Here is a 72,089-nt window from a genome sequence, read left to right on the forward strand (position 1 = left end):
AACTACCGACCAGTCAGCCTCGCCTCCGTGCATGGTAAGATCATGGAGCGGATCCTCCTGGAAGACATGTCAAAGCATATGGAAGACAGGGAGATGATTAGAGACAGCCAACATGGCTTCTCCAAGGGCAAATCCTGCCTGACTAATCTGGTGGCCTTCTATGATGGAGGGACTGCATCAGCAGACAAGGCAAGAGCTACGGATGTTATCTACCTGGACTTCTGTAAGGCCTTTGATACGGTCCCCCACAATATCCTTCTCTCTAAATTGGAGGGACCTTGACAGGCTTGAGGAGTGGGGCCGGGCCATGTGAACCTCATGAAGTTCAACAAGGCCAAGTGCAAGGGCCTGCACCTGGGTCAGGGCAATCCCCAGTGTCAATGCAGACTGGGGGATGAAGGGATTGAGAGCAGCCCTGCAGAGAAGGACTTGGGGGTACTGGGGGATGAAAAATTGGACATGAGCCGGCAATGTGCGCTTGCAGCCCAGAAAGCCAATCGTATCCTGGGCTGCATACAAAGAAGCGTGGCCAGCAGGTCGAGGGAGGTGATTCTGCCCCTCTACTCTGCTCTGAGTGAGACCCCACCTGGAGTGCTGCATCCAACTCTGGAGTCCCCAGTACAAGAAAGACATGGACCTGTTGGAGCGGGTCCAGAGGAAGGGCCACGAGAATGATCAGAGGGCTGGAACACCTCTCCTATGAAGAAAGGCTGAGAGAGCTGGGGTTGTTCAGCCTGGAGAAGAGAAGGCTCTGGGGAGACCTTATTGTGGCCTTTCAATACTTAAAGGGGGCTTATAAGAAAGATGGAGAGAGACTTTTTACCAGGGCCTGTAGTGACAGGACAAAGGGCAACAGCTTTAAACTGAAAGAGGGTATGTTTAGATTGGACATAACAAAGACATTTTTTACTATGTGGGTGGTGGGACATTGAAACAGGTTGCCCAGAGAACTTGTGGATGCCCCCTCCCTGGAAGTGTGCAAGGCCAGTTTGGATGGGGCTTTGAGCAACCTGATCTACTGAAAGATGTCCCTGCCCACAGTGGTGGAATTGAACTAGATGATCTTTAAAGGTCCCTTCCAACCCAAACCATTCTATGATTCTATTACCAGATCTGTCACCTCCTTAGATTTATCCAGTTTGCTAAATAGCAAGTTTGACATTAGCTACTGCTATGCTCTAATCTTAAACTGTTTCTAAACCAAAACTCTCCCCTCGGTGGCAGATTTATAAAAGCAAGCATTTCAAATTTATGTTTGACTTTAAATTGATGAGGTTTTGGAATGGAACTACATCTACTTACTTTAGCAATGTCTAACGCTTTATTGTAAGATATTTCAACCGACAGAACAAATACCTCACAATACAGAGTAAGGAACCTGTGGTAAGCTTTGAGAGTTCAGTTAACACTTGCCACTGAAAAGTAGGTAGCCTGAGTAGGTCTGAATTGCAGTGGTTAAGATTCCATCTTCGTTCAAGGTTATAGTGAATCCACAAGATCATCATCAGTCTATTCTTTCTAATATAAGGAAAAAAGCCATACCTTGAGCTGTGTGTGCAGTTGTGCAGTTGGTATGTTTTACAGTGAGGGGGACCAGGCTATACATAACTACAGGTACACGGTACTGCTGCAGTGTCAAATTAACTTCTATTATGCATGCCAGTTGAGAATTTAAGTAACACACACAGCTATCTTTTCATGTTGGTCTCTTTCAACTGTATCTACTATTGGTAACAGATTTAAATAGCAAGTCTAAACTTTTTTTAACCTTAGTTTAAAAAAAAAAAAGTGATTTGTCATGTCCACATTATTTGATATATTTGTCTGCCAGGACACTTCTGGAGGAAAAAGCACAGACCAGAGACAGTGGTTACTTGCGTTACACACTCCATTCTACTTCTGACAACCAACAGTGACAATCTTAGTTAACTTATAAGACTAGCTCAAACTAGAAATCAAAATTACCACAACTCATACACAGAATTTACTTGAGATAAAATGCATATTCATTAAGTACATCATGAGAGGTTGAAAGGAAACCTGACCTCTAATACAATGGACAACAATCGCTCAACAACCTGAGAAGATATTTTCTTTCTTCAGCCTCCGCACAGTCTAGATTTGTGCTCAGACTTTCTCGCATTGCTAAATATGAGTACAGCACAAAGAGTTTCTTCAGGCTTTCCCTAGTTTGTTGCAAGACTCCAATTATGCTTTTCTTCCTGGGATCATTAAAAATGTCTCCTGCCCCTTCAGCAATATTACCCACTGTATTCAGTGTCTTTTGCAGGGGAAAAAAACAAGTAAATGCATCAGAGGGAAGATTTTATTTTTAGTTAATGCTGACTAATCCCAGAAAACCTCCTGGATCCAGTCCAAATTTTTGCTTCTGCAAACATGCCATAAAGAAATAAAAAACAAACAAACAAACAAACAAAAAACCCCAAACTTTTGACCTCTTTATGCCCAGGATTTAGTATGCAGTGGCAGTATTCCGTGAACAGACTAGAGCCTAGAAAAACATTTTAACTGGTGTTGACTAAGCACTTTAAGGTTAAACCCAGTTACCTATGCCTACTCTAAAAGTCACACAGTCCCAATCATTTTAGCAGCCCTTTTTCATCACCTCTTTGAGGTTTAGCTCATCTGTCTTCATTATTGAGAACTGTGCACAGAATTCCAGAACTCATATTGGGACCTTTTAATAATAGCTTGCCCTTTTTATGGCTTCATTACTTTGGCAGCTTAGTCATCTACACTCAGCCAGTACCCTGTGGATTCCTTCTATCATTTCCCATTTGATCTCTCCACACCACTTATGGTCTTTGTATTGGTGTTAACTAACAACTTCATCTATAAACTGGTAAATCCCCCAAAAGATGTTATAAGTGGATTAGAACTGATTGTGCACTTATATATAATTATACCCTAACTAATTACAGCTATAAATATCAATATCAGCTATCTAGAGCATTAGTGAAGCCTCAAGGTGTAAACAGTGCACAGGTACTATAAGCTTTCAGAAAAAATTAAGCTCAATTTTCCTTTCTGTACATGAATTGGCCAGCTCAAATCTGATCCTGCATATGATAATTACTCAAAAATGAAACTGCATAAGTACATACTCTTAGCATTTCAGATGCATTCATATTATTTTTAAAAATCCTAAAGTTTCTAGAGCTGTTTATTATATAAGAGCTGAGCTGAGCTGAGCTGAGCTGAGCAGAGAAGAGAAGAGAAGAGAAGAGAAGAGAAGAGAAGAGAAAAGAGTTCAGTTGGAAGGGGCCTACAATGATCATCTAGTCCAACTGCCTGACCACTTCAGGGCTGACCAAAAGTTAAAGCATGTTATTAAGGGCATTGTCCAAATGCCTCTTAAACACTGACAGGCATGGGGCATCGACCACCTCTCTAGGAAGCCTGTTCCAGTGTCTGACCACCCTCTCGGTAAAGAAATGCTTCCTAACGTCAAGTCTGAATGTCTCCTGACACAGGTTTGAGCCATTCCCACACATCCTGTCACTGGATTCCAGGGAGAAGAGATCAGCACCTCCCTCTCCACTTCCCCTCCTCAGGAAGCTGTAGAGAGCAATGAGGTCGCCCCTCAGCCTCCTTCTCTCCAAACTAGACTAACCCAGAGTCCTTAGCTGCTCCTCATAGGACGTGCCTTCCAGCCCTTTCACCAGCTTTGTTGCCCTCCTCTGGACACATTCAAGGACCTTAACATCCTTCTTAAATTGTGGGGCCCAGAACTGCACACAATACTCAAGGTGAGGCTGCACCAATGATAAATACAGAGGGATAATCGCCTCTTTTGACAGGCTGCTTATACTGTGTTTGATGCACCCCAGGATGCGGTTTGCCCTCTTGGCTGCCAGGGCACATGGCTGACTCATATTGAGCCTCCTGTCAACCAGCACCCCCAGAATCCTTTCTGCAGGGCTGCTCTCCAGCCACTCCTCTCCCAATTTACACTTGCGCCAGGTGCAGAATCTTGCCCCTCGAGAGAGTCAACAGCACCTCCCAGTTTAGTACCCTCAGCAGACTTGCTAATGGTGCATTCAACTCCTACATCCAGATCATGGATAAAAATATTGATTGGAACTGGCCCTAGGATTGAGCCCTGAGCAACACCGCTGGTGACTGGTTGCCATCCAGATGTAGCCCCATTCACCACAACCCTTTGAGCCCTGCCCTTCAGCCAGTTCTTCACCCAGCGCACCGTGAACCTGCTCATCTCGCAGTTGGACAACTTGTGCAGAAGGATGCTGTGAGGGACAGTATCAAAAGCCTTACTAAAATCCAGAAAAACTACATCCACCACCTTCCCGCTCCTTCGGTTCTCTGGGATGAATCCCATCAGGCCCCATGGACTTGTGAACATTCAGCTGATACAGCTGGTCCCTTACAGTTTCAGTGTCCACAAATGGAAAGCCACTGTTCCTGCAGTCGTGGTCCTCCAGCTCAGAGGACCGGGCAGCCCAAGGTCGATCAGTATTATTAAAGACTGAGGGGGGGAAAAAAAGCATTGAATGCCTCCGCTTTTTCTTCATCCCTATTTGTCAGGTGACCATCTTCAACAAGTATCGGTCCAATGTTTTCCTTAGACCTCCTCTTGCTGTTAACGTACTCAAAAAGCCTTTCTTGTTGTCTGACACAATGCTGGCCAGTTTCAGCTCTAGTTGAGCTTTGGCCTTTCGTGTCTTCTCCCTGCATATGCGAACCAGGGCTCTGTAATCTTCCTGCAAAGCCTGACCTCGCTTCCAGAGATCGTACCATTTCTTTTTCCTCCTGAGTTCCAAGAGGGGTTCCCTGTTCAGACAAGCTGGTCTTCTGCCCCACTTGCTTGACTTGCGGCACAATGGGCTTGCCTGCTCCTGTGCTTCTAAAAGGTGGTTCTTAAAGACTCACCAGCACTCGTGTTCCCCTAAGCCCTCAAAAGCAGATTCCCAGGGGACACTGCTAACTAGCTCCCTGAGTAGCTTAAAGTTTGCTCTCCTGAAATCCAGGGTAGCAACTCTGCTGACCTTTTTCTGATTACACAGAAAATTTAAACTCAACCGTTTCATGATCACTGTGGCCAAGACAGCCACCTACCATCACATCTCCCACGAGTCCTTCTCCATTCACAAACATCAAGTCTAGGAGGGCACCTTTCCTAGTTGGCTCACTGAGTACTTGTGACAAGAAGTTATATCTTCCACAAGCTTCAGGAATTTCCCAGACTTGCTTGTCACAGCAGTATGGTATTCCCAGTTGATGCCTGGGAAGTTGAAATCTCCCATAAGGACCAGGGCTACCGATCCAGAGATTTCTCCTAATTGCCTGTAGAATAACTCATCAGTGCTATCATCCTGGCTGGGCAATCGGTAGTAGACACCCACTACGACATCTGCTTTGTTTTCCATCCCCCTAATCCTCACCCAGAGGCTCTCAACCACATCATCCCTAACTGTAAGGGCTGTGCAATCAAACCTCTCCCTTACACACGGTGCAACTCCTCCACCTTGCCTGCCCTGCCTATCCCCCCTGAACAGCCTGTAGGCCTCCATCCCAGCACTCCACACCCGAGTTGGAGTTGTGGTCAATAAATTCTCAGTGAGACAGGAGCTGAAGAATGAATTTGGGCTCATATTCTAAACCCTTCCATAGGAATTGGGAGGCTTATATCCAGACACTGAAGTTTAGCCAGAATTATTCAATGTAGGTCAAACCCCATGTGCAATGGAATTACAATATATTTCACTTGCCATACAATCATTGATTGAATAAGTGATAAACTGATGGAAATTTATTTCTAAACATGAAAAAGGAAAACAATATTAAAAATCATCAGGGTGATTACAGTATATTTGTGGGATTTTTGTTTATAAAAACCTCTCTCTCAAATGTATATTAACTAAGCTGTAATGTAAAAATGCCAGCAATTATTCTGATGTCGTAGTGGGTGTCTACTACCGATCGCCCAGCCAGGATGATAGCACTGATGAGTTATTCTACAGGCAATTAGGAGAAATCTCTGGATCGGTAGCCCTGGTCCTTATGGGAGATTTCAACTTCCCAGGCATCAACTGGGAATACCATACTGCTGTGACAAGCAAGTCTGGGAAATTCCTGAAGCTTGTGGAAGATATAACTTCTTGTCACAAGTACTCAGTGAGCCAACTAGGAAAGGTGCCCTCCTAGACTTGATGTTTGTGAATGGAGAAGGACTCGTGGGAGATGTGATGGTAGGTGGCTGTCTTGGCCACAGTGATCATGAAACGGTTGAGTTTAAATTTTCTGTGTAATCAGAAAAAAGGTCAGCAGAGTTGCTACCCTGGATTTCAGGAGAGCAAACTTTAAGCTACTCAGGGAGCTAGTTAGCAGTGTCCCCTGGGAATCTGCTTTTGAGGGCTTAGGGGGTCCATGAGTGCTGGTCAGCTTTTAAGAACCACCTTTTAAAAGCACAGGAGCAGGCAATTTAAAGAATGAAAAGAAGAATGATTGCATATAATGTAACATTCATGTAATAGATTATGTATTACTTTAATATTATATAACATGTATAATGTTTGAAATATATTTTCAGAATATAACACAAAATTTAAAAACATTAGAAGGAAGTCACGAAATTTTGTATGCAAACATATGAATCCAAAAAACAATACATTTATTTGTGCTATGTATGGTACTAGACTGCAGAGGGCTGCAAAGTTGACCATGAAGTGGAAAGCTCTTTTACATAAATGCTCCTCCTCCTCATTGTCTTGTCACTCAGAATGCCTGAATGAAATTAGCATTTTAATCCTTGCCAATATTTGGGTAATGAATATGAGCTTCTCCAAAGTTCTTCCTTTCAAAAGATGGTATATGTGCCTTGATAATAGCTAACGTAAATGTGTAGAAAGAGGAGCCTTGACCTAGAAATGTTCTGGGTTTTTTGGAAGGCGTTGTTTCTCTGCTCCTTTTGCAAGTTTCTCACCCTTTCTTTATTTTAGTAAGTTTTCAGGTGACTGTTCCAGCAAATCTCTCTCCTGTAGTTTTAAGTATATAACTTCCCTAACAGTAGCACTACAGTTCTGGTTTAACCCTGTCCAGAAGCTAAGCACCACAAAGCTGCTCACTCCCCCACCCAGAGGGATGGGGAAGAGAATCGGAAGGGTAAAAATGCGAAAACTTGTAGGTTGAGATAAAGACGGTTTAGTAAGTAAAGCAAAAGCTGCACATGCAAGCAAAGCAAAATAAAGAATTAATTCACTACTTCCCATTGGCAGGCAGATGTTTAACCATTTCCAGGAAAGCAGGGCTCCATTACGCACAATGGTTACTTGGGAAGTCAGACACCATAACTCTGATTGCCCCCCCTTCCTTCTTCTTTCCCGCAGCTTTTATTGTTGAGCACAGCGTCATATGATATGGAATATTCCTTTGGTCAGTTGGGGTCAGCTGTCCCAGCTGCGTCCCCTTCCAACTTCTTGCTCACCCCCAGCCTACTCGCTGGCGGGGCAGTCTGAGAAGCAGAAAAGGCCTTGATGCTGTGTAAGCACTGTTCAGCAAAAACTAAAACATCCCTATGTTATCAACACTATTTCCATCACAAATCCAAAACATAGCCCCATAGTAGCTACTATGAAGAAAATTAGCTCTATCCCAGCCAAAACCAATACAACTACCAAATCTCCTCATGTTCCTTCTGAATAACTAAACTGCTCGTATACTTTGTTTTATATTTATATACTTGCTCCAAGATAAATGTTGAAAAATATGTCTCTCCTAGAAGTTAGAAAGAATATTTGATTTCTATACAGTATATAATGTGATGGGCTCATTTTTAAACAGGAGGTGTAAAAGGGAGCTATATATCAACTGCTAAGGTACAGTTTAAGCAGGGTATTTTTAACATCAGCATTTTCCTTCTTATTCTGCTTTAGTATACACTTCTGCCTTAGGTAATTTACATAAACATACATAGTCTATGAATAATGCATACGACATTTTAAATGAAGGGCTTCCAGCTCCCACAGTGCAGTAGCGTACACAACAATTTGATTGGCTCTGCTCTGTTTTCATTACTGGCAATTTCTGGGAACACAAAAAAGGTTGAAAAGGCTGACAGGAATGTACAATATTTACTTTGTGAGAAATATTTGTAGTCTTTTCAATACAGTAATACAATTGTGTTGCAAAGTTTTGCCTTTGATTGTTGTTCCTCGATTTTTTTTTTTTTTCTGGGAAGAATGCATTAAAAGGTCTGTGATTGCTCTTTTGTAGATCCAGTCAGATCTGTGATTTTTTTTTTTTTTTTAAAAGGATACTGCTGGATTTGTTCCCTATTTGCATAAATTTGAGCACAAGCTATAAAAAAGTAAAGAACCATCAGATTTCTTAAGGTCTCTCAATTAAACTTAAAGTAACAAGGCAATGCCAAGGAGCAGCTGAAGTAGTGAACTATCTTTCCATACAGAAATTAAAATAAAAGTTTTTCGTTGTAGTGAGAGACTAATTTGTGCCAGAACTTAGCACTAGTGTCTAAAGTAAACGAAGCCTTAGGCTGTATGAATTGTACTTTAACCTTGGTTTTTATCTATGGAAATGTAACCCGTAGGTAAGGAAGTGTAAGTAGACCTTTAATTACAGGATATTCTGTAACAAAAGATAAGGAAATGTCTCAAGACACAGACAAAAAGGGTGCCTGGAGGCTGTGAGAGCAAATCAGAAGAAGAGAAGACCCCAGACTCCGTGAACAGGATTGGATGAGCAGAAGTGCCATCAAGAAATCAAGCGTCCTATAGAGACTATAAAATCCAGTAACAATCGACAGGCGGGGTCCCTCTTCGGAGGCACCCAGCTCGAGCTGTAACTACTATTGCATATTAAACATAGTAGAAGAAGGAACTCTGTCTGATTTTTTTATTAAAGTGGAACCTAGGGACGAGCCCTGTTGAGGTGACATCCGCATAATTCCTACCATGGTCTAGGTGGTGGCTGCATAATTCCTACCATGGTCTAGGTGGTGACTGTATAATTCCTACAGCATTAGTATTTTAGATTTTTTTTCAGGAGAATCAAATGACTTCTAAACTGTACATGCATCGTTTACATTTGGGTCAGTCTGATGTTGTTACAGCATATAGATTAACCTTACCTTAAATTGTCATATGTATTTTTAACAGAGAACAAAGATGCTGTACTAATGAAATAACATGCACAAAGGTTTTTCTTCTATCATCTTAGCAATGTCTTAGTCATGTCACTGCATTTATGCAGAAACAAAATAAATTCTTTCTCTTCCTCTCTCTCCCTAAGAATTGTCATTTATTAAATGTTTTGGGGTCCTAAAAAATGATGCTGCTCATGATTATGATTTGACTAGTAATTTTTCAAGTTTTTCAAGCATGTTGACAGAAGCAAAATATATTTTTTGTGAAATAAAATGAAGGTCAGTAGGCCAGCCTGACTGTGCACCTTTAATCAACTTCAGTCTGATCCAGATTTACATACAAACAGAAGTTTGTTTTAGAAAATTTTATATCTATAAATGACTTGACAAAACTTTTCTGAACTCTTTCAATATTATGGCGAAGTATCCAAGGTTGCTATAGCAAGTAGTTTCACAAAGTGTTTAACTGGCTCTGTAGATTATTACGTCATGTAGAAATACTCGCTGTTAGCTGTGATTAATATTTTTAATAGCTGAGGATACTGTTATTTCACCATCTGCTGCTTACATTAATCATTCTGTAAATTAATTGGTTTTAGCTGCCTACAGGACATCGCATCTAAGCAACCAAAACACTGTGCTAAAATGTTGCCCTTTTTTCTCTTTTTAACAAGGATATCTGAACTTCGTCAAGCAGTTAGTATTTCAAGTCCATATCAGCTTGTTTGAGACAGGTTACCTGGGCAAAAATTTTTTTTCATACTCCTGATCTGACCAAGACAAATAAATGAATGAATGAATGAATAAACAAATAAAACTGCTGAGGTGTAAATAACCCATATAACGGCAAGGCAAAAATCAGTGCCTGCTCTTCCACACTTCCTCAGGGGCACAGAATTGCATCAAGGGAACAGAGGTAAATCAGGAGGAAGGTAAGACCATAGCTATTTTCCACTTGCACAAAGCTCAACTGTACAGAGTGATAAGCTGTCTGCACAGGGGAAGCTGGTAGGAAATATGCAGTCTCCAAGGACTTCCAGTCTGCAAGACAAACTCTGGCTTACACAAATATGTCTTCTACGCGTGCTCTTGTATTTTGCTGTTTTGAAAACAAATTCTAAGATGTTGCTATTAAACAGTTGAAAATATTTAAAAGGAAGTGCTTCTTTCGATTTCCCTGCAAAATCCTAGTGCAGGATTATGTTTCGATTCTGTGATAATATCAATTCTATCATAAACACATACACAAATGTCCATAAAAACTATTTACCCAGCTGCTAAACTTTTAAACACCTTCCATGTTGCTAATCACCACAGAACAGAAGCTTTTTTCGAGAACCATGCAAATGTCTGGGATGAAATTCTGAGCCAGTGAACCTGCCAGGTTGCATGGTTCATTGCAAACTAAAAATTCAGATCATTTTTCTCTACGATTCACAAACCCAGGCCCTCTTTTTAGTGCACTTTGAACTAAAACAGCTTTTGATGAGATTTTTTTTTTTTGTTGTGATTAAATTTGGTGGAAAGATAGAAAGTTAAGGTTGGGGGAGGGGGGGTGTTTGGTTTTTTTTTTAGTTTGAGGAGCAAGAGAAGGCAATTCATGTGCAGTGACAACAAAGAATAATTCTAAATGAAAAGACAGAAGAAAAACCTTTTTGGTTTGCTCAGCTGTGATCTTCCCACAACTACTTTAAATTTAATACAGTGGCATCCTAATCAAGATGCCCTGGCAGATGGCCCTTTGTCTCCATTAAGAAGAATACTTGATTAATTGAAGATGTAACTTGAATAATAATTTTCTTTGGGAACATACAGTGCCCATCAAATGACTGAGAGACTCTGAAGCCAATTCCTCTGCAGGTGTAAGTCAGAACAGCTCTGCTAAAACCAGCAGAAGCTTCTGAACCTGAAGCTGTGCTTCGTGAAATTGGAAACCAGCATATCTGCATGCAAATAAATACAACTTAGTGTAGACCCTGAGCCTCAAAAGTATTTGGGCATCTGGATCCTATTTAAGCAGTGAACTCCAACTGATTTCAGTTGGGCCAATCAGATTATCTAGGGTAACTGATATATCTGTCACAGCAACTTGTGATGTGCAGCTGAGTTGAAATGAACAACTCACATGCAGGTATGAATGTTTGTTACACTTATTGTGCATTGAAGAAGCCTAAGCAGTGGATGAAAACTTTCATCAAGAAAGCAAAGAAAAGGAATTGGTGAACTGTGGAGACACCAGAAACTTGTAAATGCCACTATGTCACTAGAGCATGCCCCTGATGTAGGGAGCAGTTGTGTTTATTTCATAGTGATCACTGAAAATAAGAATTTAATTTAAACTTATTCCTTTGTCATAAAAACTTTATGATATAGTACCAGTAAATAATCTTAACAAGATTGTTTTCCTTTAAAAACACTGTATCTTGGGAAGTATTCACCAACTGGAATGTACAAAACACTTTCTGACTTAAGCGGTTGCTCAACATCCTACAAAAGAGTTCACTCCCATCCGAAGTAGGTCATAATACCATCCTAATCCCATCTACTTTCTGTATACTTGATACTGATCCGTCATGTCTCAGCTCCATCCTGTCAAGATACACATCAATCACCAAATAAAAAATGAAAACATCTCATTTTGATGTTGAATGCCTACAACTATTTTTCCTCTTTTTCTATAATTATGAGGATTCTGAGTTTTTTTAGTCTTTGCCTTTAGAAGTAGATTATTCAGTGTGTGACATTTTAGCATCTGTGCAATTATTTCCATTGTTGGCATATTGCACTGGCGTCAAAGTGGTTTTGCACCATTAACATTAGAGTTGGTGGCAGGGACACAGGATTTGGATCTGGAGCAGATCTGAATGCTAAACAGCTCTGTGTTGTATTGTGTTGGGATTCCGGACTGTGAATTGGGGTGGAAGCAGTTTTAGTGCAGAGGAAATAGTTATATCCAAGCTAATAGAGGGCAGGCAAACTCATGCTGTTGAAAAACCTTACCCTCAGAAAGGCCTTTTTCCTTTCCATCCCACACAGTAAAACCTTATTATCACTAACGTGGAAAGAAAGTTAAAAAAACCACAAAAATGGAACACTAATCCTAAATCAGGTTTTACCATGAATGCCAGTGAGAGGTGTGAGAAATTCCATGAAGTCTTCAATAAATTTTGCTAACAGTTCAATGCTGAAGGTGTGCAGCCATTACCATCTGGGGAAGGGGGGATTTGCAGGGAGCAAACTTTACACTGTATAAGCTAGCTACTTTGCTCAGACAGCTAAAGGAAATAGTACAGGAAATACAGATAAAAACTAAATTCAAAACATAGATCAGCGATGTGCAGCGATGATAGAACCAGACAAGTGCAGCGGTGATGGAACCAGAACCGGCTTCAGCATGCAACAATCCAACACCACACACCATCTCTCCTGCCCTGAAAGACTGTTATGACAGATGGAATCCAAAGTCATGGACTGATTGAACTCAACGGACATTTTAGAGGTATGGCCTATGGACTAAGGGAATAATATCTGTGTGTATATATAAAAAGACAGACAAAGCGGTAGTGATCAACTGGAATGTATTGGAAAGGGCAGGACCTGGACATGACGTAGATGGTATGGAATAAGGGGTGGATATTGTCCTGGTTTCGGCTGGGCTAGAGTTAATTTTCTTCCTAGTAGCTGGTATAGTGCTGTGTTTTGGATTTAGGATGAGAAAAATGTTGATAACACACTGATGTTTTAGTTGTTGCTGAGTAGTGCTTACACTAGTCAAGGACTTTTCAGCTTCTCATACTGCCCTGCCAGCGAGGAGGCTGGAGGTGCACAAGAAGCTGGGAGGGGACACAGCCAGGACAGCTGACCCAGACTGGCCAAAGGGATACTCCATACCATATGACGTCATGCTGAACAAAAAAACTGGGGGGAGTTGACCGGAGGGGCACGGCCGCTGCTCGGGAACTGGCTGGGCATTGGTCGGTCAGTGGGTGGTGAGCAATTGCATTGTGCATCACTTATTTTGTATATTCTTTTATCATTTTTATTATTTCCCCTTCCTTTTCTGTCCTATTAAATTGTCTTTATCTCAACCCACGAGTTTTACCTTTTTTTCCGATTCTCCCCCATCCCACCGGGGGGAGTGAGCAAACAGCTGTGTGGTGTTTAGCTGCCTGCCGGGTTAAACCACAACAACAGAAAGGGTAAAGAGTTTGAAATGAAGTTTTACAGTTGCTCTGGGCCACTGGAAATCTCATCAGATAAATCTGACAGTTCATAGTCTTCAGACAGAGATTAGCAAAGACCACGAAGTGGAATTAAGATGTGGAAGGCTTGTCACCTGCTGTGTTGCTGCAGGTCATGTCCCATGCAATACCAGAACTTCAGGTTATACATCCGATCCTAGTAAAAGTTGCAAAACAGAGACTCTCATCATGAGCAACACGATGATCCTGCCTTCTCAAGTAGAGGGTGGCACAATTTAGAAAGAGCCTCTTTAAAATGTTGGGATCGTCTACTTAATGAATCATTAATTTGTTTGCTGTTTGTACATGTAGGGGAGACCTTATTGCTCTCTACAACTACCTGAAAGGAGGTTGCAGCGAGGTGGGGGTCGGTCTCTTCTCCCTAGTAACAAGGGATAGGACGAGAGGAAATGGCCTCAAGCTGCGCCAGGGGAAGTTTAGGTTGGATATTAGGAGAAACTTCTTCACCGAAAGGGTGGTCAGGCACTGGAACAGGCTGCCCAGGGAAGTGGTTGAGTCCCCATCCCTGGAGGTATTTAAAAGACGGGTAGATGTGGTGCTTGAGGACATGGTTTAGTGGTGGACTTGGCAGTGATAGGTTACCGGTTGGACTTGATGATCTTAAGGGTCTTTTCCAACCTTAACGATTCTATGATTCTACATTCTTAAGAAACTGCCGATGTGTTCAGGCTCCCTCTTGTCCTCGGCAAAAGTGAAATTGATTTTGAAGGCTTTTAATAGCATCATCCAAACAGAAAGCTGAAAGATTATATGTTAAATCAAATCTCCATGTTGGCCTGTATTATGCTTTCCAATATTTGTATCTTATTTCCCCATATCATGACCACCTCGATGAGGAAGAAAAGACGGATTATATTTGTAGGTGACTCCCTTCTGAAGGGAACAGAGGGTCCAATATGCCAGACAGACCCTCCTCTTAGGGAAGTCTGCTGTCTCCCTGGGGCCCAGGTTAAGGACATCACTAGGAAACTTCCTAGCCTGGTACGGCCCTCGGACTATTACCCATTACTGCTCTTCCATGTGGGTGGCGATGAAGCAGCAACACATAGTCCAAGGGCAATCAAAAGAGACTTCAGGGCCTTGGGACAGTTGGTAAGGGGATCCGGGGCACAGGTAATTTTTCCTCTATCCTTCCAGTTGCGGGCAGTGACATTGGAAGAAACAGACGGACCCAGTCTATTAATACATGGCTCCGTGGCTGGTGTCACTGCCAGAATTTTGGGTTTTTTCGATAATGGGATGGCCTACACGGCACGAGGCCTGCTGGTGTTGGATGGGATTCACCCTTCTCAAAGGGGGAAGGGGGCCTTTGCTCACAAGCTAGCAGAGCTCATTGGCAAAGCTTTAAACTAGACTCAGGGGGGGAAGGGAATAACATCAGGCTCACCCGTGACAAGCCATGAGACAACATGCCAAGGTTTGAGGGACGGGGTGCTAGCAAGGGACCTCAGCCCGTTGCTCTGAGATGTGCTGGGTACACTGGAGCACACTTGAAATCTTACGGAGATTAGCCAGGGGCTCCTGAGGTAATAGGAGCCAACAGGGAAACACCAGTGAAATACCTCAAAGGGATTAAGGTGTGTTCCTCTAAAAAGGTGACGTGGCCAACAGCCCAGTTGAAGTGCCTCTACACCAATGCACACAGCATGGGCAACAAACAGGAGGAGTTGGAAGCCACCGTGCTGCTAGAAAGCTATGACCTAGTTGCCATTACTGAAACTTGGTGGGACGAATCCCATGACTGGAGTGCGGCTATCGATGGCTACAGGCTGTTCAGAAGGGACAGGCGAGGAAGGAGGGGCGGAGGGGTTGCCCTACACATCAAGAAATGGATAGAGTGTGAAGAGCTGTCTCTGAAGAATAGCCACGAGCAGGTTGAAAGCTTATGGGTAAGAATTAGAGACCGAGGCAACAAAGGGAACCTTGTGGTTGGTGTTTACTACAGGCTGCCCGATCAAGGGGAGCCTATTGATGAAGCCTTCTTACTCCAGCTACAGGAGGCATCGTGCTCGCAAGCTCTCATCCTGCTGGGGGACTTCAACCACCCCGACATCTGCTGGAAAAGTAGCACGGCGAGCTGTAGGCAATCCAGGAGACTCCTGCAGTGCATTGAGGATAACTTCTTAAGCCAGGTAACAGACAGCCCTACCAGAGAGGATGTGTCACCGGACCTGTTGGTCACCAACGGAAGTGAGCTAATCAGAGACATCAAGACTGGAGGCAGCCTGGGCTGCAGTGATCATGCACTGGTGGAGTTCGCAGTCCTGAGGGATATGGGACAGGCGAAGAGTAAAGTCAGGACCCTGAAGTTTAGGAAAGCAAACTTCCAGCTGTTCAAGGAGTTAGTCAATGGGACCCCCTGGGAAACTGCCCTCAGGGACAGGGGAGCAGAACAGAGCTGGCAGATCTTTAAGGACGCTTTCCATAGAGCGCAAGAGCTCTCAATCCCCAGGTGTAAGAAATCAGGAAAGGAAGGCAAGGCACCGGCACTTGCGTTGGTGACCAACAGGTCCGGTGACACATCCCCTCTGGTAGGGCTGTCTGTTACCTGGCTTAAGAAGTTATCCTCAATGCACTGCAGGAGTCTCCTGGATTGCCTACAGCTCGCCGTGCTACTTTTCCAGCAGATGTCGGGGTGGTTGAAGTCCCCCAGCAGGATGAGAGCTTGCGAGCACGATGCCTCCTGTAGCTGGAGTAAGAAGGCTTCATCAATAGGCTCCCCTTGATCGGGCAGCCTGTAGTAAACACCAACCACAAGGTTCCCTTTGTTGCCTCGGTCTCTAATTCTTACCCATAAGCTTTCAACCTGCTCGTGGCTATTCTTCAGAGACAGCTCTTCACACTCTATCCATTTCTTGATGTGTAGGGCAACCCCTCCGCCCCTCCTTCCTCGCCTGTCCCTTCTGAACAGCCTGTAGCCATCGATAGCCGCACTCCAGTCATGGGATTCGTCCCACCAAGTTTCAGTAATGGCAACTAGGTCATAGCTTTCTAGCAGCACGGTGGCTTCCAACTCCTCCTGTTTGTTGCCCATGCTGTGTGCATTGGTGTAGAGGCACTTCAACTGGGCTGTTGGCCACGTCACCTTTTTAGAGGAACACACCTTAATCCCTTTGAGGTATTTCACTGGTGTTTCCCTGTTGGCTCCTATTACCTCAGGAGCCCCTGGCTAATCTCCGTAAGATTTCAAGTGTGCTCCAGTGTACCCAGCACATCTCAGAGCAACGGGCTGAGGTCCCTTGCTAGCACCCCGTCCCTCAAACCTTGGCATGTTGTCTCATGGCTTGTCACGGGTGAGCCTGATGTTATTCCCTTCCCCCCCTGAGTCTAGTTTAAAGCTTTGCCAATGAGCTCTGCTAGCTTGTGAGCAAAGGCCCCCTTCCCCCTTTGAGAAGGGTGAATCCCATCCAACACCAGCAGGCCTCGTGCCGTGTAGGCCATCCCATTATCGAAAAAACCCAAAATTCTGGCAGTGACACCAGCCACGGAGCCATGTATTAATAGACTGGGTCCGTCTGTTTCTTCCAATGTCACTGCCCGCAACTGGAAGGATAGAGGAAAAAATTACCTGTGCCCCGGATCCCCTTACCAACTGTCCCAAGGCCCTGAAGTCTCTTTTGATTGCCCTTGGACTATGTGTTGCTGCTTCATCGCCACCCACATGGAAGAGCAGTAATGGGTAATAGTCCGAGGGCCGTACCAGGCTAGGAAGTTTCCTAGTGATGTCCTTAACCTGGGCCCCAGGGAGACAGCAGACTTCCCTAAGAGGAGGGTCTGTCTGGCATATTGGACCCTCTGTTCCCTTCAGAAGGGAGTCACCTACAAATATAATCCGTCTTTTCTTCCTCATCGAGGTGGTCATGATATGGGGAAATAAGATACAAATATTGGAAAGCATAATACAGGCCAACATGGAGATTTGATTTAACATATAATCTTTCAGCTTTCTGTTTGGATGATGCTATTAAAAGCCTTCAAAATCAATTTCACTTTTGCCGAGGACAAGAGGGAGCCTGAACACATCGGCAGTTTCTTAAGAATGTAGAATCATAGAATCGTTAAGGTTGGAAAAGACCCTTAAGATCATCAAGTCCAACCGGTAACCTATCACTGCCAAGTCCACCACTAAACCATGTCCTCAAGCACCACATCTACCCGTCTTTTAAATACCTCCAGGGATGGGGACTCAACCACTTCCCTGGGCAGCCTGTTCCAGTGCCTGACCACCCTTTCGGTGAAGAAGTTTCTCCTAATATCCAACCTAAACTTCCCCTGGCGCAGCTTGAGGCCATTTCCTCTCGTCCTATCCCTTGTTACTAGGGAGAAGAGACCGACCCCCACCTCGCTGCAACCTCCTTTCAGGTAGTTGTAGAGAGCAATAAGGTCTCCCCTACATGTACAAACAGCAAACAAATTAATGATTCATTAAGTAGACGATCCCAACATTTTAAAGAGGCTCTTTCTAAATTGTGCCACCCTCTACTTGAGAAGGCAGGATCATCGTGTTGCTCATGATGAGAGTCTCTGTTTTGCAACTTTTACTAGGATCGGATGTATAACCTGAAGTTCTGGTATTGCATGGGACATGACCTGCAGCAACACAGCAGGTGACAAGCCTTCCACATCTTAATTCCACTTCGTGGTCTTTGCTAATCTCTGTCTGAAGACTATGAACTGTCAGATTTATCTGATGAGATTTCCAGTGGCCCAGAGCAACTGTAAAACTTCATTTCAAACTCTTTTTACCCTTTCTGTTGTTGTGGTTTAACCCGGCAGGCAGCTAAACACCACACAGCTGTTTGCTCACTCCCCCCCGGTGGGATGGGGGGGAGAATCGGAAAAAAAGGTAAAACTCGTGGGTTGAGATAAAGACAATTTAATAGGACAGAAAAGGAAGGGGAAATAATAAAAATGATAAAAGAATATACAAAATAAGTGATGCACAATGCAATTGCTCACCACCCACTGACCGACCAATGCCCAGCCAGTTCCCGAGCAGCGGCCGTGCCCCTCCGGTCAACTCCCCCCAGTTTTTTTGTTCAGCATGACGTCATATGGTATGGAGTATCCCTTTGGCCAGTCTGGGTCAGCTGTCCTGGCTGTGTCCCCTCCCAGCTTCTTGTGCACCTCCAGCCTCCTCGCTGGCAGGGCAGTATGAGAAGCTGAAAAGTCCTTGACTAGTGTAAGCACTACTCAGCAACAACTAAAACATCAGTGTGTTATCAACATTTTTCTCATCCTAAATCCAAAACACAGCACTATACCAGCTACTAGGAAGAAAATTAACTCTAGCCCAGCCGAAACCAGGACAATATCCACCCCTTATTCCATACCATCTACGTCATGTCCAGGTCCTGCCCTTTCCAATACATTCCAGTTGATCACTACCGCTTTGTCTGTCTTTTTATATATACACACAGATATTATTCCCTTAGTCCATAGGCCATACCTCTAAAATGTCCGTTGAGTTCAATCAGTCCATGACTTTGGATTCCATCTGTCATAACAGTCTTTCAGGGCAGGAGAGATGGTGTGTGGTGTTGGATTGTTGCATGCTGAAGCCGGTTCTGGTTCCATCACCGCTGCACTTGTCTGGTTCTATCATCGCTGCACATCGCTGATCTATGTTTTGAATTTAGTTTTTATCTGTATTTCCTGTACTATTTCCTTTAGCTGTCTGAGCAAAGTAGCTAGCTTATACAGTGTAAAGCTTGCTCCCTGCAAATCCCCCCTTCCCCAGATGGTAATGGCTGCACACCTTCAGCATTGAACTGTTAGCAAAATTTATTGAAGACTTCATGGAATTTCTCACACCTCTCACTGGCATTCATGGTAAAACCTGATTTAGGATTAGTGTTCCATTTTTGTGGTTTTTTTAACTTTCTTTCCACGTTAGTGATAATAAGGTTTTACTGTGTGGGATGGAAAGGAGTCTTCTCATGAAAAAGGCCTTTCTGAGGGTAAGGTTTTTCAACAGCATGAGTTTGCCTGCCCTCTATTAGCTTGGATATAACTATTTCCTCTGCACTAAAACTGCTTCCACCCCAATTCACAGTCCGGAATCCCAACACAATACAACACAGAGCTGTTTAGCATTCAGATCTGCTCCAGATCCAAATCCTGTGTCCCTGCCACCAACTCTAATGTTAATGGTGCAAAACCACTTTGACGCCAGTGCAATATGCCAACAATGGAAATAATTGCACAGATGCTAAAATGTCACACACTGAATAATCTACTTCTAAAGGCAAAGACTAAAAAAACTCAGAATCCTCATAATTATAGAAAAAGAGGAAAAATAGTTGTAGGCATTCAACATCAAAATGAGATGTTTTCATTTTTTATTTGGTGATTGATGTGTATCTTGACAGGATGGAGCTGAGACATGACGGATCAGTATCAAGTATACAGAAAGTAGATGGGATTAGGATGGTATTATGACCTACTTCGGATGGGAGTGAACTCTTTTGTAGGATGTTGAGCAACCGCTTAAGTCAGAAAGTGTTTTGTACATTCCAGTTGGTGAATACTTCCCAAGATACAGTGTTTTTAAAGGAAAACAATCTTGTTAAGATTATTTACTGGTACTATATCATAAAGTTTTTATGACAAAGGAATAAGTTTAAATTAAATTCTTATTTTCAGTGATCACTATGAAATAAACACAACTGCTCCCTACATCAGGGGCATGCTCTAGTGACATAGTGGCATTTACAAGTTTCTGGTGTCTCCACAGTTCACCAATTCCTTTTCTTTGCTTTCTTGATGAAAGTTTTCATCCACTGCTTAGGCTTCTTCAATGCACAATAAGTGTAACAAACATTCATACCTGCATGTGAGTTGTTCATTTCAACTCAGCTGCACATCACAAGTTGCTGTGACAGATATATCAGTTACCCTAGATAATCTGATTGGCCCAACTGAAATCAGTTGGAGTTCACTGCTTAAATAGGATCCAGATGCCCAAATACTTTTGAGGCTCAGGGTCTACACTAAGTTGTATTTATTTGCATGCAGATATGCTGGTTTCCAATTTCACGAAGCACAGCTTCAGGTTCAGAAGCTTCTGCTGGTTTTAGCAGAGCTGTTCTGACTTACACCTGCAGAGGAATTGGCTTCAGAGTCTCTCAGTCATTTGATGGGCACTGTATGTTCCCAAAGAAAATTATTATTCAAGTTACATCTTCAATTAATCAAGTATTCTTCTTAATGGAGACAAAGGGCCATCTGCCAGGGCATCTTGATTAGGATGCCACTGTATTAAATTTAAAGTAGTTGTGGGAAGATCACAGCTGAGCAAACCAAAAAGGTTTTTCTTCTGTCTTTTCATTTAGAATTATTCTTTGTTGTCACTGCACATGAATTGCCTTCTCTTGCTCCTCAAACTAAAAAAAAAACCAAACACCCCCCCTCCCCCAACCTTAACTTTCTATCTTTCCACCAAATTTAATCACAACAAAAAAAAAAATCTCATCAAAAGCTGTTTTAGTTCAAAGTGCACTAAAAAGAGGGCCTGGGTTTGTGAATCGTAGAGAAAAATGATCTGAATTTTTAGTTTGCAATGAACCATGCAACCTGGCAGGTTCACTGGCTCAGAATTTCATCCCAGACATTTGCATGGTTCTCGAAAAAAGCTTCTGTTCTGTGGTGATTAGCAACATGGAAGGTGTTTAAAAGTTTAGCAGCTGGGTAAATAGTTTTTATGGACATTTGTGTATGTGTTTATGATAGAATTGATATTATCACAGAATCGAAACATAATCCTGCACTAGGATTTTGCAGGGAAATCGAAAGAAGCACTTCCTTTTAAATATTTTCAACTGTTTAATAGCAACATCTTAGAATTTGTTTTCAAAACAGCAAAATACAAGAGCACGCGTAGAAGACATATTTGTGTAAGCCAGAGTTTGTCTTGCAGACTGGAAGTCCTTGGAGACTGCATATTTCCTACCAGCTTCCCCTGTGCAGACAGCTTATCACTCTGTACAGTTGAGCTTTGTGCAAGTGGAAAATAGCTATGGTCTTACCTTCCTCCTGATTTACCTCTGTTCCCTTGATGCAATTCTGTGCCCCTGAGGAAGTGTGGAAGAGCAGGCACTGATTTTTGCCTTGCCGTTATATGGGTTATTTACACCTCAGCAGTTTTATTTGTTTATTCATTCATTCATTCATTTATTTGTCTTGGTCAGATCAGGAGTATGAAAAAAATTTTTGCCCAGGTAACCTGTCTCAAACAAGCTGATATGGACTTGAAATACTAACTGCTTGACGAAGTTCAGATATCCTTGTTAAAAAGAGAAAAAAGGGCAACATTTTAGCACAGTGTTTTGGTTGCTTAGATGCGATGTCCTGTAGGCAGCTAAAACCAATTAATTTACAGAATGATTAATGTAAGCAGCAGATGGTGAAATAACAGTATCCTCAGCTATTAAAAATATTAATCACAGCTAACAGCGAGTATTTCTACATGACGTAATAATCTACAGAGCCAGTTAAACACTTTGTGAAACTACTTGCTATAGCAACCTTGGATACTTCGCCATAATATTGAAAGAGTTCAGAAAAGTTTTGTCAAGTCATTTATAGATATAAAATTTTCTAAAACAAACTTCTGTTTGTATGTAAATCTGGATCAGACTGAAGTTGATTAAAGGTGCACAGTCAGGCTGGCCTACTGACCTTCATTTTATTTCACAAAAAATATATTTTGCTTCTGTCAACATGCTTGAAAAACTTGAAAAATTACTAGTCAAATCATAATCATGAGCAGCATCATTTTTTAGGACCCCAAAACATTTAATAAATGACAATTCTTAGGGAGAGAGAGGAAGAGAAAGAATTTATTTTGTTTCTGCATAAATGCAGTGACATGACTAAGACATTGCTAAGATGATAGAAGAAAAACCTTTGTGCATGTTATTTCATTAGTACAGCATCTTTGTTCTCTGTTAAAAATACATATGACAATTTAAGGTAAGGTTAATCTATATGCTGTAACAACATCAGACTGACCCAAATGTAAACGATGCATGTACAGTTTAGAAGTCATTTGATTCTCCTGAAAAAAAATCTAAAATACTAATGCTGTAGGAATTATACAGTCACCACCTAGACCATGGTAGGAATTATGCAGCCACCACCTAGACCATGGTAGGAATTATGCGGATGTCACCTCAACAGGGCTCGTCCCTAGGTTCCACTTTAATAAAAAAATCAGACAGAGTTCCTTCTTCTACTATGTTTAATATGCAATAGTAGTTACAGCTCGAGCTGGGTGCCTCCGAAGAGGGACCCCGCCTGTCGATTGTTACTGGATTTTATAGTCTCTATAGGACGCTTGATTTCTTGATGGCACTTCTGCTCATCCAATCCTGTTCACGGAGTCTGGGGTCTTCTCTTCTTCTGATTTGCTCTCACAGCCTCCAGGCACCCTTTTTGTCTGTGTCTTGAGACATTTCCTTATCTTTTGTTACAGAATATCCTGTAATTAAAGGTCTACTTACACTTCCTTACCTACGGGTTACATTTCCATAGATAAAAACCAAGGTTAAAGTACAATTCATACAGCCTAAGGCTTCGTTTACTTTAGACACTAGTGCTAAGTTCTGGCACAAATTAGTCTCTCACTACAACGAAAAACTTTTATTTTAATTTCTGTATGGAAAGATAGTTCACTACTTCAGCTGCTCCTTGGCATTGCCTTGTTACTTTAAGTTTAATTGAGAGACCTTAAGAAATCTGATGGTTCTTTACTTTTTTATAGCTTGTGCTCAAATTTATGCAAATAGGGAACAAATCCAGCAGTATCCTTTTAAAAAAAAAAAAAAAAATCACAGATCTGACTGGATCTACAAAAGAGCAATCACAGACCTTTTAATGCATTCTTCCCAGAAAAAAAAAAAAAATCGAGGAACAACAATCAAAGGCAAAACTTTGCAACACAATTGTATTACTGTATTGAAAAGACTACAAATATTTCTCACAAAGTAAATATTGTACATTCCTGTCAGCCTTTTCAACCTTTTTTGTGTTCCCAGAAATTGCCAGTAATGAAAACAGAGCAGAGCCAATCAAATTGTTGTGTACGCTACTGCACTGTGGGAGCTGGAAGCCCTTCATTTAAAATGTCGTATGCATTATTCATAGACTATGTATGTTTATGTAAATTACCTAAGGCAGAAGTGTATACTAAAGCAGAATAAGAAGGAAAATGCTGATGTTAAAAATACCCTGCTTAAACTGTACCTTAGCAGTTGATATATAGCTCCCTTTTACACCTCCTGTTTAAAAATGAGCCCATCACATTATATACTGTATAGAAATCAAATATTCTTTCTAACTTCTAGGAGAGACATATTTTTCAACATTTATCTTGGAGCAAGTATATAAATATAAAACAAAGTATACGAGCAGTTTAGTTATTCAGAAGGAACATGAGGAGATTTGGTAGTTGTATTGGTTTTGGCTGGGATAGAGCTAATTTTCTTCATAGTAGCTACTATGGGGCTATGTTTTGGATTTGTGATGGAAATAGTGTTGATAACATAGGGATGTTTTAGTTTTTGCTGAACAGTGCTTACACAGCATCAAGGCCTTTTCTGCTTCTCAGACTGCCCCGCCAGCGAGTAGGCTGGGGGTGAGCAAGAAGTTGGAAGGGGACGCAGCTGGGACAGCTGACCCCAACTGACCAAAGGAATATTCCATATCATATGACGCTGTGCTCAACAATAAAAGCTGCGGGAAAGAAGAAGGAAGGGGGGGCAATCAGAGTTATGGTGTCTGACTTCCCAAGTAACCATTGTGCGTAATGGAGCCCTGCTTTCCTGGAAATGGTTAAACATCTGCCTGCCAATGGGAAGTAGTGAATTAATTCTTTATTTTGCTTTGCTTGCATGTGCAGCTTTTGCTTTACTTACTAAACCGTCTTTATCTCAACCTACAAGTTTTCGCATTTTTACCCTTCCGATTCTCTTCCCCATCCCTCTGGGTGGGGGAGTGAGCAGCTTTGTGGTGCTTAGCTTCTGGACAGGGTTAAACCAGAACTGTAGTGCTACTGTTAGGGAAGTTATATACTTAAAACTACAGGAGAGAGATTTGCTGGAACAGTCACCTGAAAACTTACTAAAATAAAGAAAGGGTGAGAAACTTGCAAAAGGAGCAGAGAAACAACGCCTTCCAAAAAAACCCAGAACATTTCTAGGTCAAGGCTCCTCTTTCTACACATTTACGTTAGCTATTATCAAGGCACATATACCATCTTTTGAAAGGAAGAACTTTGGAGAAGCTCATATTCATTACCCAAATATTGGCAAGGATTAAAATGCTAATTTCATTCAGGCATTCTGAGTGACAAGACAATGAGGAGGAGGAGCATTTATGTAAAAGAGCTTTCCACTTCATGGTCAACTTTGCAGCCCTCTGCAGTCTAGTACCATACATAGCACAAATAAATGTATTGTTTTTTGGATTCATATGTTTGCATACAAAATTTCGTGACTTCCTTCTAATGTTTTTAAATTTTGTGTTATATTCTGAAAATATATTTCAAACATTATACATGTTATATAATATTAAAGTAATACATAATCTATTACATGAATGTTACATTATATGCAATCATTCTTCTTTTCATTCTTTAAATTGCCTGCTCCTGTGCTTTTAAAAGGTGGTTCTTAAAAGCTGACCAGCACTCATGGACCCCCTAAGCCCTCAAAAGCAGATTCCCAGGGGACACTGCTAACTAGCTCCCTGAGTAGCTTAAAGTTTGCTCTCCTGAAATCCAGGGTAGCAACTCTGCTGACCTTTTTTCTGATTACACAGAAAATTTAAACTCAACCGTTTCATGATCACTGTGGCCAAGACAGCCACCTACCATCACATCTCCCACGAGTCCTTCTCCATTCACAAACATCAAGTCTAGGAGGGCACCTTTCCTAGTTGGCTCACTGAGTACTTGTGACAAGAAGTTATATCTTCCACAAGCTTCAGGAATTTCCCAGACTTGCTTGTCACAGCAGTATGGTATTCCCAGTTGATGCCTGGGAAGTTGAAATCTCCCATAAGGACCAGGGCTACCGATCCAGAGATTTCTCCTAATTGCCTGTAGAATAACTCATCAGTGCTATCATCCTGGCTGGGCGATCGGTAGTAGACACCCACTACGACATCAGAATAATTGCTGGCATTTTTACATTACAGCTTAGTTAATATACATTTGAGAGAGAGGTTTTTATAAACAAAAATCCCACAAATATACTGTAATCACCCTGATGATTTTTAATATTGTTTTCCTTTTTCATGTTTAGAAATAAATTTCCATCAGTTTATCACTTATTCAATCAATGATTGTATGGCAAGTGAAATATATTGTAATTCCATTGCACATGGGGTTTGACCTACATTGAATAATTCTGGCTAAACTTCAGTGTCTGGATATAAGCCTCCCAATTCCTATGGAAGGGTTTAGAATATGAGCCCAAATTCATTCTTCAGCTCCTGTCTCACTGAGAATTTATTGACCACAACTCCAACTCGGGTGTGGAGTGCTGGGATGGAGGCCTACAGGCTGTTCAGGGGGGATAGGCAGGGCAGGCAAGGTGGAGGAGTTGCACCGTGTGTAAGGGAGAGGTTTGATTGCACAGCCCTTACAGTTAGGGATGATGTGGTTGAGAGCCTCTGGGTGAGGATTAGGGGGATGGAAAACAAAGCAGATGTCGTAGTGGGTGTCTACTACCGATTGCCCAGCCAGGATGATAGCACTGATGAGTTATTCTACAGGCAATTAGGAGAAATCTCTGGATCGGTAGCCCTGGTCCTTATGGGAGATTTCAACTTCCCAGGCATCAACTGGGAATACCATACTGCTGTGACAAGCAAGTCTGGGAAATTCCTGAAGCTTGTGGAAGATATAACTTCTTGTCACAAGTACTCAGTGAGCCAACTAGGAAAGGTGCCCTCCTAGACTTGATGTTTGTGAATGGAGAAGGACTCGTGGGAGATGTGATGGTAGGTGGCTGTCTTGGCCACAGTGATCATGAAACGGTTGAGTTTAAATTTTCTGTGTAATCAGAAAAAAGGTCAGCAGAGTTGCTACCCTGGATTTCAGGAGAGCAAACTTTAAGCTACTCAGGGAGCTAGTTAGCAGTGTCCCCTGGGAATCTGCTTTTGAGGGCTTAGGGGAACACGAGTGCTGGTGAGTCTTTAAGAACCACCTTTTAGAAGCACAGGAGCAGGCAAGCCCATTGTGCCGCAAGTCAAGCAAGTGGGGCAGAAGACCAGCTTGTCTGAACAGGGAACCCCTCTTGGAACTCAGGAGGAAAAAGAAATGGTACGATCTCTGGAAGCGAGGTCAGGCTTTGCAGGAAGATTACAGAGCCCTGGTTCGCATATGCAGGGAGAAGACACGAAAGGCCAAAGCTCAACTAGAGCTGAAACTGGCCAGCATTGTGTCAGACAACAAGAAAGGCTTTTTTGAGTACGTTAACAGCAAGAGGAGGTCTAAGGAAAACATTGGACCGATACTTGTTGAAGATGGTCACCTGACAAATAGGGATGAAGAAAAAGCGGAGGCATTCAATGCTTTTTTTCCCCCCCTCAGTCTTTAATAATACTGATCGACCTTGGGCTGCCCGGTCCTCTGAGCTGGAGGACCACGACTGCAGGAACAGTGGCTTTCCATTTGTGGACACTGAAACTGTAAGGGACCAGCTGTATCAGCTGAATGTTCACAAGTCCATGGGGCCTGATGGGATTCATCCCAGAGAACCGAAGGAGCGGGAAGGTGGTGGATGTAGTTTTTCTGGATTTTAGTAAGGCTTTTGATACTGTCCCTCACAGCATCCTTCTGCACAAGTTGTCCAACTGCGAGATGAGCAGGTTCACGGTGCGCTGGGTGAAGAACTGGCTGAAGGGCAGGGCTCAAAGGGTTGTGGTGAATGGGGCTACATCTGGATGGCAACCAGTCACCAGCGGTGTTGCTCAGGGCTCAATCCTAGGGCCAGTTCCAATCAATATTTTTATCCATGATCTGGATGTAGGAGTTGAATGCACCATTAGCAAGTCTGCTGAGGGTACTAAACTGGGAGGTGCTGTTGACTCTCTCGAGGGGCAAGATTCTGCACCTGGCGCAAGTGTAAATTGGGAGAGGAGTGGCTGGAGAGCAGCCCTGCAGAAAGGATTCTGGGGGTGCTGGTTGACAGGAGGCTCAATATGAGTCAGCCATGTGCCCTGGCAGCCAAGAGGGCAAACCGCATCCTGGGGTGCATCAAACACAGTATAAGCAGCCTGTCAAAAGAGGCGATTATCCCTCTGTATTTATCATTGGTGCAGCCTCACCTTGAGTATTGTGTGCAGTTCTGGGCCCCACAATTTAAGAAGGATGTTAAGGTCCTTGAATGTGTCCAGAGGAGGGCAACAAAGCTGGTGAAAGGGCTGGAAGGCACGTCCTATGAGGAGCAGCTAAGGACTCTGGGTTAGTCTAGTTTGGAGAGAAGGAGGCTGAGGGGCGACCTCATTGCTCTCTACAGCTTCCTGAGGAGGGGAAGTGGAGAGGGAGGTGCTGATCTCTTCTCCCTGGAATCCAGTGACAGGATGTGTGGGAATGGCTCAAACCTGTGTCAGGAGACATTCAGACTTGACGTTAGGAAGCATTTCTTTACCGAGAGGGTGGTCAGACACTGGAACAGGCTTCCTAGAGAGGTGGTCGATGCCCCATGCCTGTCAGTGTTTAAGAGGCATTTGGACAATGCCCTTAATAACATGCTTTAACTTTTGGTCAGCCCTGAAGTGGTCAGGCAGTTGGACTAGATGATCATTGTAGGCCCCTTCCAACTGAACTCTTTTCTCTTCTCTTCTCTTCTCTTCTCTTCTCTTCTCTTCTCTTCTCTTCTCTGCTCAGCTCAGCTCAGCTCAGCTCAGCTCTTATATAATAAACAGCTCTAGAAACTTTAGGATTTTTAAAAATAATATGAATGCATCTGAAATGCTAAGAGTATGTACTTATGCAGTTTCATTTTTGAGTAATTATCATATGCAGGATCAGATTTGAGCTGGCCAATTCATGTACAGAAAGGAAAATTGAGCTTAATTTTTTCTGAAAGCTTATAGTACCTGTGCACTGTTTACACCTTGAGGCTTCACTAATGCTCTAGATAGCTGATATTGATATTTATAGCTGTAATTAGTTAGGGTATAATTATATATAAGTGCACAATCAGTTCTAATCCACTTATAACATCTTTTGGGGGATTTACCAGTTTATAGATGAAGTTGTTAGTTAACACCAATACAAAGACCATAAGTGGTGTGGAGAGATCAAATGGGAAATGATAGAAGGAATCCACAGGGTACTGGCTGAGTGTAGATGACTAAGCTGCCAAAGTAATGAAGCCATAAAAAGGGCAAGCTATTATTAAAAGGTCCCAATATGAGTTCTGGAATTCTGTGCACAGTTCTCAATAATGAAGACAGATGAGCTAAACCTCAAAGAGGTGATGAAAAAGGGCTGCTAAAATGATTGGGACTGTGTGACTTTTAGAGTAGGCATAGGTAACTGGGTTTAACCTTAAAGTGCTTAGTCAACACCAGTTAAAATGTTTTTCTAGGCTCTAGTCTGTTCACGGAATACTGCCACTGCATACTAAATCCTGGGCATAAAGAGGTCAAAAGTTTGGGGTTTTTTGTTTGTTTGTTTGTTTGTTTTTTATTTCTTTATGGCATGTTTGCAGAAGCAAAAATTTGGACTGGATCCAGGAGGTTTTCTGGGATTAGTCAGCATTAACTAAAAATAAAATCTTCCCTCTGATGCATTTACTTGTTTTTTTCCCCTGCAAAAGACACTGAATACAGTGGGTAATATTGCTGAAGGGGCAGGAGACATTTTTAATGATCCCAGGAAGAAAAGCATAATTGGAGTCTTGCAACAAACTAGGGAAAGCCTGAAGAAACTCTTTGTGCTGTACTCATATTTAGCAATGCGAGAAAGTCTGAGCACAAATCTAGACTGTGCGGAGGCTGAAGAAAGAAAATATCTTCTCAGGTTGTTGAGCGATTGTTGTCCATTGTATTAGAGGTCAGGTTTCCTTTCAACCTCTCATGATGTACTTAATGAATATGCATTTTATCTCAAGTAAATTCTGTGTATGAGTTGTGGTAATTTTGATTTCTAGTTTGAGCTAGTCTTATAAGTTAACTAAGATTGTCACTGTTGGTTGTCAGAAGTAGAATGGAGTGTGTAACGCAAGTAACCACTGTCTCTGGTCTGTGCTTTTTCCTCCAGAAGTGTCCTGGCAGACAAATATATCAAATAATGTGGACATGACAAATCACTTTTTTTTTTAAACTAAGGTTAAAAAAAGTTTAGACTTGCTATTTAAATCTGTTACCAATAGTAGATACAGTTGAAAGAGACCAACATGAAAAGATAGCTGTGTGTGTTACTTAAATTCTCAACTGGCATGCATAATAGAAGTTAATTTGACACTGCAGCAGTACCGTGTACCTGTAGTTATGTATAGCCTGGTCCCCCTCACTGTAAAACATACCAACTGCACAACTGCACACACAGCTCAAGGTATGGCTTTTTTCCTTATATTAGAAAGAATAGACTGATGATGATCTTGTGGATTCACTATAACCTTGAACGAAGATGGAATCTTAACCACTGCAATTCAGACCTACTCAGGCTACCTACTTTTCAGTGGCAAGTGTTAACTGAACTCTCAAAGCTTACCACAGGTTCCTTACTCTGTATTGTGAGGTATTTGTTCTGTCGGTTGAAATATCTTACAATAAAGCGTTAGACATTGCTAAAGTAAGTAGATGTAGTTCCATTCCAAAACCTCATCAATTTAAAGTCAAACATAAATTTGAAATGCTTGCTTTTATAAATCTGCCACCGAGGGGAGAGTTTTGGTTTAGAAACAGTTTAAGATTAGAGCATAGCAGTAGCTAATGTCAAACTTGCTATTTAGCAAACTGGATAAATCTAAGGAGGTGACAGATCTGGTAATAGAATCATAGAATGGTTTGGGTTGGAAGGGACCTTTAAAGATCATCTAGTTCAATTCCACCACTGTGGGCAGGGACATCTTTCAGTAGATCAGGTTGCTCAAAGCCCCATCCAAACTGGCCTTGCACACTTCCAGGGAGGGGGCATCCACAAGTTCTCTGGGCAACCTGTTTCAATGTCCCACCACCCACATAGTAAAAAATGTCTTTGTTATGTCCAATCTAAACATACCCTCTTTCAGTTTAAAGCTGTTGCCCTTTGTCCTGTCACTACAGGCCCTGGTAAAAAGTCTCTCTCCATCTTTCTTATAAGCCCCCTTTAAGTATTGAAAGGCCACAATAAGGTCTCCCCAGAGCCTTCTCTTCTCCAGGCTGAACAACCCCAGCTCTCTCAGCCTTTCTTCATAGGAGAGGTGTTCCAGCCCTCTGATCATTCTCGTGGCCCTTCCTCTGGACCCGCTCCAACAGGTCCATGTCTTTCTTGTACTGGGGACTCCAGAGTTGGATGCAGCACTCCAGGTGGGGTCTCACCAGAGCAGAGTAGAGGGGCAGAATCACCTCCCTCGACCTGCTGGCCACGCTTCTTTGTATGCAGCCCAGGATACGATTGGCTTTCTGGGCTGCAAGCGCACATTGCCGGCTCATGTCCAATTTTTCATCCCCCAGTACCCCCAAGTCCTTCTCTGCAGGGCTGCTCTCAATCCCTTCATCCCCCAGTCTGCATTGACACTGGGGATTGCCCTGACCCAGGTGCAGGCCCTTGCACTTGGCCTTGTTGAACTTCATGAGGTTCACATGGCCCGGCCCCACTCCTCAAGCCTGTCAAGGTCCCTCCAATTTAGAGAGAAGGATATTGTGGGGGACCGTATCAAAGGCCTTACAGAAGTCCAGGTAGATAACATCCGTAGCTCTTGCCTTGTCTGCTGATGCAGTCCCTCCATCATAGAAGGCCACCAGATTAGTCAGGCAGGATTTGCCCTTGGAGAAGCCATGTTGGCTGTCTCTAATCATCTCCCTGTCTTCCATATGCTTTGACATGTCTTCCAGGAGGATCCGCTCCATGATCTTACCATGCACGGAGGCGAGGCTGACTGGTCGGTAGTTCCCAGGGTCCTCCTTTCTACCCTTTTTAAAAATGGGTGTGATGTTTCCCTTTTTTCCAGTCACTGGGGGCTTCACCTGACTGCCATGACTTTTCAAATATGATGGAGAGCGGCTTGGCAGCTACATCAGCCAATTCCCTCAGGACCCTGGGATGCATCTCATCAGGTCCCATGGGCTTCTGTATGTTCGTGTTCCTCAGGTGGTCTCGACCCTGATCTTCTCCTACGATGAGAAGGACTTCATTCCTCCAGTCCCTGCCCTGAGGTTCAAGGGCTTGAGAGATGTGGGAAGAGAGATTACCATTGAAAACAGGCAAAAAAATTGTTGAGTACCTCAGCCTTCTCCATGTGGATTGTCACCAGATCCCATGTCTCATTTATTGGGGGGGGTACGTTTTCTTTAATCTTCCTTTTCTGGTCAACATACCTGTAGAAGTCCTTCTAATTATTCTTTGCATCCCTTGCCAAGTTCAGCTCCAACCGTGCCTTACCCATCCCTACATATCTGGGCAGGGTCCCTATATTCTTTCCAGGATACACGTCCCTGCTTCTACTGCCTGTGCATTTCCTTCTTACACTTTAGTTTGATCTCCTGCCTTCCTTGCCCAATTTCCTACATGTGGGAATTGAGAGCTCTTGCAAGAGCTGCCAGCTCTGTTCAGCTCCTTTGTCCCTGAGGGCAGTGCTTAAGGTTCATAGAACGTTAATAGAACCTTAAGGTTAATAAAACCTTAAGTGCTTTAGAGCAGGATGTGCTGCCTTCTTCCAAAGCTTGTCATTGAACTAACTGAAAGAAAACAACCTTGCTTATAACGTTTTCAGCATTCCCAACATTCTTCTCAAATGTACTGTTAAAAAGAGACTGCAGCATCTACAGTATGGGACATAATCATAGTTGTGTTACTTAACCTGTTGCTGCAACTGCTGATCCTGCAGCTATAATCTTAGACTAGATTACTGTGACTAATGTACATGAGGACTGCTGAGAATAATTAAAAAACCCCAAAACTTCAAGTAGTTATATGCTGTCCAAAGCTAGGTTGAAGTATTTCATTGTACTGGATCTGTCTGGGATGAAGTTAACTTTCTTCATAGCAGCCCATATGGTGCTGTGATTTGGATTTGTGACTGCAACAATCTTGACAACACACCAGTGTTTTGGCTATTGCTGAACAGTGTTAGCACAGTGTCCAGGCTTTCTGTTTTTCCCACTCTGCCCCACCGAGGAGTAGGCTAGGGAGTGAGCAGGAAATTTGGAGGGGACACAGCTGGGACAGCTGACCTGAACTGGCCAAAGGGATATTCCATTCCATATAATGTCATGATCAGCAATAAAAGTGGAGGGAAGGGGTTTTTTTGGGGGGGAAGGTAGCTGTTGTTCAGAGACTGGCTGGACATCAGTCTGCTTCTGGGAGGTGGTGAGTGATTGCCTTTGCATCACTTGTTCTGTTTTTCTTTTCTTCATCTTTCCTTTCTCAACCCCTGAGTTTTCTTGCTTTTGCTCTTCCTTGTTCTCTCCCGTCCTGCTTTGCGGGGGGGTGGGGTGGGGTGGGGGGTGGGGGGGGTGGGTAAACCACAACATTAATTTTCACACACTGTTTTAGGAAATAAGTAGTGGTGTCAATTTTTTAATATACATACCTAAATGCAACTTTGAGATTTACCTACAGTCATTTTTATCAATGCATTTTATACATAGTAGATAAATAGCCAACCATATCTGTTATCCAAATTTCATTTTTACAGTGTTCTATTACTTGCACCCAAAGTTAGCCAGTTTCCATAAAGAGTCTATTGACAGCTTGATTATTTTAAAAACTCATTTTTCAGGTTTAAAAATAAGATTCGTGGTAGCCTTACATTACACACAAGACCAACCAATACATATTTTATAAAATGGTTTAATGGATGCATGCATATCTGATACAGTGATAATAAATTTACTGAATTCTAATTAATCACTGTTGTAAACATTTTACAAAAGCATTGTGATTTACCTGGATGGATACACAGTCCTTGATGGAAGAATTATTTAGACTGAATCATTGGCACATTAAAGAATAAAGCTGACAAGATCCCTTCTGCATATTCTTTTGACATGATTCCAGCAAGAGAAAGAACATGGTATAAAAAGTATACAGGAAAGATTGTTCTTACCATAACCATCAAACTCTGGAAATTGTAAATACAAGTTCGAGTGGTTGAAACAGTCAAAGTCATAATAATTGTAACCAGTCAGAAATTACAGTAAGAAATGTTATCCAGTTACATGTAGCTGTCAAAACAATGCATTTCTTTCCTTGTCAGTTGATAATTCTTTTCCAACAAGACAGAAAAGCTTTGACAACTGCAGGTGTTGAAAATAATTTTCAAAGTTCAAGACAGTCACAGCATTTTCTTTGCGGAAGGTAAACTGTACACCAAGGCTCAGAGACTGTAAAAACTGGTTTCAAGTGGAAAAAAGTGCAAATATCCTGCACAGATAGTTTAAAAATCTGCTGGTACAATCATTCACTAACAGAATCTTTGTTTTCTTTTTGCATAGTTCACACATCACTGGGAATGTGATAGGGTGTGCTATTTTTGGCAAGAGCAAAAAAAGTGATACTTCTGTGAGTTGCCATGTTAGACATGCTGGATCCACGCAGAATTCAGGTAGAGGGCTGCTACCTGATGTTATTAGACACTGAATATTGATTTTGTTTTTGTTGAAGCAGTTCTGTAATAGCCAACAGCTTCTTAAGAACATGCTGCAGAAAAAAACAAAAACAAACAAAAAACCCCAGTACAACCCTACATTAGCAACTAAAAAAAACCCAAAACCCATCTTGCTTGAGAAGCATCTTCAACATTAACCTACCAGACTTAGAATTAGGTAGTTTAAAATATATTTAACCCCCCCACACCCCACCCCCCCACCCCACCCCCAGCTCCAATTCCCTAGTCACTAAGACATTACTTCAAAAGGCAACTGTAAAACAGCAATATGAAATTTATCTGCACCCATGGAGACCCATTAAGTCTTGCCAACTTAACCTGAGAGTTTCAAAATGAAAGAGAGTTCTCCTATCTGTTAAAAACAATCTGTAAACCAAAAGTCCATTCTTGGGTATTTTCCCCATGTGAAAGTGCAGAACTGGGCCAAGAAAATGAAAAAAAAGTCCGGTGACAAAAAAAAAAGGTGATAATACAATTCACTTCTGCACAAGCAGAACTACCCTCTTTTAACTTTCTGAAAACCTGGTCATTAAACTAAACCAAATGCAACTGAACATACACATAAAACAGGCTGAGAAATTGTATTGCTAACGCGCTGTCAGGAGTTCAATTATTTTTTCATTATAAGTAGAACTATGTTCAACTACAAACTTCTACTATCCTGCCTTGCCAGACTAGCCATCATTTTTTCTTTGTCAAGACTAGCAGTAGCTGTAAGTGAATTGTGAACTTGAACATGATTGGGTTTTTTCCCTCATATCCCACTGAAGAGGTAAATTGTAGTAGTTATTAAAATGGATTCGTTTTGAACTGCTATAATGAAGCATTATCTCATTTTTAATTCCTTGAGCTTTCTTCTGCCAAAGATGATTAAATACAAATATATTTTCACCTTTTTGCAAAATCACCATAAGAGTTCCCAGTAATCCCCTTATTTAAAAAATGTTACTGCTGAAAAATGCATTATTTGAGTAACATCTGCTGCCAGGAGAAAGAAATATAGATTTATCATCTACCTGGGTTTAAATTAAGGCCTTCAAAGAGTCAGGATATAGGAAGCCCAGTCTTTAAACCATGAGAATAAGAAATCTGATTACAAGAAGTTATTTTGAAACAATTAAATTAAAAACTATTTTAAAAACTACCTCTTGAAAATGAGTCATTAAATATATAGTTTAAGCTGATACTGATTAAATTTAAGGAAGACCATCTGTAAACAAAAAGGCTTTCTATAGTACAACTGCCCCTGTCCCCAAATCATTAGCATTAAAAAGGGAAGACTACTTAAATTATCTCCTGCACAGCACAGTATACTAGTCAAGCATACCAAAACATATAAACATATTACTGTTCAGTAAGTAGAACTGCCGACTTGAGTTCATCATAATTAGTAGACCATAGGCAAGTATATTACTTTTGTAGTATTTTGAGACAATGCATGAAGTCATGTGAATTTTTTCCTCTTAAAAAATAAGTTTTCATAAAAGCTGTATAGAAATTTAATAGTTGGAACAGAACACTCATTTATAGTGTTTGCTAGAGAAGTTTGCCATGTTTGTTTACAAACGTAATAAATCAGGAAGCAGAAATGAAGTAGTGATAGAAAGCGAAGGAAATTAAATTTAGTTATTTAGTTCTCAATTAGAACTAGATCCTAAAACTAGAGCCTGTCAGGAGACAGTAATTTCTTGGGTTTAGGCTTCCTCTAGAAACTAAAAACTTCACCTGGAAATTAAACAAAAAAAAAGAAAAAAAGAAAAAACCCAAACAAAACAAACCAAACCAAACCAAAAAAAACCCAACAAAACAAAAAACCACCAAAAAAAACAACCAAAAAACCCCAACCCACTGCTTTAAAACATCTTTGGTTTTGTTGTATAAATACTTAGTTCATAGTTTTGAGCTTCTTTAACTTTACAACTAGCAACCTCCTGGTGAAATGTACATATTATTTATCACTCATACTGCTGGACAGAAAAATTACAAAAGAAACACGATATTAAGCAATAGCTCAAGATATGCTATCTGTACCTGTGATTTTTGTTAACCATTGTAGTTTACCTGCATTACACCTCGCTCATTACTGAGTGTCCGAAGTTCATCTGAATGTGCCACACACATCTCATGCAAGGCTGCCAGATAACGAGATAAGTCAGTTCTGGAGTGCTCTGTAGTGTCTGGAAGCTCAGGAACATTCTTTAACAAAAATTATGAGAGCAGACTTAGAATGGTGAGTAGCCAGGCATATAAGAAATTAAATTACAGTTCTACAGACCCGCCAACAGCTGTTTTGATACTGCAAACAAGTACTGCAATGTTTTTCTTCACAATTAAGTCTTCTGTCCATGTTATCTAATACAAATTATATATTTCCTCCTCTCCACGAGCATCTATTTTAATTATGGTTACACATTTCACATGGAGAGATTACTAAATATATAGCAATTCCTATTCCTACTAGGAGGGTTCTACTAAAAGGTTTGATGTTGCTATGCTACCTCTGAGCTGGCCAGAAAGACACTGAGAAAAGGGATTCATATTATATCCTCCCCCCAAATGAGGGGGATCCATCCATTAGGTGTTGTTTGCTTTTTTTTAAATTTAAATCAGACAATAGCAGCAGCAAAAATGGACACCAAAAAACCCCCCAAACTATCAAGTCAGTAAATCCACTAATAAAATAATATAATTAAAACAGTAGATTAATCAGTTAGTTATTTTAAAACCCAACAGTTTTCTGAGTCCTCATGCATAATCTGCCATTTAAAGAAAAAACCCAGTATATCATAATATGCAGAAGTTGCCATTTAACCAGAAAAAGGTGACATATGGCAATCCACCTGAATGACACACTTCAAAACACTCATTCTTATAGATTATCAAAATAGTCTGAGATGTCTTCTAGGTCACTTTTAATGGATCAATTCAGGAAGCTAGGCACATTTCTTTCATCTTCATTTTTAAAACAAATTCTTGGTTTAAACATATACATATATACGCAAATGAGCTCCTAACTCTTCTTATAGCTATCATACACAAAACAGTAACAATTTCAAAGTGAACTGCAATTATTATTTTCTTTTAAACTACAATTCATGCAGCGAGACATTTGGCAATGTATAACTAAAATGGAACATAATATTTTTTAAAACTTCAATTTTTTCAATCTCGGGTCAAAACCACATGACAAATTACACATAAGAATTTTTTGTTTTAAAATATTTTTTTAAAAGATTGGTATTTTTGGCCAAAAGCCCTAATCCTCGGGGAGAAGCTCAAATAGATCTCATGTCTACAGCAGTATTAAATGAATAAAATCTTTCTAACAGGACATTTGATTGGTTTTAATTCTGTGTGACAGGCCAGCAATCTGCAGTTCCTAAACACGCATAAGAAAAATTTTTCAGTAACAAGCATTCAAAATTGTGTGGAAGCTGATGCATTTTTGAGCTAGTTAACAAGAACTGTAAAGAATTTTAATTTACAATATTGCTATCCAATATTTTTTTTTAAACCACTTACCCCAAGTTCATCTAAGAACATGATCATGCGATGTTTGTTACTCTTGATGAATGGATTTACCCCCTCCATATACGGCTCCTAGTAATTTTTGAAAGTATTTGTTAGAACAAATCAATACCAATTTAATAGTCATACCTGAAGTGAACACATTGTAATCAGAGACAAATGACACTGCAAAACACAAATGTGTCATCTGGAGTGATTTTATTTTTTCAAGTGAATTTATAATGACTGGTGTACAACCAGACAAAAGATTACACTTTTTTGTATTCCAGATGGATTCTTAAATTGTTTATATATGCATTGTGACATGAAATTTTACATTTCTGAAATATTGAAGATGGACTTCTTTTTTTCATTGCAGCTATATAATGGAGAAAACACTTTCAGAGGTAACATCAGGACATAAGCGCCCTCCTTCTCGTTCTTTCGTTAATGCTTACATTCCAAGTTGTGAGTATCAGACAAATGGCTTTATAATGGCAGCCTGAACTCGCTTGCTTTCATTATGCTTAAGTCAACAGATTTTTATTGTTCAACCATGTTGCAACTTGGGAACCAGAACAGACCAATTGTTGCTGGCATTCTTTTAGTGATGCAATAGAAACTTTATTAAAAGCTGAGGCTTTTTAGTGCAACTTGTAAAACTGATTTACAAAATTATGTCAAGCAATATGAAAATGAGTACAAATAAAAGGGGTGTTTCAAAATGCTGTACCAACAGAAAACACCAGTCTAAGGAATAAGTAGAGGAAAAGCGTGTGTGTGTGGGGGGGGACCCAGAGGTTGGCAGTTGTTCATTTGTTTCAGAATTAAAATACTCTGTATCCAGGCTGGAAGTTTAGTCCTAATTGGTCTCAATTTGAAAGTGAATTATTTCATATAATATATAAAAGAACATGGATGTGGAATGTATTTCAAGGTTCTGTACTGAGACATGCCCATATTACTTAAAGATGTCTCCCCATTTGGACATCAAATAATCAATGGAAATGCAAAACGGCTCCCATCATCTACTTAAGGCAGATGACACATCCTTCTTGAATGGATTCTTTCTAATCACAGATTTCTACTCTAGCATTTCTCAGTTGTCTTTTTGATATGGATATTCCTAAAGAAAATTTACCCATTTTACCATCACATAGATGTTTTCTTTGTGGAGGGATGGCTGGCTGCCTCTCCTCTCCCACTTTTCCAACTCCAACACTCATCTAGTTGACCAACGGAAGCCAGTAGATGTGGTGGTTTTGGATTTTAGCAAAGCTTTTGATACTGTCTCTCACAGTATCCTTCTGGATAAAATGTCCACCACACAGCTAGACAAGTCCATAATACGTTGGGTGAGCAATTGGCTGACGAGTTGGGCTCAAAGGGTTATAGTAAATGGGGTTGCATCAAGCTGGCGGTCAGTCACTAGTGCGGTTCTCCAGGGCCCAATTTTAGGGCCAGTGCTCTTTAATGTTTTTATAAATGATCTGGACGCAGGAATCGAATGTACATTAAGTAAGTTTGCCAACGATACTAAACTAGGAGGAGCTGTGGACTCCCTCAAGGGCAGAGAGGCCTTACAGAGAGATCTGGATAGACTAGAGAGCTGGGCAATCCCCAACCATATGAAATTTAACAAGAGCAAGTGCTGGATTCTCCACCTTGGATAGGGTAATCATAGAACCATAGAATCGTTTAGGTTGGAAAAGACCTTTAAGATCATCAAGTCCAACCATTAACCTAGCACTGCCATGCCACCACTAAACCATGTCCCTAAGCACCACATCTACACGTCTTTTAAATACCTCCAGGGATGGGGACTCAAACACTTCCCTGGGCAGCCTGTTCCAGTGCCTGACTACCCTTTCGGTGAAGAAATTTTTCCTAATATCCAACCTAAACCTCCCCTGGCGCAGCTTGAGGCCATTTCCTCTCGTCCTATCCCTTGTTACTTGGGAGAAGAGACCGACCCCCACCTCGCTACAACCTCCTTTCAGGTAGCTGTAGAGAGCGATAAGGTCTCCCCTCAGCCTCCTCTTCTCCAGACTAAACAACCCCAGCTCCCTCAGCTGCTCCTCATAAGACTTGTGCTCTAGTTAATCCTGGTTATATGTACAAATTGGGGGACGAGAGGCTGGAGAGCAGCTCCATGGAAAGAGATCTGGGGGTTTGGGTTGATGGCAAGTTGAGTCAACAGTATGCCCTGGCAGCCAAAAGGGCCAACCGTGTCCTGGGGTGCATCAACCACAGCATAGCTAGCCAGTCGAGGAAGGTGATTGTCCCACTCTACACTGCGCTGGTGTGGCCCCACCTCGAGTACTGTGTGCAGTTTTGGGCACCTCAATAAGAAGGACATCAAACTATTAGAGTGTGTCCAGAGGAGGGCAACCAAGATGGTGAAAGGTCTCGAGGGCAAGGCTTACAAGGAGCAGCTGAGGTCACTTGGCTTGTTCAGTTTGGAGAAGAGAAGGCTGAGGGGTGACCTCATCGCAGTCTACAACTTCCTCAAGAGGGGCAGGGGAGGGGGAGGTGCTGATCTCCTCTCTCTGGCGACCAGAGATAGGACACGAGGAAATGGAATGAAGCTGCATCAGGGGAAGTTCAGATTGGACATTAGGAAAAGGTTTTTCACTGAGAGGGTGGTCGGTCACTGGAACAGGCTCCCCGGGGAAGTGGTCATGGCACCAAGCCTGTCAGAATTCAAGGAGTTTTAGGTAGTCCTGCGAGGAGCAGGGAGTTGGACTTGATGATCCTTATGGGTCCCTTCCAACTTGAGATATTCTATGATTCTATGAATACTAGAGTACGACTGCTACCCTTTTTGTCATTGACAGACAGAAAAAACATTCCACATACTTCGACTGTTGTCTTTGGAACAAATGTCTGAGTTTATCTGTTCTCATAGCATGAAAAATATGGTTGCATCACTCTTTATAATACCTCCTAGTATGATCGTTGGTTCATCAATTATTTTAACAGGTCACTGCTGTTGTTCATACTACCAGATTCAAAATCTTCATGGTATGTACCAAATCATTCACATAAGTTTCTAGATGACTCATTCTCAAATGACTGACTCCTCTTTCCAATTCAGACAGACTTTATGCTACTGCTCTAGTTTAAATCAATACCCTGTTGAGCTCCAACTGAAGAGGGTAGAAGAAACCGCAGGAACGAGACTTCCTTGCTGATGAAGACACCCAGGTCACACATCAGGATTTGCACAAGAAAACAGCAACAGATTTTTGTCTGTATTAAACAGGAACATTGAAATATATTGGAAATGCAGATCTAGGCTGTTCTGTGCAAAATTATATTCACCTTAGCTCCAAATTCAACCAGATTTGCTAAATTCTGCACAGACTTGGCAACCAGCGTCAGTGTTCTTGCAGCAGTAGGGGAAGGAGAATCTGATAGGAATACAAAGTAGAGAGTTACTGGCCATTTCATTTAAAACTTCCAGTAGTCACATGAAAGTTAAGCTCTTCTACAATTTGTTATTTATCATGGAATTAAATACTTTGAATGCTGTAACAGAACTGCATGTGGAAAATATCTCATGATCAAGTAAACTTTTGTCGTTTTAGTAATTATGTCCACAAAAAATATTAATACGCATATCTGACTTTCTGTACTAGTTGCTTACAGAACAAAGCAAGTAAAATAAAGTGTTCCTTAGAAGCCTAAGGTTAACAAAAGTTTTATGAATTAAGTGAAAACCCTTTTCACAAAAATCAAACAGCTCTGTTAAAAGGAAGATTATTTGTTGTTAGAATCTAATAAAATAATTAAGTTTACCCTTTTCCTTATTTGCATATACCCATATAAGTAAGTCCTGCATTGTTATGCAAATTATACTTTAAATTACTAGTACCAGGAAAATAGACTAAACATTGCATGCAATCGTGGCTTGTATTTCCATGAAAATATAGCTATTTACTGCACAAATCAAATGCTAGAAACTCCTGGTACAATCACTTGTTGGAAAAAGTTGTTTTAACTGAATAAGAGATTAGTGTTAAGCATAGGGTTTTTTAGTTTGTTTTTAAACAGTTATGGTCAAATCTGGCTTTCCACTTACAGGCCATTTAAGTGTTCCAAAACTGACATGGTTATTATATAAACTCTAAATTTCACGGTGCTTCATAAGAATGCTATATACTCTTCACTGTCTATCTGTATGTTTTGATCGTCTGTCTTTCTGCCCCCTTCCCCGCTCAGCATTGCAATTAATTAAAAAATAAGTTCCAACTTTTTAGGCATAGCTGGAACTTAGACTGAGGCACTAATCATACAACTAATCTCAGTTGTTCATTGCATCTCGTGCTTAGTACTGTACATCCCTTTGAAGAAGCAATGCTGGAAAACATTACTAGCCTTAGAATTGGGAAGTTCAGGTAAAGAGAACTGATCTAAAGAAGTGTATTCTTAAAAAAAAAACAACTAAGAAGGTTGAAATGAAGGACTTAACTTTTTCAGTAAAGATTTTTCAGAACAGTTGTTGAGGTGACAGGATAGGCACACTGCTGCTGAAATTGAACTCTATCTATACACCCAGCCTTCAGAATATTTCCCCTCCCCCTCCCCCTCCCCCTCCCCACCCCATTACAGCACAGAAGTAAGTTAGAAGCTTTGCTCCAAAAGGAAAAGAGCCCACTTCCTTTTTTTTTTTTTTTTAAACAGCTCTAACAGCCCCATTTAGAGTCCATAAATTTACCTTAGTGAAAATGAAGAATATTATCTGAACTTCTAAACAGGACTAACACTTACAGACAAGCTTAAAAGGGATTACACAAATTTATGGATAACAACTCCATTTACAGCTAAAGACACAGTGGTCTCAATGCAGTCCCCAAGTTAGAAAGTATGTAACTCACAAATCTGAAGATGATAAAAATAATAAAGAAAGGATCACCATATACGAGGCCATGGTTCTTAAATGCTTTCCCCAAAGTGTGTATGAAAATGATTAAAAGGAGAAAGGAACTTTTGGACTGATTCAGTCAGGCCTTCTCATTTAGTATAGCTTATAGAGAGAGTACAGAAAACTTGCTATGTTGTCTGAAAAGCTGCCTATAAAGGCAAAAAAGGAAAAGTTTTTTCCCCAAAGGGTTTCTGACACAAGTGATTTCTGATTTCTTCCTATTTCCAAACCAGTATTTTACAGGTAAAATTGAGAAGGTGTTAGGGAGAGAAGGAGGAAAAACAATGGCTAGTGCAAACCAAATGCACTCTAGGTTGGGATAATCTTTGCCAAACAAAATAAAAGAAAAAAAGGAGGGGGGGCAATGAAACAAAGATCAAGTATAACATATGCAAACTTTTTAAAACTATGGAACTCAGGTGTCCCAATATTTTAGTACTACGGTTTTCCCACCAGTAGTTTATGCCTTTCCTTTCTTCCTCCCACGAGGATGTATTGGGTTTGCGTGGCAAGGTTTTGGTAGGGGGAGGGGCTACAGGGGTGGCTTCTGTGAGAGGCTGCGAGAAGCTTCCCCCATGTCCAATAGAGCCAATGCCAGCCAGCTCCAAAACGGACCCACCGCTGGCCAAGGCTGAGCCAATCAGCAACGGTGGTGGCGCCTCTGTGATAACATATTTAAGAAGGGGGGGAAAACTGCTGCGCAACAGCAGCTGGGAGAGAGGAGTGAGAATATGTGAGAGAAACAACTATGCAGACACCAAGGTCAGTGAAGGAGGGGGAGGAGGTGCTCCAGGTGCCAGAGCGGAGATTCCCCTGCAGCCCATGGTGAAGACCATGGTGAGGCAGGCTGTCGCCCTGCAGCCCATGGAGGTTAACGGTGGAGCAGATATCCACCTGCAGCCCATGGAGGACCCCACGCTGGAGCAGGTGGATGCACCCGAAGGAGGCTGTGACCCCATGGGAAGCCCACGCTGGAGGAGGCTCCTGGCAGTACCTGTGACCCCGTGGAGAGAGGAGCCCACACTGGAGCAGGTTTGCTAGCAGGACTTGTGACCCTGCGGGGGACTCATGCTGGAGCAGTCTGTTCCTGAAGGACTGCACCCCATGGAAAGGACCCACGCTGCAGCAGTTCTCGAAGAACTGCAGCCCGTGGGAAGGACCCACTTTGGAGAAGTTTGTGGAGGACTGTCTCCCGTGGGAGGGACCCCATGCTGGAGCAGGGGAAGAGTGTGAGGAGTCCTCCCTCTGCGGAGGAAGGAGGGGCAGAGACAACGTGTGATGAACTGACTGCAACCCCCATTCCCCATCCCCCTGCGCCTCTCGGGGGGAGGTGGTAGAGAAAATCAGGAGTGAAGTTGAGCCTGGGAAGAAGGGAGGGGGGGAAGTGTTTTTAAGATTTAGTTTTTATTTCTCAGTATCCTACTCTGATTTGATTGGTAATAAATTAAATTAATTTTCCTGAGTCGAGTCTGTTTTGCCTGTGACGGTAATTGGTGAATGTTCTCCCTGTCCTTATCTCGACCCGTGAGCCTTTCATTATATTTTCTCTCCCCTGTCCAGCTGAGGAGGGGGAGTGATAGAGCGGCTTTGATGGGCACCTGGCGTCCAGCCAGGGTCAATCCACCACAAAGGAATACAGCAAAACTTAAAACCTGAAATCCCATCAACGCAGCCTTATGTCTAGAACAACAGTAACACACATACTAGTTGTTGCATCTGTAAGACCTCAACTACATCTGTAAGTTAAAATGTTCAGAAACATTTCTAGGTGCTTAAGCCAACTGCCATGGAATAATCCATGCCCTCACCGTTAAAGCTTCACAACGAAGCCCCACGCCAACTGTGTCAGATGTGGTCCCTGATGCAGGCCAACACCCAAATCACGCCTAAGAACTGTTTAGGAGAATGCTATCTGATATCAGCCAGAACTGTGCTACAGATCAGCACAGCAATTTCAGAATCCTGTTCTAGCAAACAGGAATAGCCCCTGTCACTGTTTTATTTACTAATAGAGATGCACTCTACAAAGAGAGCATCAAAAACCAGGGTAACGCTTTTGTACTGGGCCTGGCTAGGATAGAGTTAATTTTCTTCATAGCAGCTCATATGGTGCTGTTTTAAATTTTTGACCAAAACAGTGCTGATGATAACACACTAATGTTATAGCTTTTGCTGAATGGTGTTTACACAGCATCAAGGCCGCTTCTGTTTTTCACTCTGCCTCCCCAGTGAATAGACTGGAGGGTGCACAATAGGCTGGGAGTGGACACAACTGGGCAGATGACCCAAACTAACCAAAGAGATATTCCATAACATATAACGTCATGCTCAGCAATAAAAGGGAAAAGAGGGGGGTTTATGGGTGTTAGCCATCTTTTGCTCAGGAACTGGCTGGGCATCAGTCTACCCATGGGAGGTGGTGTGATTGCCTTTGCGTCACTTGTTTTGTTTTGTTCCATTTATCCTTCACTTATTAAACAATTATTTAATTTTTGTTTGTTTGTTTTATCTTGACCCCCAAGTTTTCTTGTTTTTATTCTTCCTTTCCTCTTCCCCATCCTACTGAGGGTGAGGAGGGAAGTGAGCAAGCAACTGTGTGGTGCTTATCTGCCCACCAGGGTTAACCCACAACAATTTTCTTTATGAAACACTTTTCTTTAACATTCACTTTTTCTTTTTTTTTTTTTTTTTTTTTTACTTTAAAACAAGACATTGGGAATAAACACTGTCTAACCTTTGAGGGTGAAAACTATATGCTGGCTGCCTTAGGGAGAAAGTCAATCAACTGATATGGATAACATGACTTTGGACACAGTGTTCAAAAGACTTCATATTTTGCTAAACTAGGCACTAAAGTTCATGCCTATTACTACATAAAGTATGAATTCAGTCTGAAGCACAGTCACCTGAGATGATATTAAACATCCTTGGGTTCAGGATAGCAGGACAAATCAGTCGAAGAAAAACAAAGCCACTGAAATGGAAAAAAAAAAATGTATTTCGTTCAATAATAAAGTTAAAGAATTAATGTAAAATTATGTAGTCTTTAAACATTTAAGTCAGTGTGGAAATCTTTTTGAGATAGATGACAAACAACCAGCCTGTGCTCTGTGAATATGTTTGTTAATTAAGAATGTCTTGTTATGATTTCAACTATGATAAAAACTGAAATAAAAACAGGCATATTGATTTCCCAACTAAGGTGAACCTCTGAAACCACCTGGGAAAAGCTTAACTGTAAAGCCCTATTGAAGCCTGTAGTCTAAGACCACACTGGCTTTAAAAAGGAGGAGCACTTCATCTCCTGCCTCCCACAAGTGTTCCACTGTCTACTACAGCAAGTAATTCATCCTGTAGCCACTCGCTTCCCCAAGCCAACATAAGGAGAGCAAGAGTGCACAGTCAGAATGGAACCTCTCTTTTGGCAGCAACATGGCCTTAGTTTGGCTTGAACTGATCCATATCCTGATAACAGTACACTATTATCCTAGAAGAACAATACTGGATCAGCTACTTTCCTCACAGAAGTAATTGCTGCCACCCAGACAATCTAGAAAGCTGGGGAAAAGTGCTCAGTTTGACTGCAGAACTAGGAACTTATTAAACAGAAACCCAAAATAGCTTTCAGTTTAGCATGAGAAAAATCTAACTTTCTGTTGACAACTGAAGTAAAAAATATCCATCTCAGATACCATAATTCTGGAAGACTGCTATAAAATGAAGTGACATGGACCAACTAAAGCAATCCAACTCACCTCTCGTTTTGTTCAGAGTGCGCGGACGCTACCAGCAGACTGCTTTTTCACTACAGCAATACCAAAGCCTGACCACTTACAAAAGAATGGAAGTGGACCTTGCACTACCTTGCTTGTTAAGTATACAGTGATGGCATTGTCCATTATTAACTGGAAGTGACACGTGTATCAGTGAGGTTAACACACCTCTAAGACACTTGAATTCCAATATATACTGTTATAGAAGTTTCCCATTTCTCCAAGAACCATGGATTATGGGCTGACAAAACAGTCCTGGCCCAGTGTGAAACAAAAATATTTTCTATGAGATGAACTTAAAGCTATGAGGAAGTAAATAATTTTGAAGCCATGGCACATACACCAATTTCTCTTGTAGATGGCCTGAAGCTGAAGACAACTAGGGTAATGGACGTTGCAGATACAGAAGATTTGGTGCTTCTTACACTGGTCAAGCTGTCTAAATTAAGAATGAGTCAATACCTATACATGGGTTTTTACAACCAGACAGAAATGGCAGCACTTTCTGAATGATATAGAAGGGAAGCTACCCAGACACTTAAAAACTATCCACCTGTCTCTGAATATGTAATCATTCTTGGACCAAAACCAGTGCAATAAAATATAATATTCTTCACTGGAGGCTGCAAAAAAAACTGTACTCTAGACTAGACAAGTCACAAGTATCCACTTATGAAGGCTAAGATGATGAGAGAAAGGGACCCAATATTTATAGTATCCAGCAGAGACCCCAGGAAAATTCTGAATGTCAGCTCTATCCACTTAAGGAAACCCACATGGCGCTCTCTGGAGATGGGAAGGAACAGGAAGAGACATGGTATTTGCTTCTAAGTTCTACACCCTTGCAATAGGCTAGCCCCAACACCTCTGATAAGAGCAGCCTCAATTTGAAGGCAAAACCCCTACAGAACACTGTTGGCAGGCATTTTTTTGAAGATTTTTCTTCAAGAAAATCTTGAGTCACTATTGTTACAAACACTAAATCATAGGGAAAATAAGCATGGAAGGTACTGTACTAATTACACTAACATTTACTGAAACTCTGGGGAAGGAAGGGCTCTCATGTCTTCATTTCTGTCTCCAGCCAAAGTGATAAACAAGAGCCAATGAAAAATCATCTGGAAGACTCTGTTCAATGGGAGATTAACCTCAGCAAATCATATCAGTGCCAGATACTGGTCTACCAGCAAGCTAGGCTTGCAAAAAAAGGTAAAGCAAATGTAGAAGAGATGTGGCTCTAATACCCTTAAACCCCCAGTATCATTTAGAACAACAGTGTCAAGACCTCATTTTTGTCAAAGATTTTTTTGACCTGCACTGGCAACTGATAGTGTTAAAGGAAGAACTATTTATTCAATTGATTTCTGAATGCAGACTGGCGTTTTTGTACTCAGTGCCAGTTCAGAGGAGCCAGGTTCAGTAGCCTGCAACATTTTTACAGAGGCTCTGGAACGTTTCAACATAATTGGGATGGAGCAGAGAAATGAAACAAAACTGGGACAGCATAGAAGTACGTATTTTCAGAAATGAACAGTGTGTTGATTCTGATGATCAGCACTGGGAGTCTTCACTGATGCAGAGAACTATATATTCCAATGCAGACAGTACCTCAGTGAAATCTAATGACAGTCCAATCACCTTTCTGAGAAGGTATCAGTTTCCTTAACATGTTACGTCTGCATTTTAAAGAACATTGATCTTAGCATGTGTAAGATTTTTCCAATAATTAACACACACTACATAGGAGCCCCTGGATAAGGCATGGTCCTCCCAGATGGCATATGACAGGAACATCATCTTCAGGTCACTGCTCTCCAGAGGTATCACAAAGGTTAACTATCACTTTGAGAGAACTTTTTCTCTTTCCCAACATGAAAAAGGAAATCAATATTTTAGATTAGTTTGTAAAACTTAACAAAATACAAGTAAATTCAAAGTTAAAGCTATTAAGTATAGCTATACTGACCTCTATACTACAGCTATAGCAAGGTTCCAACAGCATGACTAAGAATCTAGCAAGCTCTCAATCCTTAATTGGGATATCATGCCCCAGTACCATAATGATCTTAAATATTCTTGTAACCTATATAAGTACTATAAAGTTTTGGCACTAAAAGAAAAAATAGATAAGCACACTTAAGTATGACAGTAATAAGAGGTTAAAAGATTATTTTCAGCATAGAATAAAGTGACAAGTAACTTACCTAACAACTCTTGTTCTCATTGTGGTATTAGCTGGCCACTTATTTTGAACAGACTTCTGCAAGCACCCATAAATATATCTCAACGTCCTGTAAAAATAATAGCTAATTAATCATTTCATTGAAAAACTTCACTGAATAAAACAAGCTGGTCAGAAAGGATCTAGTCCAACCTCCTGCTTAATGCAGAATTATTATCAACGCTAGGTTTATAATTCAGACATAAGCTTTAAATTAATTTAAAATCTGCTATGACAGTCCATTTACAAATGGCAAAGAAAGTCCTCGACTAATACACTATTCTATTTGTGCAGGTAAAATTCTGATTATTCACATGTGCATTAAATGTTTTATAATACTATTTTTCCTATTATTTAGGTAGTGTTTCCTTTTTAAAAATGAAAAAAATGATGGTTTGGTGGCTTTTTTTCTTGTTTTTTTCCCACTTTTTAACTGAATGAATAACAATTTGTGTATCCATAAATACAGGTTAGGTGTTTAAAAGTAGTTAAGCAATAGTCCTCTCCTATCAAAAAATGGGAGCACTCTGGTGTATTTCAGAAAATGTTAAGAGATGCACTATATACTTAAAAGAATGAAGCTTTTAATGCTAACCTTGCCATCACTGACACAAAAGAAACTTCTGTGCTATTCTGCCATTCTGTGGTGGGTTGACCCCGCCCAGCAGCTAAGCCCCCACCCAGTCACTTGCTCACTCCCCCTCAGCAGGATAGGGGAGAGAATCAGAAGGGCAAAATCAAGAAAAACTCATGGGCCAACATAAAGACAGTTTAATAGGTGAAGCGAAGCTGTGCGCCCAAGCAAAGCAAAATAAGGAATTCATTCACTACTTCCCATTGGCAGGCAGATGTCCAGTCACTTCCAGGAAAGCAGGGCTTCATCATGCATAATGGTTACTTGGGAAGACAAATGCCGTAACTCTGCACATCCCCCTTTCCTCCTTCTTTCCCCAGCTTTTATTGCTGAGCATGACGTCATATGGTATGGAATATCCCTTCGGTCAGTTAGGGTCAGCTGTCCCAGCTGTGTCCCCTCCTAAGCTATTGTGCACCCCCAGCCTACTTGCTGGGGAGGGGGGGAGCAGAATGGGGAGAGTAAAAACAACCCTCAGCACTGTGCAAGCACTGTTCAGCCAAAACATGGATGTGTTATCAACACTGTTTTAGTCGCAAATCTAAAACACAGCACCATACAGGCTGCTATGAAGAAAATTAACTCCATCCCAGCCAAAACCAATACAAATCTCCACCCCTTATTCCATACCATTTGCATCATGCTTGGGTCCTACACTATCCAGTACATCCTCATTAACCACCCCCCCCCCTTCCCATCCTTTAGTATACATACAGATATTATTTCCTTAGTCTATGGGCCCCCCCATGAAGTGTCCATAAAATGTCCACCGAGTTCATTTAGTCTGTGACTTGGGCTCCCTCTGTTATGGTGGTCACTCAGGACAGGAGAGGTGGTGTGTTGTGTGGAGTTATTGGGCACCAAAGACAGCTCAGGTTGGGTCACCGCTGTACTTGCCCAGCTTCTTGCAAAGCTCATCCATGGTTACTTCGGGTGGTTCCTGTTATAATACTTCTTATAGCATACAACTCAAATCATGGGTTATAACAATTTAAAGGTATATCCATTGCAATCTCCACCCCTGGTCCTTTTGGACCAGGCTATAGAGTTTAACGTTGCAACGAACTCCGTCCCTTGCCCCTGCCTCCAGCATGGATCCTCCATGGACTGCAGTCTCTTTGGGGGCATACCTGCTCTAGCATGGACTTATCCACAGACCAAAGTCACTTTGACTCCAGCTCATACTGGAGTTCTTCCATGTCCAGTACGGCAGCACTCAGTGGTGGCATGACTTCATTCAGGCCACAATAGTCCACTGTTAGTCTCCACCCTCCATCAGACTTTTGCAGGCCATATGGAACTATTCAAGGGTGATTGAGTCTTGCTGATCACTCCTTGACTCTCCAATCACTGAATCAGCTCATGGATGGGAACCAGAGAGTCTTGGTTGGTGCGATACTGCTGCGAGTGCACTGTCATGGTAGCAATTGGCACCTGCTGTTCTTCAACACACAGCAACCCCACAACAGAAGGGTCCTGCAAGAGGCCGGGCAAAGTAGACAGCTGTTTAATCTTTTCTGCATCCATGGCAGCTACACCGAAGGCCCACCAGTACCCTTTTTGGTTCTTGATGTACACTCTCCTGAAATAGTCTATGCCAAGGATACGTGGAGCCTCCAGGCCAGTCACACTAGGATGCTTCTGCCGCTTGTCCGCTGTTAGGCTCGCCACAGCCTCCAACACAGACAACTGTTGGGATCCCCTTGCCACTCCAGAAATACAGATGGGTTCCATGCCCCAATATTCTGATGGCATTAGGGTACACTCTGCACCCATGTCCACCAAAGCCTTATACTCCCATGGGTCTGATGTGCCAGGCCATCGAATCCACACAGTCCAATAAACCTGGTCGGCCCTTTCCTCTGCCTGGCCAGAGGCAGGACCCCTCTCTTCTTGGTTGGAGCATTTATTACCCAACTCCTGCAATTGCAAACCAGAAGTCCCTTCATTAGGATCAGCAGGAGGATCAGCCCTTCTACTGTGTCTGGGGAATTGCTCAACCGGAGCAGTAATCTTCTCTGGATGGAGCCTTTTTTGGCTGCTGTTTTTCCTTGCAATTCATGTACGTGGTCTTCTAGTTTTGAGGTGGGTGCAATGCCCCACTTCCTCGTGTCTTCCCTGTGGTTGCAGAGCTAGAACCACAGGGTGGCACGCACATGGCGTGCGCCCACAGTTCCCTTTCCCTTGAGCAGAGAAAGGCTGATTTCATACGGCACTCTTGATAGCCGAGACACCAGACTGTAGGGATAAGGAGAAAGAGATATTCTCTTCAAGTTGCTGGAACTGTTGGGACAGTTTCTCCACTGCCCTGTAGGGTCAGGGAGGAAGAGAGATTCTCTTCAGAGCACCAGAGCTGGCAGGCCAGTTTTTCCACAGTTGGTGCCTCGATGTCTGTCCAGTCCATTATCACCAGGGTGCTGGCGTACAATGTTGGTGCGTTCCATACAAACTTCCACCACATGGACGGCAAATACTGGACTTCATCCGGATCTTTGGAGGCCTGGTTACTGTCCAGGTTGCTGTAGGTCACCTCCACCACCGTTAATTCCCTCACATACTGAATACCTTCCTCAGTCGTGGTCCACTTGCCTCAGTAGTTTACAAGACCTTCCTTGAGGGGATACCTTGCCTTCACGCTCGACAGGAGACACTTCCAGAGGCTGTGGATTGTTGCCCCTCTTTCAGTCCCTTTGTTGATTCCATGGTCCCTTGCTAGGGATCCCAGCTGCTGGTCTTCCCCACCTTCTAATTCCTGACTGTTGGCCCCAATATCCCAGCATTGGAGCAACCAGGTGATAATTTGCTCATCTGGCTGGTAGCCATAATCTTTCCACATATCTCACCGATCGCTCAAGGATAGGGACTGGGTGATTTCTGACTCGTTTATGATTTCAGTCCCTTCCCGCTCCTGTTCTTGTGACTGCTCTGCTGCAGAACAGGTTACCTCTTCTGATTCTTCCTCCTGCTCTCCCCTCAGGAGGAGTTTCTTCCTCCCTTACTAAACGAGTGGATCTCTGCTTCCATTGTTTCTTCTTGACTATAGGAACAACTGTTATAGTTGAGGGTTGGGTCTCTGGCTTAGCTACAGTGTCTGTTTGTATGTCCTCAGATCCAGAGACCCTCTTGAGCCCTTCAAATGCTGAACAGAGGTTCAGTAGGGGTAGAGCAGGCCCCAGCACAGTGCTAGAAGTTGTGTCTCTGATATAGACAAGGCATCATTTCTTCAAGTGTTCTGTCACTTCAGTACCATTCCATGCCTGTTCAGGTTTCAAGTCCCACACCATTGCAGGGGGGGAACGCTGTAGGTACCTGCCCAAGTTCTCCCACACACCTTGCCACCCATGACCCATGTGCCTCAGGGCACATCCATGCGTGGCATTCCAAATTAGTTGGTTACCCTTTTGAAAAGCCGGAATTAGATTCACAACACATACCAATATAAGCATTCTGGTTACACAAGGATATTCCAGAAACTGAAGAGCCATTGTAACAAGGCAGGAAACATCTACCCCTGAGGAGAAGAAAGAGAAGGTGCCATTCTTCATTTCCCCCACAAAATGTCTCCCGGAGAAGAAGAGGAAAAAGGTGTAATTGTGAATTGTCTCTGAGAGTTGGTTCCCAGAGTACTGGGACAACGGCAATGCATGGCACAAACACCAGATTAGGCTCAAGGCCAGTGCTTTTACCATAGCTCTCCCAGGCAAAACACAACAAAGTGATAAACAGCTCAGCAAACTGCAAAAGCCGAAAGCAGCCATTAACGAGCTCTAGAGTTGGAGGTAGAGCAAGAGATGGACCATATGATGGAACAAAAAAAACAGTATCAAGAACAAACAAGTCAACATTGTGACCAGCAAGAGCAAGTAACAACTTGCCAAGTAATAACTAAACAGCTATAACAACTATACATGTAGTCTAGCACACTCAGATCAAATCTGTCGTTATCTAGAACCTCTCAAGCCCCACACTGGGCACCAGAAAGGACTGTGGTGGGTTGAACCCGGCCAGCAGCTAAGCCCCCACCCAGTCACTTGCTCACTCCCCCTCAGCAGGATAGGGGAGAGAATTGGAAGGGCAAAAGCAAGAAAAACTCATGGGCCAACATAAAGACAGTTTAATAGGTGAAGTGAAGCTGCACATACAAGCAAAGCAAAAGAAGAAATTCGTTCACTATTTCCCATCGGCAGGCAGATGTCCAGCCACTTCTGGGAAAGCAGGAACTCATCATGCATAACAGTTACTTGGGAAGACAAATGCCATAACTCTGAACACCCCCCTTCCTCCTCCTTTCCCCCAGCTTTTATTGCTGAGCATGATGTCATATGGTATGGAATATCCCTTTGGTCAGTTGGGGTCAGCTGTCCTGGTTGCGTACCCTCTCAACCTCTTGCGCACCCCCAGCCTACTCATCTTTTTTTTTTGGGAGGTGGGGGAACAGCAGGCAGCAGGTGAGTGACAAAAAGGAGGACAAAAAAAGGAAACCTCCACACTGTGCAAATACTGCTCAGCAGTAGCCAAAATACCAGTGTGTTGTCAATACTGTTTTGGTCACAAATCCAAAACACAGCACCATACCAGCTACTATGAAGAAAATTAACTCCATCCCAGCCAGACCCAGTACACAATGCAAAATTCACCATTTTGTTTACATTAAAAGCTAATGATAAAAAAGTGAAAGAAAACTGTTAGCGCTGCGCACTTTTTATTCAATGGTTTCAGTCTAAATAAGTTTTTTTAGCTTTTTAAAAAAAACGGAAAAGAATAACCTGTGTATTTCCCTGATAAACAGAAGTAATCACAGCAGGGTATCATTCTACTACTACCCATTTGTATTTTTAATGCTGTTAATAATTCCATCACTTTTTCAGAGTAAGAGGACTGGAAAGAACTCGTAACCACCTTAAATATATACAATTGTTTACTAACTAGTACTGTCCTCTTCCTCTTTGTGGAGATAATATATTGATATTTTAATTTTTTTCTTCTTTCACTGACCCCTTGGATCTAGTAGCTTCTCCCTCAAAGAAAAGCACATGTGCTAGCTTTTGTGGTGTTGATACCCTAGCTGGGGTATCACGTACATAGATGTAGAGTGCTCACAGACACTGCGTGCACCCACACATAGTGCACACAAGGTGCATGCATACGCAGAATGTACCATGCAAACTGACATGTTGTTGTAAATAGTTTCTAAGGCTAAGCAGAAACAGTAATTTTCCAATTAGCAAAGCTACTAACCACTTGTGCCTTGGGAAAGGAATTTGGGAGGGAGCTAAAAGAGATGAGTGTGTTTGTATAAGTAACGAACTGTGGAAAACTAACGGCTCTAGCCTTGAAGAAGAGCTAACAGACTGATAAAAGGGAACATCTTGGCACCAAAGACAGGACGGTGGCCAGAGAAGCATGAAGTTTGATAAAACTGCAGAAACTGGGTGAAAGGTAAATGCGGCAAGGGGAGATTGCGACCACCGACTCAATTCAGGACCGAAAAGATTTGCCCCCCCCCCACCTGAAAAGAGCATGCGTGCTAATTTGCATAGCAAGCGGGGCTAATTTAAATACAGTAAACCAATAGTGTATGCAATGTTAATCACTAACCAATAAGTGTAAATTTAGGCGGATTTATACCAATCATGTAACCTGATAAATATGCTGTAGTTTTGTATGACGGTATGCACGTTAGGTGGAGGTATCCCCCATGCATCCAGCGCTGCAATAAAGAATGACTGCTTTCTAAATGCCAAATTGGTGTTAGAAAGTTTTTTTGACCGGTTTGCGGTAACAGTTTTGGCGACCCAGATGGGACTCAGCTTCTGAGACTTGACGGAAGTGGGAATCGAAGGACCTCCAGCCGGCACCAAGATTTCTCAGGGAGACCTTGATCCCTGCTCTGCCAAGCTCACGAGCTAAGGCCCCCCAGGTAAGAAAATTTAAGGCATTCTTTGATTTATACCTGAGCTCAGAAATCTGTAACGTATCTGTAATGTATATGCCTACTTGTAGGTTCTGAGCAACAGATCAGGTGAGTGAGCAAATAAGTCAGCACTGGGACCAGCAACAGCAACTAACAGCCTGCCAAGTAATAGCTAAAGAGCTATTAATTGTCTAGCACACTCTGATCACATTTGTCATTATCTTCAATCCCTTGAGCCCCACATTGGGCAGCAAAAAAGACTGTGGTGCGTTGACCCCAGCCAGCAGCCAAGCACCCACACAGCCGCTTTCTTACTCCCCCCACCCCCCAACGGGATGGGGGAAAGAACAGGAATAACAGAAGTGAAAAAACTCATGACTTGAAATAAAGTTTAATAGATGAAGGAAAGAGAATACAAAAAAAAAATCACAAGTAAAGCAAAGGCAGCCACTCACCACCTTCCACAAGCAGACCAATGCCCAGCCAGTCTCAGAGCAACAGCCACCTTGGAAGCCAAAAAACACCGCCCCCTTCTTCCTCTTCCCCAGTTTTTATTGCTGAGCATTATGTTATATGGTATGGAATATCCCTTTGGTCAGTTGGGGTCAGCTGTCCCAGCTGTGTCCCCTCCCAGCCTCTTGCCCATCCCTAGCCTACTTGCTGAGGGGGGCTGAATGGGAAAAAGAGAAAGCCTCAATGCTCTGCAAGCACTGCTCAGCAATAGCCAAAACCTTGGTGTGTTATCAACACTGTTTTAGCCACAAATACAAAGCACAGCATCATACAGGCTGCTATTAGTAAAGTTAACTCCATCCCAGCCAGACCCAATACAATGCCCCAACACAGCTAGGTTCTTTGGCCTTGACAATTCCAAAGTCCACAAAAGTTGTCTGAAATGTGCCATATTTTTGTTTTAATTATCTGAGCCAAAAGAAAACTGAGATTATTAATATATGCCCATAAAACTAATTGCAAATTTTTCTTAAGTTTTAAATAGATTTCAAACTCCAGTTAAGCTAAATCACCTGGTAAGCACATGAAATCTTACCTTTATCTATAAACTATCGTACAGTAGTCTATATTCTGCTTAAATCTATGTTTTAAATTACACAGCTAACTAAGAAAACTGGATGCCAGATGCCCACCAAAGCCACTCTGTCACTCCCCCTCCTCAGCTGGACAGGGGAGAGAGTCACTGTCAGGGGCAAAACAGACCTAACTTGGGGAAATTAATTTAATTTATTACCAATCAACGCAGAGTAAGGTAATGAGAAAATAAAAACCAAATCTTAAAACACCTTCCCCCCACCCCTCACTTCTTCCTGGGCTTAACTTTACTCCCAATTTCTCTGCCTCCTCTCCCCGAGCGGTGCAGGGGGATGGGGAATGGGAGTTGCGGTCAGTTCATCACATGTTGTTTCTGCCGCTCATGGGGAGGAGTCCTCACACTCTTCCCCTGTTCCATCATGGGGTCCCTCCCATGGGTCCACAGGTCCTGCCAGGAGCCTCCTCCAGTGCGGTCTTCCCACAGGGTGACAGCCTCCTTCAGGCGCATCCACCTGTGGTCCTCCACAAGCTGCAGGTGGATATCTGCTCCACCATGGACCTCCATGGGCTGCAGAGGGACAGCCTGCCTCACCATGGTCTTCACCATGGGCTGCAGGGGAATCTCTTCTCTGGCACCTGGAGCACCTCCTCCCCCTCCTTCTTCACTAACCTTGGTATCTGCATAGTTGTTTCTCACATATTCTCACTCCTCTCTCCGGCTGCAATTGTGCAGGGTTTTTTTTCCTCCTTCTTAAATATATTATCACAGAGACATTACCACCATCGCTGATTGGCTCAGCCTTGGCTAGCGGCGGGTCCGTCTTGGAGCTGGCTGGGATTGGCTCTATCGGACATAGGGGAAGCTTCTAGCAGCTTCTCACAGAAGCCAACCTTATAGCCCCCCCCCCCACTACCAAAACCTTGCCACGCAAACCCAATACAAGCTCCTAGACAGCACTTTCCAAAAATCTCAAAGCTCTTCATGAAGATCACCATAATTTTCATTTTTTTCTATGATGTAGACAATGGAGTCATCAAAATTTATTTTTTCAAGAGAATTTGAACAACCAGTGACAGAACTGGGATACAAAGCAAGACAAAGACCCTCAGTTCATTATCTGCTGGGTAACTCTGTCTGCTCTTTGGAAATTTTTAGCATTATTTCAATAAAGGGGAAGAGGCTTTCAAAATTGGCTATTACAACCCTCAATTCCCACTTGACTTACATGACATTCTGTCCAGGATTGGGAAGGATGAAACCTTTCAAATTAAATGGCATATTTTCTCCTTAGCTGTTGCATGAAGCCCATAAACAGAGCTGACGAGAAAAGAGGATATCATTTCAATCAGGGACCAGGCATTCTCATAACCGAAATAAATGTCCTTAACTACTGATCAGTCTTTCTCTCTCTTATTAAGTTCTGGACTTCAGAACAGTTCTGAATGAAAATTACTTCAAAACATGAGTGTCAGTGTAACTTTGTTTTCTTCAGGAAGAGAGTTTTAATATTAATTTTTTAAAATTTATTTTATGAATATTCACTTAACCAAGAAAGGCCATATTTTCAGAAAAAAGCTTGGCAACAACAGATGGGCATCAAGTGTCAAAAGAACTTGCTCCCAGTGAGGAAGAAAAATTAGTAACTGCATTTTCAAAAGAGATGAGCACATTTTAGAGTCTCTTGAAAATATGGGCCATGCATATTGCAATGGGAGGTAAGCTGTTGGGTACTGAGTACTTCGGAATATCTGGCACTTCTTCAGGGGATTAAATTGGAACGGAATCTTTTTGAAAGTTTGGACTCAGTTGTGATGTGCTGAGTTCTTTTGAAAATTGGCCTTTCTTGTTTAAGTGAATATTCATAAAATAAAATAAATTAAAAAAAAAATTAAAACTGGCCAGACTTCACAGCTGATTCAAAGAGTGACAGATTTAATGAGGGAAGGGATGCAGCACACTCTCCTTCAGCACCTTCTCTCAGCACCTGCTCTCCACGCAAAAAAAACAGTTGTATTATCTCATCTTAGCCAGGAGAGAGTGCTAAAGTATAAAAGAACTTAGGAATTCTTGATGTTGCGCAATCCTGTTCATGCTTAAGTCTTTATGGAAAGGGACGCCACCTGGAGTAGTGCATCCAGCTCTGGGGTCCCCAGGACAAGAAAGACATGGACCTGTTAGAGCAGGTCCAGAGAAGGGCCAGAAAAATGATCAGAGGGATAGAACACCTCTCCTATGAAGGAAGGCTGAGAGAGTTGGCGGTTGTTTGGCCTGGAGAAGAGAAAGCTCCAGGGAGACATTATTGCGGCCTTTCAATATATAAGGGGGGATTAAGGTTTTAAACTAAAGGAGGGTAGATTCAGACTAGATATAAGGAAGACATTATTTACAATGAGAGTGGTGAGACACTGGAACAGGTTGCCCAGAGAGGTGGTAGATGCCCCCTCCCTTGAAGTGTTCAAGGTCAGGTTGGATGGGGCTTTGAGCAACCTGATCTAGTGAAAGATGTCCCTGCCTGTGGCAGGGGGCTTGGACTAGATGATCTTTAAGGTCCCTTCCAACCCAGACCATTCTATGATTCTATGAGCTTGCAGTAGGGGTTTACTCACATAAATTCAGTGTAAACTGTTGTTTCAGTCCCAGGGAGAACAAGAATACTTCTAACAATGATAACAGCTGGTCCTCAAACATTGAAGACTATTAATAAAAATGGGTAGAATAATTATTAACAAAATTTTATGGAATTTCAGTCCTCTCTTTTTCTATTAGTGATGCTTTTTTTTTTTTTAAAGAAAAAAATCATGCCATGTTAGTTTTGGCCAGTTCTGTTTCATTGTTTAGGACAGACTGGTTCAACTAGTAGTTCATGAACTGAATTTGGCTTTCAGGATGCTTTCTCTCTGACCTGCTCTCTTTTCCTGGTGGAGATGGAAAATGTCTTTTCTAGCAGCTAAGGGCCAGTGCATCTGACTGAGAAGAGAAATGGGAAAGAGCAAGGAGGTATGTCTGCTTCCAATTTAAGCATGAGTGTGGAAGAGAGAGCAGAGATGAGACACAGCTTGAAGACCTCTGAGCTGCCGCTGCTGCTATTGGAAGCTAAGGTCTGATCCTTTGTCATGGTTTAACCCCAGGTGGCAACTAAGCAACTAAGCACTACATAGGCGCTTGCTCACTCCCCCCACAGTGGGATGGGGAGAAAATCAGAAGGGTAAAAATGAGAAACTCATGGGTTGAGATAAAGACAGTTTAATAGGTAAAGCAAAAGCCACACGTGCAAGCAAAGTAAAACAAGGACTTCATTCACTACTTCCTATCAGCAGGCACATGTTCAGCCATCTCCAGGAAAGCAGGGCTCCATCACGCATAACAGTTACTTGGGACGACAAACACCATAACTCCAAATGTCCCCGCTTCCTTCTTCTTCCCCCCAGCTTTTATTGCTGAGCATGACGTCATATGGAATATCCCTTTGGTCAGTTGGGGTCAGCTGTCCCAGCTGTGTCCCCTCCCAACTTCTTGTGCACCCCCAGCCTATTCTCTGGCTGGGATAGAGTTAATTTTCTTCATAGTAGCTAGTATGGGGATATGTTTTGGATTTGTGCTGAAAACAGCGTTGATAATACAGGGATGTTTTTCATTATTGCTGAGCAGTGCTTACACAAAGTCAAGGCCTTTTCTGCTTCTCACACCAACCCACCAGCGAGTAGGGAGAAGTACCAGGTTCTGAATGTAGGCATAAATAATTAGCTACACAAACATACAATGGGGAATAACTGCAGAAAAGCTTTAAGGGCCTGTTGCATTTTACATGCTGAGCATGGGGCAGCAGTCCCATGTTACTATGAAAATAGCGGTGTTATAAATGGAAATATAACCTGTAAGGACCTAAAGTTGTTTTTGTGCTCAGCATTGCTAAGATCTCAGCTGGAGTACTATATACAGTTTTATTCATTATACATCAAGAAAAATATGGACCAATTGCAGACAGTTTCAAGGAAAACAATGAAAATAGGCACAAGGCTATAAAATACGGCCCATGTGGAAAGGATTGAACAAAGTGGGATTATCTGCCCAAGAAAAGAAGACTGAAGCAGGATATAACAGTTTTCAAGTATGTAAAAGCTGCTACAGAATGGCAGGGAATAATCTCTCTGTGTCTATGGAAGGTAGAATAGGAAACAGTAATCTTAAATTGCAGGGATAAATAATTGAAGCTGGACATTAATCATAGAATCATAGAATCATAGAATCGGTAAGGTTGGAAAAGACCCTTAAGATCATCAAGTCCAACCGTTAACCTAGCACTGCCAAGTCCATCACTATACCATGTCCTCGAGCACCACATCTACCCGTCCTTTAAATACCTCCAGGGATGGAGACTCAACCACTTCCCTGGGCAGCCTGTTCCAGTGCTTGACCACCCTCTCGGTGAAGAAGTTTTTCCTAATATCTAACCTAAACTTCCCCTGGCGCAGTTTGAGGCCGTTTCCTCTCGTCCTATCCCTTGTTACTAGGGTGAAGAGACCGACCCCCACCTCGCTACAACCTCCTTTCAGGTAGTTGTAGAGAGCGATAAGGTCTCCCCTCAGCCTCCTCTTCTCCAGACTAAACAACCCCAGGTCCCTCAGCCGCTCCTCATAAGACTTGTTCTCTAGACCCTTCACCAACTTCGTTGCCCTCCTCTGGACACACTCCAGCACCTCGATGTCCTTCTTGTAGTGAGGGGCCCAAAACTGAACACAGTACTCGAGGTGCTTTTTAAGTAAAGCTTTAAGTACTAAGCTTAAGCTTTAAGTAAACTAAGTTTTAAGTAAAGCTTTAAGTACTTTAAGTAAAGCTTTTTAACAGTACTGAAGCACTGGAGGCTGTGAATTCAGTGTCACTGGAGATACTAACAAATTAAACAAGCATCTTCCAGGAATGACCTACACATTTGTGATCCTGAGCAGAGGAATAGATAGATGACCACTTTTAGTCCATTACTGGCCTATGATTGAGCTGGCTGTGGTTGCTCTCTTGTGCAATTACTGGCTTGTGATTGTTGAGAAAAGTCATGTGTGTAGTTGTCTAGTGGTTTTAGTGCTGTTTTTTTTTTTCCTGACTGCCCCATATTTTGCTAGATACTTTTGTCAGCACAATTAAATGCTATGGCTGACATAACATATTCGGATACCACACTGACAAAGGGGATTAATTGGATATAGCTTTGGTGATACAAGTCTAGAATTTGGCTTGAGATCATACTTCTGGTGCAAGAACTGAACCACTCCATCAACTCACCCTCTTTGTACAAGTTCAAGATGAAAATGACAGAATTCCACATTCCAAGATGCAGTATATGATTTTGTTAGGATACATGCCCATTTCTCAGCTTCCTCAGAATATTCAGTAGCTTATATACAAACAGTCCTGAATTCCCACCTCTTATATGCAGCTGTTCTAGCCCTGGTATAAATAACAGAAACAAAAAAAATATTGTCATTTATGACAGCTTTGTGACCGTCATATCACTTATGGCCAGAATCTGATGTCTTTCATTGCTATATACCTTTTGAATGTACAGACTTGCCTTTTGTTCTTGTTTTGAGAAAAAAAAACAGGACCTTTATCCCATATTTTTTCTTGTTTATGTGTAATAAGCAGATAAATAGGTAAAAATAATAGAGGACCATTTAAAAAAAGATTTTCTAGATCTTATTTCTGCTCTTTTATCAGTTTACATTAGCATAACTGTTTATTTATAGGAAATTACTTTTAATTTACATTTGTGTGTGTGTCGTGGTTTAACCCCAGCCAGCACCTAAGCACCAAAAGCCGCTCACTCAATCCCCCCACCCCGGTGGGATGGGGGAGAGAATTGGAAGGGTGAAAGTCAGAAAACTCCTGGGTTGAGATAAGAACAGTTTAATAATTGAAGTAAAATAAAATAGAAGAGTAGTAATAGTAATAGTAATAGTAATAATATAATAATATACAAAGCAAGTGATACACTGTACAATTGCTCACCACCCCCTGACTGATGCCCAGCCTGTTCCCGAGCAGCAATCCCCTCCCCCCCAGCCAACTCGCCCCAGTTATATACTGAGCATGATGTCATACGGTATGGAATAGCCCTGTGGCCAGTCTGGGTCAGCTGTCCTGGCTGTGCCCCCTCCCAGCTTCTTGTGCGCCACGCAGAGCATGGGAAGCTGAAAAGTCCTTGACTGGTGTAAGCACTACTTAGCAACAACTAAAACATCAGTGTGTTATCAACATTATTCTCATCCTAAATCCAAAACACAGCACTATACCAGCTACTAGGAAGAAAAATCAACGCTATCCCAGCTGAAATCAGGACAGTATGTGAGAAATGAAAATAAAACGTTTATATCACTAATTAGTCTATATTTGTGTAGTGGGAGAAAGAATGCCTTTGCCCACCTGATAAATTTAAACAGAAATTATATCAGTGTCTCTGCATCATTATTAACAGTATAATTGTAGCAATAATTTAAGATGCATCTCATTATCTCACTGCTTTCTGTGCCATTTCATCCCTGCAAACAGACAACCCTTTGTGCCACTATTCTGTGCTTTCCATGCTCTTATGTCTTGAACTTTCTCAGCTGCACTTCAGTGTCACTCATTTGTCCATTTCTTCTTGCTTTTCATTGAAAGGTGTCAAATGGGACAACAAACATTTGAATATATCTATTGCATACATGTCCCAAAAGCGGGTTCGTTCGCCCGGTGTGCAGACGCCATACATTCTCTCATATTACTTCAATGTATATTATCTTTTGCCTCAGAGACATGCCCTAGCTCCAAACACAAAACACAGAGGTTGAGACCTTTCAAAGCATTTTTGAGGAATTAACTATATGGCATTCCTTAGACTGCTTGGAAAAACTTCACAGTTGTGTATTTTTACCTCTTTTGACAGTGCAGCAAGTGGCATGGAGAGCCTCATCTTTATTGTACCACAGTAAACTGTGGTCCTATAGTGTCAAAGAGACAACTGCCCAGTCTGTTCTACAGGGAGTGAGAGGGTTAAAATACTTCATGGGAATATTTTTATATAGTACTTGCTAGCAAAATGGGCTGAGTGATGCTGGCACATCTGTGAGATTAATGGTGTCATGCTTCAGTGCTGATGCATGATAAAATCCTGTCATCTCAGTCACAGAGTAGGCCAAACAAAAATTAGATGAACATAACTACTGGATCACTAAACACATGCAACGTTATTGTACCCAAAGGGTCTCCAGTGGTAACTAAAATCCTGGCCCACAGGTAATTTGCACAGAGACACACTTGAAATTACAAGCTGGGACCACAGTCTCTGCAACTAATTTAATTATTCTTGGGACCACTATGATCTAGTCCAAAATAAAATATTAGTGCTGACTTTGAAATGTGAATAATGATGATTTGCCACAGACCAAGCTCAAAACACATTAATGCTTTATACTGCAATTCAGATGCATGTCTTCCCCCTGCCTTTGGACAGTTCTCCTTGCTCTGTATCTCAAAATTCTGGTTTCTGAACTTCCAATAAATAGTGATATATACTGCATAGCCAGCAGTCTCATTTTCCTCTCCACACAGAGCATGCTGCTGGGGAACAACATTATCCTTGTTCTCAGAGTGACACTGGAGACAGATTTTAGCAGAGCATGCTTTCCCTTCATTTCATATGGTAACAGAGCATGGTGGGAAATGTACCTGCCACTTGGAGACCCCAAAGACAGTGTTGAATCACAGACTGGCCACACTGGTGAGATACAACAACATTAAGGGAGACTCATACCTAACATAGGCAACATTGTTCCTGAACACAGTGGGATCAACACAGGTGCATTCATGTGCATTGCCCCTTTGTGATGAGTTTATTGAAGCTTTAAAATTATATATCTTATTCAGCATTTTAACAGCTGGCAGTACTAGAGTACTGTCAGGTCTTTAGAAACAGCCCCATAAAAATGCTCCATTAGACTATCTGTAGATTAGTTACCTGAGAACAATGCTGTCATATGTCAAGAATTCACAAAGTGGACCAAGGTGATTTGCAGTTTTGTCTGCAAAGGCTTTTCTTTTAATGGGGAACATCTAAAGAGCAAATAGATTCTGAAAAACAAAACCTGCGCTAATGTGACAACTTGCTGAGGTAACAGATATGCACTAGAGGTAGAGCTTCTGCATGAAAAAGATTTTTGGGAAAAATTACTATGTGGATGTATGCTTATACAGTTTATATATAGAAATGGTTAGTTACTTCTTAAACTAAAAAAACCAAATCTTGTAAGAAAGCACATTATGAAAGTGATATCTAGGAGCTTGGTTACAGAAAGTGTTTTATGCCACAAACAGTTAAGTGCAAGCAGCCACTGAAGTACATAGGATTACCATAATAACATTAACAGCACTGGTTTATATTCTACCTTTCATGATTATAGAAGAATACTATCCTTGGTGGATACATGTGAATAGTCCTTTTTATTACATTTTGAAATGGGTTTAAAAAGTTCAAGGTAATTATCCTTGCAATTTCATTTGCCCCTCTTTTAACATTTCTACTTTAACATCGCTTTTTTTCTTTCCCCCCAGCAAAGTCTGGCTGTTTACTAGACTTTTCAATTGTAGATAATAAAGTGAAGTCAGAAGAAAAAGAGACAGAAGGATTAATACTGCCTTCTCATTCAAGAACCGTCTTGTTTAAAAATGAATAAATAACTGCTTGGCAGTAACTATTCCATTCTTCAATCTGTAAAAAGCAGTAAAATAAAGATGCAGGTGTCAAATGGCGACACTGCAGCTGAGCTGGTTAAACTCAGGGCCAGATGGACAAAGGTATTTAGATACCTACAAGGTGCAGACTGTGAGGTTTTCAGAAATGTTCAAACAAGTTAGGTGCTAAACTACTACCGAGGTTAGCCATTGGAGCTGAAGTGCATGTCTGAGTGTTAAGTGACTGTAGTATCATATGTTTAATCTTACAGAGTAATAAAGAATATATGTGAGCTCATGAGTCCCAAAGGATTCTTTTACTCTTACCCTAACATTGCTGAATCAAATATATATAGTATATGTAGTTACTGAACTGCAACTAGCTCCCTTTTTCACAGAATCACAGAATAGTTGAGGTTGGAAGGGACCTTTGGAGATCATCTGGTCCAATCCCCCTGCTCCTAGCAGGGCCACCTAGAGCCAGTTGCCCAGGACCATGTCCAGATAGCTTCTGAATATCTCCAAGGAGGGAGACTCCACAACCGCCCTGGCTAACCTGTTCCAGTGCTCAGTCACTCTCACAGTAAAGTGTTTCCTGATGTTCAGATGGAACCTCCTGTGTTTCACTTTGTGCACATTGCCTCTGGTCCTGTCACTAGACACCACTGAAAAAAGCCTGGCTCCGTCCTCTTTGCACTCTCCATTCAGGTATTTATATACATTGATATACAGTGATTTTTACCCAGGAGGTAGTCACGGCACCAAGCCTGACAATATTTAAGAAGCATTTGGACAACGCCCTCAGAGATATGGTGTGAATTTTGGAGTTATCCTATGCAGGGACAGGAGTTGGACTCGATGATCCTTGTGGGTCCCTTCCAACTCAGGACATTCTATGATTCTATGATTTTATCAATGATCTGGATGCAGGAATTGAATGCACCATTAGCAAGTTTGATGAGGATACCAAACTGAGAGGTGCTGTTGACTCTCTCGAGGGACAAGAGGCCTTGCAGAAGGATCTAGACAGATTGGAGCATTGGGCAATCATCAATGGCATGAAATTTAACAAGACCAAATGCCGGATTCTGCACCTGGGATAGAGTAACACCAAGCACAAGTATAAATTGGGAGAGGAGTGGCTGGAGAGCAGCCCTGCAGAAAGGATTCTGGGGGTGCTGGTTGACAGGAGGCTCAATATGAGTCAGCCATGTGCCCTGGCAGCCAAGAGGGCAAACCGCATCCTGGGGTGCATCAAACACAGTATAAGCAGCCTGTCAAAAGAGGCGATTATCCCTCTGTATTTATCATTGGTGCAGCCTCACCTTGAGTATTGTGTGCAGTTCTGGGCCCCACAATTTAAGAAGGATGTTAAGGTCCTTGAATGTGTCCAGAGGAGGGCAACAAAGCTGGTGAAAGGGCTGGAAGGCATGTCCTATGAGGAGAGGCTAAGGACTCTGGGTTAGTCTAGTTTGGAGAGAAGGAGGCTGAGGGGCGACCTCATTGCTCTCTACAGCTTCCTGAGGAGGGGAAGCGGAGAGGGAGGTGCTGATCTCTTCTCCCTGGAATCCAGTGACAGGATGCGTGGGAATGGCTCAAACCTGTGTCAGGAGACATTCAGACTTGACGTTAGGAAGCATTTCTTTACCGAGAGGGTGGTCAGACACTGGAACAGGCTTCCTAGAGAGGTGATCGATGCCCCATGCCTGTCAGTGTTTAAGAGGCATTTGGACAATGCCCTTAATAACATGCTTTAACTTTTGGTCAGCCCTGAAGTGGTCAGGCAGCTGGACTAGATCATCGTTGTAGGTCCCTTCCAACTGAACTATTCTATTCTATTCTAGTAATAATGCAAGGTTTGTGCTTAACTTGGGTTATGTCTGTATACAAAAGATCTTAATTCAGATGTGGCAATGCTTTTTGCTTGAGCTGACTGTATTCCTAGGAAGCTTAGGTTACTGCCTGAACAGGCACAACCAACTGCTAAGCACCCTCCCGCTGTCTAGCTCTAGTATTTTTTCAACAGTGATTCTGCATATGTTCAAGAAGGCTAAATAAAATCTCCAAGTCTGGTACTTCACAGAATCACAGAATGGTTGAGGATGGAAGGGACCTCTGGAGGTCATCTTGTCACAGTAAAGTGTTTCCTGATGTTCAGACAGAACGTCCTATGTTTCACTTTGTGCTCATTGCCTCTGGTCTTGTCACTGGGCACCACTGAAAAGATCCTGGCACCGTCCTCTTTGCATCCTCTCTTCAGGTTTTTATATACATTGATAAGATCCCTCCGAGCCTTCTCTTGGCTAAACAGCCCCAGCTCTCTTGGCCTTTCCTCATAGGACAGATGCTCCAGTCCCTTCATCATCTTTGTGGCCCTTTCCTGGACTCTCACCAGTATGTCCATGTCTCTCCTGTACTGGGGAGCCCAAAACTGGACACAGGGCTCCAGGTGTGGCCTCACCAGTGCTGAGTAGAGGAAAAGGATCACCTCCCCTGACCTGCTGGCAGCACCTAACGCAGCACCTAATGCAGCCCCCAGGATACCATTAACCTTTTTTGTGATAAGGGCACATTACTGGCTCTTCAACCTGGTGCCGACCAGGACCCCCAGATCCTTTTCTGCAAAGCTACTTTCCAACTGAGTGGCTCCCAGCATATGTTGGTGCCTGGGATTGTTCCTCCCCAGGTGCAGGATTTTGCACATCCCCTTTGTTGTGGTTTAACCCGGCAGGCAGCTAAACACCACACAGCCATTCGCTCGCTCCCCGCCCCAGGTGGAATGGGGGAGAGAATCAGGAAAAAAAAGTAAAATTCGTGGGTTGAGATAAAGACAGTTTAATAGGACAGAAAAGGAAGGGGAAAAAGTAATAATAATTCATAATAATAATAGAATGTACAAAATAAGTGATGCACTATACAATTGCTCACCACCTGCTGACCGATGCCCATCCTGTCCCCGAGCAGCAATCACTGCCCCCCAGCCAACTCCCCCCAGTTTATATACCAAGCATGATGTCATATGGTGATACAAAAATTCACGGATGCTTCTCCTCACAGTCCTAATCTCCCCAAGGGACAAACGGAGTATTCAGAGAGTCCCTGAAATGAAACTCAATAGCAACGAAGTTACTATTAAGCAGGTATCCTTTATTGCAGCGCTGGGCAGCACTGGGGATTCTCCACCATAAGTGCTCCACCGATTTGGTAGACTTTCAGAGATTATATACTATAAAATCCTACATATTCACAGGATTTCCCAAAAATCATTTACATAAACATGAGATTTCCTGGAACTCATTAACATATGCAAATGTCCGATCCGCATGCGCAGTCGTCTCCCGTGGTGGTCTTCAGGTGGTCTTTGGGGGTCTTCAGACGAAGGCTCGTAGTCGTCTTCACTGTGTTCGCTGATTGACCTCTACTTCTGCGCAAACTCAGTCCTAGGATCACGTAAACGGTGTCCTTCAAGGCTGTTGTCATTCTTTTGTGACCTCCTATCTTCCATGCATTGTTCTCCCAAGGCCCAGTTGTCTGGGATGGGATTATCCTGGAGCCCCCCTTATCTTATAACTATTCTTCTAGCTACTCCTTGAATCACATCAAACTGTAAGGCACCCTTAAATCGCGCCAGGGTGTCTTCTGATCTAATTAGGTGGCTAAGGTATTTACAACATCTTTCTTGCTCTTGTGTTTTTAACCCTTTCATTCCCCCCTTACCTATTGAGGGTTGCAGCTCTTTAGAGCTCAAGCCTCAATCAACGTTTAGGGAGATTGGAAATACAAGAGCAGCATTGTATCATAACACAGGCTAGGATGCATACACAGATCACCATTATCCCTATTACAAACAGATTCCTTAGCCATGTCCAATTAGGTAGCCATGAGGTAAGATCACACCATAATTCTTCGAAACCCCAGGATGTGTTGTCCTGGGCAGTCTGATGTAGGACTTTTGTTCGTTCCCAAATTTCTGCCAGATCCATAGAGATCCTCCCACTTTGATCGACATACATACAACAACTGGTATTGATTACAGCACAGACTCCCCCTTGCGAGGCCAGCAATAAATCAAGGGCCATTCTGTTTTGTAACACTACCCGAGACAGACTGGATACTTCGATTTGTAATGCCTGTATGGTGTCTGTGGTTCTATTTACTATCTATCTTTTCCATTGCAGCAGATATGTTTACGATTGTTTTCTCTAGCTCACTTACTCCAAGCCAAAGGAGAAACCATCTTACAAAGCTGTGAAAAGTATGAGGGCGATCTGCTATGGCATTATGAGTCCTTTTAATTCGTTTAACATAGGTTTTTATCCAACCACTTTGTTCCTGTAACCTATTGATTATTGTCATGTTAGGGACCACTGTTCCTAGTGTGCATGTTCCTGACCAATTTGGAGGCAGGGCTTTTTGGGCTTTACCACCGCATAACCAATACCAACCGCTACCTCTAGGGACATTCCAATAATCACTCTGCTGTTTCTTTCTTTGTAGTTGCATCAACCAATCACAATATGGGTAATGTCCTACTGAAATATTACCCATTCCAGTCTTGTTTGTTGTTACGCACTTGACATTTGAAACATTAGGGTTCCATACATCCCAAATTTGAAGGTTAGTTTCATTCTTTTTGGTGAATTTGGGATTTATCCACAAATTATTCCAGGATGTATTGAAAGGAATTGGTATTCCTATTAAAGGGACTCCCTTATTACCATGTTCAGGAAAATAAGTACACACCCAACAATCATTCTTGTGTAAAGTTTGAGCAATTTCCTGGGTCATAACAAAGTGGAGATTTTGATTCCATTGTGAGTCCAGCCAAATTTGGCCCATGGTTACTATGATTGTCATAGATAGAATGTAAAGTCCAATCATCATCTTTTCAGTTTCAGTTTGAGAGGAGTTTGCTGTTCTGCTGTCCATGGAGCGGGAGCCTTTTTAATCCTGGAATAGTGGATCCAGGCAACGTGCTTCTCCAGCTTGACCGCAGTGTAGGTCGTGAGCAGAACTTGGAAAGGGCTGCTCCATTTTTCTTCGAGGGGATCACCTGAAATAATTTTAACATAAACACAGTCTCCAGCTTTAAACAGATGTATCGGGGAGTCTAAACCCCATGCCCTATTGGAAATCACTAATTCATTTACCTTTTGCAATTGTTTCCCTAATGCTATTAAATATTGTTGCAGATTAACCTCCCCCACCTGGGTAAGATCTTGCCCCTGATATCTGGTTTGAAATGGTCTCCCATATAGGATTTCAAAAGGGCTCAATTTTTCCTTAGTCCTTGGTTTGGTTCTGAGTCTTAGCAAAGCAATAGGGAGGGCTTGATCCCATCTTAAATTGGTTTCCTGACAAATTTTACTTAGTTGTGTTTTTATTAAATGGTTCATTTTCTCCACTTGCCCGCTTGCTTGCGGGCGATAAGCTGTATGTAATTTCCAATTGATTCCTAAAAACTTACTAACTTGCTGGACCACTTGTGATATGAAATGTGGTCTCCTGTCAGAAGACATCGCCTCTGGTACTCCAAATCTAGGAATAACTTCCTTTAATAGAATTCTCGTTACCTCTCGGGCTTTATTTGTTCTGCAAGGGAAGGCTTTAGGCCATCCAGAAAAGGTGTCAGTTAACACTAGCAAATGCCTATATCCCCCTTTTCTGGGGAGTTCCGAGAAATCTATCTGCCAATTTTGACCTGGAACATTTCCTTTGCTGATATTTCCAAATTTCACACGGTTTTCTACTTTTGGGTTGTTCTTTAAGCATACTTCACATCCATTAACTACAGTCTTTAGAGTCTGATATAAATTTCTAGCTACAATTTGCTTAATAAGAGAGTTGTATAAGGCTTCAGTTCCCCAATGAGTTTTGTCATGCTCTGTTTTTATAAGTTTCCATAATATGCTGAAGGGAACTATTATTCTGTTATCTTTCAACAGTGCCCATCCTAATGGGTTGATTTCAGCTCCTAAGTTAGTGATCAGCTTTTGATCCTTTTCATCATATTCAATTGTTTCAGGTAGTGGCAAAAATTTTTCAGGAATTATACTTAATACCTCACCTTGTTCCGCAGCTCATCTTGCCTCGTAATCAGCCAAATTATTTCCCACTTCCCTGTCATTGTTACCTTTCTGATGCCCTTTGCAGTGCATAATCGCCACTGCTGACGGAAGCTGTACAGCATCTAAAAGTCGCAAAATTATATCAGCATGTTTTATACCTTTCCCTTGAGCAGTCAAGAGTCCTCGTTCCTTCCAAATTGCTCCATGGGCGTGGACTACACCAAAGGCATATTTTGAATCCGTCCAAATATTTACTCGCAGCCCTTCGGCCAGCTCCAAGGCTCTCACTAGGGCAATTATTTCAGCTTGTTGTGCAGATGTGCCCTTAGGGAGTGACTTTGCTTCCACCAGTGGGTCTGTGGTGGTTACAGCATACCCTGCCATACGAACTCCATTCTTTACGAAACTGCTCCCATCAGTATACCACATTCGGTCGGCTTCCTCCCGCGGCTCCTCCTTCAAGTCTGGTCTGCTTGCATATACAGTTTCAATAGTTTCTATACAATCATGCACGACAGTCTCCATTTCCTGTTTATGGCTTAAAAAGGAAGCAGGGTTGATAATCGTAGATGTGACGATTTCTATATCATCCTGTTCCATCAAAACTGCTTGATATTTCAAGAATCTTGATGGTGAAAGCCAGTGTCCCCCTTTTTGTTCTAAAACGGAGGTTACAGTGTGGGAAGTGTGCACAATCATCTTTTGTCCCAAAGTAAATTTTCAAGCTTCTTGGATAATCAAAACAACGACAGCCACTGCCCGAAGGCATCCCGGCCATCCTTTGCTTACTTCATCCAATTGTTTAGAGAAGTATGCTACAGCTCGTTTATAAGGACCCAGCTTCTGGGCCAGAATTCCCAGAGCCACTCCTTGCCTTTCATACGAGAACAGGCAGAAAGGTTTCGTTACATCTGGTAGGCCCAAAGCTGGAGCCTTCATTAGCTCCAATTTCAGTTCCTTGAATGCCCTCTTAGCTTCATCAGTCCATATTAATTGTGTCTGGCTATTTTTCAACAGTTCATATAGAGGTTTAACCAAAAGTCCATAATTATAGATCCATAA

General features: G+C 42.1%; 2 protein-coding genes across 2 annotated transcripts; both read right to left on the reverse strand.

Annotated features, from left to right (window-relative positions):
- Nucleotides 1–33,193: 33,193 nt before the first annotated feature.
- LOC104011733 (ras GTPase-activating protein 1-like) lies at nucleotides 33,194–48,724 on the reverse strand. The gene is made up of 6 exons (XM_009464022.2): nucleotides 48,644–48,724; nucleotides 45,573–45,640; nucleotides 41,064–41,152; nucleotides 37,755–37,832; nucleotides 36,294–36,428; nucleotides 33,194–34,264 (listed from the first exon to the last, which is right to left on the reverse strand). Exons 1-6 carry the CDS (start codon nucleotides 48,661–48,663, stop codon nucleotides 34,181–34,183), a joined length of 474 nt encoding a protein of 157 aa, XP_009462297.2. The 5' UTR covers nucleotides 48,664–48,724; the 3' UTR covers nucleotides 33,194–34,180.
- A 19,990-nt stretch (nucleotides 48,725–68,714) lies between these two features.
- Nucleotides 68,715–69,798, reverse strand: LOC148055466 (syncytin-A-like). Its single transcript, XM_087760276.1, is given in 2 exon segments — nucleotides 68,715–69,113; nucleotides 69,115–69,798. Coding segments are annotated over 2 exon segments (1,083 nt in total).
- Nucleotides 69,799–72,089: the final 2,291 nt, after the last annotated feature.

This window comes from Nipponia nippon, unplaced genomic scaffold (assembly GCF_047370975.1).
Source record: "Nipponia nippon isolate SJK-2023a ecotype South Korea unplaced genomic scaffold, ASM4737097v1 scaffold_22, whole genome shotgun sequence".
NCBI classification, from domain to species: Eukaryota; Metazoa; Chordata; class Aves; order Pelecaniformes; family Threskiornithidae; genus Nipponia; species Nipponia nippon.

Coding starts and splice junctions, on each gene's coding strand:
- LOC104011733 (XM_009464022.2), bottom strand. CDS start 48,663: ATGAGAACAAGAGTTGTTAG. Junction 41,153..45,572: donor GATGTTTAATATCATCTCAG/GTGACTGTGCTT, acceptor TATTCCTATCAG/ATTCTCCTTCCCCTACTGCT. Junction 37,833..41,063: donor TGGTTGAATTTGGAGCTAAG/GTGAATATAATT, acceptor AAAAATTACTAG/GAGCCGTATATGGAGGGGGT.